Source organism: Theobroma cacao, chromosome 5 (assembly GCF_000208745.1).
Source record: "Theobroma cacao cultivar B97-61/B2 chromosome 5, Criollo_cocoa_genome_V2, whole genome shotgun sequence".
Classification (NCBI taxonomy): Eukaryota; Viridiplantae; Streptophyta; class Magnoliopsida; order Malvales; family Malvaceae; genus Theobroma; species Theobroma cacao.
The window spans coordinates 35290198-35360826 of record NC_030854.1 but is presented as its reverse complement, the minus strand read 5'-3'; the positions used below and the strand labels follow the sequence as shown (position 1 = coordinate 35360826).

Below are 70629 nucleotides of genomic sequence, written 5' to 3'. Positions count from 1 at the left end.
AGGATAAGGTGGCAAATCCTTTGGTTAACGCAGAAATGCATGAAGTCTCTATCTTGTACATGAATTGAAGATTTTACATGTTTGATATGGTACCTTGTAGCCTCAAACTGTCCTTGCCAAAAGTCTTAGACAAGCAGTCCCATGTTATCTTCATTGTCATTGTTGTTGTTGTTGTCATTGTCATCATTTACTGTTGTGATGTTGTCATTGCATATTCTTGCTGTCTTACATCTGCATGTTGTTTGGAAAGGATGCCTTCTGGAATTCAATTTACTTACAGCTCATGTTCTTACTTGTAGATGGCAAGGTGTGACTTTTGGCAACAACTTTGTTCGGTCCTAAACATGCTGCAGATTTTGCTAAAGGCTGTAGAATTTGACAAGAAAATTGAATTTAGAGTTATAGACACTTAAGCTTTCCTCCTTTAATTGAATTTCACTTGCTGAAGTAATATCTTCTTTGTTCTCTTTTCCTTTTTTCTCTTTTTGGCCTTTGTTCTCCCCAAACATATGAAAAACATTTGTATCTTTGATTAGGCTTTAATAAGCAATAAAGATTATATATATATATTGTTGTGCCCATTTTTTTATTTCAGCTAAATGAATGATGCAAGCTCAATTTTTTTTTATCTAACTACTATTTTAAGTAATAATTGCCAATTTTTAACATTCCCGTCCTCCAAATGTATGCCTCTATTGAATTTAGCTAAGCATGATGATACTCAAAATATAGTGATCAGATCAATCAATCAAAGTTTACTTTATTTCTAAAAAGATATAGATGTAATGATTTCAGTATCCCCAAATTCAACACGTTTCTCCTTCCAATAACAGCTTATGGTACAAGTGATCCTAGCATAATATCGAGCCCCACCTTACAAGCACCTAATATTTTGGCTTGCTAGTACCCATTTTGATTGATGTCATTCATGTTCTATTCAATTCCTCCCCAAGTGTCATGCTTTTTTAATAATTACGAAAATTTAAATGATTATTAGAAAATAAATAGCAATAAATATTGTACTAATTTGTCGTAGTAATATATGGATAAGTCATAATAAATGATGACCTGTTATATCAATGTGATATAGTAACATGTTTATGTGTCATTTTTCATTCTTCATACCAATGCCATGTAATATGTAAAAAAAAATTTAACCATCTTAAGTAAATATGAAACAAGTAATCAAAATCAAAATATTTTGAGTCAAAATCATAATTTTATAAATAAATAGAATTTTAATTGTGTGTCAAAATTGTTTCAAAATGAATTAAATTTAAATAAACTTCTTCTATAAGAAATTGGATAAGAGAAGAGAGAAAAAAGAAGGGAACAAAAAGGAGTTACGCAGCCACCATGCCATCTTATCATCATTAAATTTCATAATTATTTTAATCAATACCTATTAAACATTTGGCAATTATATATTAACTAAAGGTTTGAGGCATGGTTTGGATTCTCAAAGTCTTGACTTCTTTTATATTTTAATCTAATTTTTTACAATCAGTTTTCAAAAAAAAAATTGAAACAAAATTATTTCAGTTGGAAAAATTAAAATAAAACCCACAAAAGTTTGAGAAACAGAGCTTTTGACAAATGACCACCCACATAATTCTATTTACATGGCAACAAATTATTGGTCATTTAAATGCTAGCCAATAAAATTTCATTGTGAAATAAATTCCCTACCTCCCCTGGTTACAAAATCATCTCTCTTTTAGTTGACAGCATCAGCACATATAGTTGATGTAGTTGAAGCGCGTATATAACACAAAAAAACTGCCTTTTTCTCATCAAATTCTCTCTTCTTCTCACCAAGGAAAAAGAAAGTTCAAAGCAAACTATAGAGAAAGAAAGAACAATAAGAAAATTCACTCTAAATTTCATTCTTTTCTTCGCTTTTCTCTCTTGCCAAACAGAATCCCACTTTTATATTCTTTATTGAGTAGTGAAATTTTTGTTCCTTTTTGTTTCCAAGAAGCAAGAACCTGTTGTTTTTCCTTTTCAGTAGCCAAAACAGAGGATGTTGCAAAGCAAACTGCAAAGAACGAACAAGAAAATCCATTGAGTCAGCTCCATTTTCAATATTTCTTTTCCTTTCCCTTCGTCAACAATCCAACCTCCTTTTTTCTTCATTGGGATTAAAATCTTGCTCCTTTCTACTCCCAAAGAACCTGGTTTCTTTCAATGGCTAAGACAGAGTCTGCAGCAGTAGGGGAAGAAACAGAGTTAAAGAAAGAACTGCAAAGGGTGGTGAAGACGATTCTTGAAGAAGATGATATCGGATTGAAGACAATTGAAGCTACAAGAATCTTGTCTAATTTAGCAGAATTGAAGCTGAAAAAACCTGTTGGAATTCGACTAGACGATACGATTTTTCCTGAGAAATTCAAGTGTCCTCTTTCAGGTGAAATAATGGGTGATCCTGTTGTCTTGAGTTCTGGCCAGGTTAGACTTTAAAGCTTGACCTTTTTTACTTTGTTTCTGTATTGGTAAATAGGTTTGCTTTATCATGCTTCGACTGTTTGGATTTTGGCTGGTTTGTTGCACATTAAAGTTTCTTGTCTATTCCTAATTCATTCTTTTATCTTCTTTATTCTCTTTTATCATTTCATTGATTCTTTCGATGAATGGTTTGCAATAGAGTCTTTATTTGGCTACGGAAAGGTTCAGAATTTATTGCTGCCTTCTTGAAATATTTCCAGTTAGCTGGTATCAGTCACTGTGAAAATCTTTAAAATCTTTTCCTTATTGAGGAATTGTTTATTGATTATAAGTTGCATGTAAAGCCGAATTGCTAATGTGATTTACACTTGTAGTTGGTGCTCGTTTTAATTCCTGGCATCGGAAACAACTTGCACAGGTTTCATGTTGATTAAATGGACCTTTGCCACAGAGTTCTGACAAAATTTTGTTACAATGGAAGTACATTGTTTGATATTGTTCATGCAAATGTCTTTTGTGTCTGTCTATGCGCTTCTTTCTTTTTTTTTTTTTTGAGTTTGTGTGATTCGAAAGCATCCCACAAGTTTGCCGATCTGATAGGTTGTAGCTTTTAAAACTTTCAAATATTGAGTTATCCTTTGTTTTAGTTGGAAATGAAGGAGGCTGAACTTCTCAAAAGAAGTTATTTATTAGCTGGTTACATTTCAATAGGTAGATGGGGATTACCCTCTGTCATATTGGTACATTAGTGAATCGGCTAATAGCATAGTTCCAAGAAGCCTAGAGCGTCAACATTTTACCTTTTCAACATAAACTTCCGGCTCTCATTTAAGGAGATAATCATCTGAGCCTAATGCAACATTTTTATGATTTCATATCTTTACTTTCTTTATGAGAGATTGTCATATTTAGTCTTGATTTTTTTTTTCTTCTCAATCATCTGCACTAACAGTATCTTATTGATTTTCAGACTTATGATAGGCCAAACATCCAGAAGTGGTTAAATGAAGGTAACCTAACATGCCCTCTGTCCAAACAAGTCCTTTCCCACACTATCCTTATCCCTAACTGTTTGGTGCGAGAATTGATTTTACACTGGAGCAAAGAACGTGGCATTGCACTGCCGAAGTCCTATCAGGATGTTGATGGAGATATGAATGCTGAGGTAGACCGCATTTATTTGAACTCATTGCTTGAAAAGATGTCTTCTTCCCTTTCTGATCAGAAGGAAGCTGCTAAAGAGCTTCGGAGACTAACAAAGACAGCACCATCATATCGGGCTGTTTTTTGCGAGTTTACTGATGCCATCTCTAGATTGCTCAGTCCACTGTCACAAAGCAAGGTTGAGTCAGATCCTGGTCTCCAGGAGGATTTGATCACAACAGTTTTGAACCTTTCAATTCATGGCAACAATAAGAAACTAATAGCAGAAAATCCTGTTGTCATCCCTCTGCTTATTGAATCTATGAAGTTTGGAACCATTGAAACAAGAAGAAATGCTGCAGCTGCTCTATTCTCATTATCTGCGCTCGACTCAAACAAGTTCATCATTGGAAATTCTGGTGCTCTTGTGCCTCTACTTGAACTCTTACGTGAAGGGCATCCATTGGCATTGATGGATGCTGCCTCAGCAATATTCAACCTATGTTTTGTATCTGAGAATAAGGCAAAGTTTATTGAAATAGGGATAGTGAAGGTAATGTTGCAGAAGATTAAGGATGGCATATTTGTTGATGAGTTGTTGGGCATTCTTGCCCTTCTATCTACACATCATGACGCTGTTGATGAACTTGGGGATTTTGGTACATTGCGTTGGTTGTTTCAGATCATAAGAGACAGCCATTCTGAACGTACTAGAGAAAATTGTGTCTCAATCCTATACAATGTGTGTTCAAAAGATCTGAATATGCTGATGGTGATCAGGGCAGAAGAAATTAAAAAGTGTACTTTAGCTGAACTTGCAGACACAGGGACAACAAGGGCTAGAAGGAAGGCCAGTGGCATCATTGAGAAAATACATAAAGCTTTTCCAACAACACAGAGTTTGAGGAAATAAAGGAAATCATTTTTGTACATGCTCTGTTTCTCTTCGGACATAATATGCACCAATTCAAGCACAGTTACTTGTGTAAAAAGTTGACTTGTCTATACAAGTTCTCATATACTCATATCATGCAAGTTTTGGTCCAAAGGAGGCCTATAGATGAGCAAAAGTTATTGAAAAGTTTATTATTCAGTGGAAGTTGTATTTTTAGCATATCTGCTTCTTTATGAATTCTTTACTCTCTCCCCCTCCTTTACATATCCTGACATAATCTAATTTATATCAGCAATAGAGCCTGCTTTGAGTTCCAACATTGAATTGATACTTGCTTGGTTTATCTAATTAGCATTATAATATCAGTTATCATCTCCAATGGACGAAAAGGGGCTGGCAGACCCCTGTGAATAAAGTGTAATTCAGGTTGGTTGCTGGAGTTGTAGGGTCTTCCATATTGTTCCTTTCAACACCAACTTTCTAGAGTGTCGGCACCTTATTACCCAATATTTTTATGTTTGATTAACATTTAATACACTGTTGTCAGAAGTGGATTTCCTTTTAACTATTTCCTGTCTCTGATACTAACAAAAATCAATTTGGCTGGCGGCTATAATATTATATCTCCAAAATAACAACAAAGAAATTGAAAAAGTGCCGATGGATTTTGAAATCCAGTGTATACATCAGGCACTGAGTTGTAATTCCATCATCTGCATTTTTCTTTTCTCTAGTTTTACCATTCCACCATCAGCTTTGGAATTTTGAGCAGCTAATAAACTTTTACAGCCAAAGATTACCAACTTCTGGTATGATTATTTAATTCAGAGCTTTTACAAGCGCAAGAACTTCTTGCTTCCGGTGTTGGGTAGAGTAACTATCAGTCATTATCAAAACCTTCTTCCTTTCTTAACAATCGTTTGTCGGTGACAACTTTTCATTAACTTTAGTTAGTTTTTCACAGCTGTGGCTGTCTTTTGTACATTTTGACAAGTTATCCTAGTTTATTCAACATTCATTCTTGCATTGTTTCTGTCACTGTCATGCCTGGTGATAAACTCCTAGCCCTCCTTCAGCAGTCTTCCACTTTCATTGATTCAACTCAAATTGGCCATGACTTCTTAACAGGAAAATCAGACACCTGAGTGATAATGGTGTAATAGCTTCTTTCTTGGGGAAAATTTGTATGCAACTTTCTATTCCAATAGCATTTGTGAGGACTTCCAGGAAGCAACTTTGTGCTTCTCGTCTATGTTACGAAAGCTAATTGGTTTCAGAGACAGATAAAATGGTTTTGAGGATGGACTGCCTTAAACGTATACGAATCTGGTAGACTAGAAAATGCCAACAACTGCTTGTTAGAAGACATGTTCAGTTTTCAAAGAATATAGAAACAATTTATTAACTAAATATGAAGGTGTGTCCTTCACTGGTCGGGTCGTTAGGTTGGAAAGAATGGATGTTTAATAAGGAATCAAAATTTTTGTTGTGATTTAAGACAGGACCAGCTGATAACAAAATGCATTATTGAGGAAAAAAGATAACAAAATGCATGTGAATAGGATGTATTTGCAGCGTTATGAAGACAATGTCTTAAGCAATGTACTTGTGTTTGCTTCGGTTAAGTGGTCCTTGAAGTGTGGGAGCTATTTCTTTGAATTTGACAAGCACTACGAGAGGGATGGTCCAAGACCTTTAGAAATGGTTTAGACCTTTAGAAATCCACTGTCTCTCCTAAATGGACTTTTATAAAACATCATACGGCATTTGTTTGAAATCTTTCTCCGAAAACAGACAGACAAAACTAGAAAGCAGATGCCCACAAATGAGTTCCTTTTCCCTATTTTTCCATTTTGGGTACAAGGATTCAAGGAAGCCAACAAATTGGTGACACAAGATATTTGACAAATGGTTAGAAATACACTCAAACAAGGCAGAAAGATGCCTTGCTTTCACCCCCCGTAAATCAAGTTTGTTGCATTGCATCAATAGTTCTACTTTGCACTTATCAAGCCAATCCAGGAAGCTTCATAATCATGACTCTGATAGTAACTTAATCATTAGCTCAAGATGGGAACATATGGCAGATTACTCCATTCGTCCTTCAGATCACTCTTTAGAACTACCTTTATTTCCTGACAAAAACAAATTTGCACTCAATACCCAAAAAACATTTCTAGGAAGCTCTAAGAACCTTAAGGAAGAATGGCCACATAGATTTTATAGTTTGGTTTATTATTTACTTGAAGTCAGAGCATGAGCTCGCTTCAACTGGATTTGTGGAGAATCTATGTTGAGTAAACCTCCAATTGGAGGCAACTTTGTTTTCAAAGGCAGGTTGGCATCTATAACCGCCTTGTTGCTAGACAATCAACAGCTAGGACAACCTTAGGAGATATAGTTGTGCATAATCACAAACTAACCTTGTCTTTTGCTCTATTTGAATAAGATAAATCAAGAAATGTTGTCTTCACAAACATAGTAATCATTCACCAAGTATAAACAGCCTAATTAGTTTTTGATCAAATTAATGTGCAAACCTTCTTACATGATCCAATGATATGTTAGTTCAACAACATATTTAGAGAGAGAGACAAACAGATTGAGACAGAGAGAGCATTAAGTATTGGGAGTAACATTTTCATATGAGGGTACCAAGCACTGCCAGCAACCAATTCCCTCATTGAGTACTTAATTCAAGATCATGCCAGGTGTTTCCATCCACTTGCTGAGTCTCCTGATCTGGAAAATTAGCAATATCAAAAAGAAAAAAAAAAGAGCAAATGAATCGAATCTGTTGCAAAGCAATATAAGAATTGACAACCGAAACATGCTATATTTAACTACAAGTTTAACATATATTGTGTCCACATGCACTCATATATTCTCAGCCACAAGAAGGAAAGAGACATGAACATCAACACAATGAAATGATAGATGCATTTTCTTAACGCTGTTGCTCAAAGAGAATGTATAATCCAATATTGATGAACATACTTGAGTCTTCAGTATCATCAGTTCGAGCAACCATTACAGCTGGCAGTGGAAGATCTGCATTAACAAGGAACAAGACAAAAAATCAGCTAAAAAGGAACTCTTGAAAGGAATTACAATCAAATAGGATCATCTTTACACGCCCCTAAGCAAAACCAAGCAACATGCAACATGCAATTGACAGACTTTCATGCTTTTCATGGAAAGTATAAGAGAGAAGCAGAAAGTTGCTCAAGCGTAGGCCCAATTCCAATTCACTTCCTCCAATTCCAAATACTCCACTACAATGGAACCATTGCAGGGCAACAAGAAACAAGCTTTTTAAAAAAAGCATTGCATGGGTGAGTATGGTACTTCTATAACCAATGGTTAACTACCAACTTATGCAATAATCTCCCCAGCTAAAATATTTACATACTGACTACCAGCCCAACTTTAACATAAACAATACCAAAACTAAACATGATCTATATGCACATTTACCTTCTTCTATAACCAATGTTAAACTACCATCTTATGCGATAATCTTTTCAAGCAAAACATAAATACGCGAATCGAAAACCAATTTTTTTTTTAACATAATGAATACCAAAACTACATGACCTATACATATAACCCGGTTCTATAATTGATCTTAAACATTTATACAAGAATTCGCAAGCGGGTTTTTAAGTAACATAATCAATACCATCATCAGGCAGCGTATCTCTCATCCATTCTTCATCAACAATATCTATAAGTATACCAAGGCTCAGTTCTGCCATCTTTTGCTCTTCAATTCAGTAATCACCCTTAAAAAACTGCAAAAATATAAATAGCCAGAAGTTAAAAATATTAGTATTTTTTGTAGTTTTAGCAATAAATACACTTCCAAATATAAAAACCAACAACAAGAAAGTTACATATGCAGGTTTCTTTTGCTTTAAATTATCAAACCCACATCGAAAACAAAGCCTTATTCAATACACCTGAACATTTAGCTCATTAGTCGATGCATAATCTCCTTACCTAAAATGCAAGATTCACATCCCCTCCCCCAATTATATATAAAAAAAAAGAACAAAGCCTTATTCAATAAATTTTCTTCCTTTAGCAGAAAAGGAAAAAAATTTTGGGTCGATTTGGAATCGTGTATATATAGAAGTGAATTTGGTTAGAGACATTTTGCCGAACATCTCAAAGACAAAACAAAACGAGGGACACTTACAAGTTCGAAACTGAAATACAAGGTTACTGAAATTGAAAATAATCCTTTTTCTTTATGTTAAAAGTTTTGAACAATGAAAATGAAGGTGATGGAAAAGGAGGGGTACCTGCTTGACTGGTGAATGTGATGATGAGGCTCTAATACTTTAGGTTTTGGCTTTTTCACTGAATTAACTACATATGGAACCGAAAGTTGGAACTGTTTTTCTTGCGGCAAGATGCCCTTTCTTCGCTTTTTCATTTTTCTTTTCGTCTTTTTATTATTTAAAATCAGCCTCATATCCAATAAAAAAATTTATAAAGTTTTTATTTTTTACTATATTTAATCTTTTATATTTTTATTTCAAGTTCAAATAATTCTCATACTTAATAATAATATGACATAATAAAATAACATGATAATATAATTTTATATATTTTTATTGTTCATGTTAACGTCACGTCACATCAATATCATGTGATATAAAAAAAATTATAAATTACATAATTAGTTAATCATTAATTATAAAATTTATTAATTTACTAATTATAAAAATATTAAAAAAATTTAAATTTTTTAAATAATTTTAAAATTGTTTTTAAAGTATTATACCTTCAAAATTGGAATTTGAGAAAACTTTACTTAATTAGAGTTAAACTTATTTGAAGCCTTAATTTAATATTTATTAATTAAATTTATCAAATAAAAAGGTGTATTATATTATTTTTTATTCAACTTTATAGCACAAAAAAACTAAAACTTAAAAATAATTATTTTCAATGGATAGCAAAAATGTATCTTAAGTAGCTTCACCCATGAAGACATACATGCTATCCATAAGTAATTTAGACTAGTTTATAACATGGAAAATGCTAATATTTGATTCTAAGCAAGGATTGATTCAATTAATTAGTTTGTTAGTCTTAATATCTAATGATTGGTTCAGTTACTTAGTTTTTTCAATGAATTGAATGAATTGGATACGGAGGCAAGTGGAATCAAATGCATAATTCAGCTTAGTAAAAATTCATCGTTAGACAAAGAACAAAATCACCATTTGACAGCCATTTCTCACTACAAGCTTTGTTTAGTCAAACATGATGAAACAAAAAGGGATACATCCCTACACTAAGTACATCTTTTTCCATATAAACATTCCGGGGCAGAAGCAAATTTCTTCCATCAAGCTCAAAACTCAGAACCTTCATGAGAAGAATCCTGGCATTTTCTTCTGCATGGCAGAACCAAATAAACCTTGTCGGAAACAGACAGCTTAACCAAAACCATCAAACTATGGGCAGCCTCTCAGCCCTGTTACTATCATCTTGGCCCAAGAATTTAAGGGCTCAAACAAGCTCCCACTCCTGGCTGGACCAAACTAGCCAGCCCAATGTAGACCTCGACTTTGAAATACAAAATTAAAAACCTTCTTTAATATATTGATTGCGGGATTTGAGGAGTTTGTTTTCAAACTTCTGAGGGGTGGAAAAAGACCTCCCATGGGAATAGATGACTAGCGTTTGAAAAAGAAATCAATGTGCCCCACTATTACTCTTTGAGGTCCATGGCATATCCAAAAAGAAGGGCCAATGATACTGTGATTTGGTGAGCTGAGGAACTGGAATATGTTTTAATCACCACTTCCATTAACAACTCCAATAAGATTTACAACAAGAGTTTCATTATTATTTTAATCTAAGTATGTTCTAGTTGTATGTAATTTTATTTGACTTGAGATTGAACAATCACAACAAGAGCCTATTATTCTTTATCGATGTCATCATTTCCTTGCGGTCATTATAAATTCTTCTATTTTTCTCTAATTTATTGATTTTTTCATAGAAATCCTACAACAAGGACAAATCGATACGGAAAAATTATTGAAAAAAATGTTTTTTACTTTTAAGGTGTGTCTATTTATTGATTATATACATGCCTAGTTTTAAGGTGAAGATTGGATATGATTTAAATTTTTGTTCTAACTCTTATCAGCTTGTAGCAGCAGGTTAATGAAACTTAAAATATTGCATTATGGTTGATTTCGTATTTTATGCTATACTCTCAAGATGATGTAGGAAACGTATTATGCCTAGCCACTTCAGGTTGTGAGCAATGTTGCTATGCTCTGAATTTGTTTTATGCACTTGCTAAGATTAAGATCTTTATTTTCGGCTGATTTATAGTTGAAACTTGTTAACATGTCAAATAAAAAGTGTACATATGTAAAAGGTTATCAAAAGAATAAGGTGGCAAATCCTTTGGCTAATGCAGAAATACATGAAGTCTCTATCTTGTACTTGAATTGAAGATTTTATAGGTTTGATATGGTATCTAGCCTCAAACTATCATTGCCAAAAGTCTCAAGCAAGCAGTTCTATGCTATCTTCATTGTTATTGTTACTGTCATTGTCGATGTTGTCATTGTCATTTTTAATGTTGTGAAGTTGTCATGCATACTGAATAGTTTGAATACTTTTTGGATGATTTTATTAAAAAGCCACTAGGTGTTTATATACAAGATTTATTGTCAATACAAAAGGAAAAATAATCTATGCAATAAAGAGGAATTCCCTAGATCAAGCAAACGTTATATGGCCAAGCCTATAATTAAGGAAAATTATAATTAGAATCACTAAGTCAATTAGAATAGCCAAGTCAACCAAATCATATCAATTGAAATGATCTTCATCATATCAATTACGGCAAATTAGAATCATTAATTGAGATAAACTTCATTACTAGGATCACTAATTGAGATAGCATTGAGATAGCCTTTATTACTCCCCTTCAAGTTGGAGCATGTAGATTTGCAGTGCCTAACTTGATCAATAAGTCACGAAACCAATTTCGTCCAAGAGCCTTGGTGAAAATATCTGCCAATTGGAACTGTTATGAAATGGACCGTGGAACAAGAGTCTTAGACTGGATATGCTGCCTAATAAAATGGCAATCTATCTCGATATGTTTAGTATGCTCATGAAAGACCGGATTTGCTGCAATATGGATTGCCGCTTGATTATCACAAAATAGTGGAATCGGTGTTGGATGTGAGACATGTAGATCTGCCAATAGCTTGAGAAGCCACACAATCTCACTTGCTATAGTAGCCATGGCTCTAGACTCTGCTTCTACGGAAGAACAAGAGACAACTGATTGTTTCTTGGGCCGCCATGAGATAGGAGATGAACCAAGGAAGATGATGTGTCTAGTAGTTGACTTAGGTGTTGTTGGGCAACCTGCCTAATCTGCATCACAATAAGCTCGAAGGGTTAATTGAGTATGAGTGGGGAGAAATAAACCTTGGCCTGGAGGCCTTTTCAAGTATCTAAGAACGTGCAAAGCTGCATCTAAATGAGGCTGATGCAGACAGTGCATAAACTGACTTAACATGTGAACAGCAAAACTGATATCAGGTCGTGTAATTGTGAGATATAACAATCGGCCAATCATCCTTCTGTACTGCCCTGGGTTCGAACAAAGAAGGCATGCATTAGAATCTAGCTTGACTTGTTGGTCCATGGGTGTTGTTGTAGGTTTGCAATCAGTGAGTCCCTTATCTGCCAATATATCAAGCACATATTTTTGTTGGCTTAAGACAATACTAGATGGAGATCATGCTACCTCAATTCCCATAAAATATTTTAGTTTGCCCAAATCTTTAATACAAAATTCACGATCCAAGTGAGCTTTTAGTTGAACAATCTTGAGTGTGTCAGTCCTTGTTACTATAACATCATCAACGTAGATTAATACCGCAACAAATGATTCCTTGGCCGAATATGTAAACAAAGAATGATCGGCATGAGATTGGACAAAATCAATGGACAATAATGAATTAATGAATTTTTGATACCAATTTTGTGATGTTTGTCGAAACCCATAGAGAGATTTCTTGAGACGACAAACTTGCTGCTCCCTCTCTTTGGCAAAGCCTTGAGGTATTTTCATATAGACTTCTTCCTCTAAATCACCATGTAAGAAGGCATTGTTAGCATCTAATTGGTGCAATTCCCATTTACATACCATAGCGACTGCCAAAAGACAGCGCACGGTGACTAATTTCGCAACTGGAGTAAAGGTTTCATGAAAATCCACCTTTTCAATCTGAGTATATCCCTTGGCAACTAGCCGTGCTTTGTAACGTTCTACTGTTCCATCTAGATTGTATTTGGTTTTGTACACCCATTTGGAATCAATGGCTCGCTTCCCTGGAGGCAGAGATGTCAAGGTCTAGGTATTGTTTGCTTCTAGTGTTGTTATCTCCTTGGCCATAGCTTCACGCTAGTGTTGTGATTTAACTACTTGAGAAAATGACTTTGGCTCATTGGTAGCAGAGATGGCCGCTAGAAATACATTGTGAGCTCTAGAAAATTTGGAATAAGAAATATTGTGAGATAAATGATATACCGTCGAGTTAGCCGTAAGAGGTGAAAAGTGCGAAGCAGGAGCAAGTGAGGGGGGCAATGTATGATCATAACTAGAAAGTTTCTTTGAAACTTGTCGTTGTCATTTGGAAAAAAACAATATTGTGTTCATCATGTGTTGAAGGGACATTAACTTCTTGAATATCTATCCTTGGTTCAACCATAGGAGAATCAAGTGCATTAAGAATTTGGTTGACCTTATCTTCTTAAGGGCTCAAAATGGGACTCCAAACTGGGATTGAAGGCTTGTGTCGCAGAGATGAATCATGTGAAGTCTTTGTCTTTAAGTTTGGGCTATTGACTTTGCGACCCATTGGTGTTTCTATATCATCATGTTGGGCCAACTTAGGTTGATGATGAGCTTGTTATGGACTGGCTGGTGAGATTTTAGTCTGTTTTTGCTGTGTTATATTTTTTAGATTTGAGTGTCTTGGCGGTTCATCAAATGAACTAAGCGAAGTGATCTGCGAATGAGATGTCTATTCAGCAATCAAATTATTTACCTTTTCATCGGTCTTGCCAAAAGGAAATATTTCTTCCTAATATTGCACATCTCGTGAAACATAAATCCTTTGGCTTTAAAAATCATATCTGTGATATGCTTTCTATCTGGAAGGATAACTAACAAGATACCTGGTTTACTACAAGAGGCAAATTTATCAAGCGATTTAGTATTGACATACCCGTAACAGAGACACCCAAAAGATCTAAGATGATCATAAGTCAGAGGCTTACCAAGCAGTTTTCTCATATGGAGTCTTGTTCTCTATGACTGAGAGCGGCATTGGATTGATCAGATATGCTGCAGTAAGCACACATTCTCCCTAAAAAGTAATGGAAAGATTAGCTTGAAATCAAAGTGCACGAGCCACTTCCAAAAGATGACAATGTTTGCGTTCCACCATACCATTTTGTTGAGGTGTGTCTGTGCAACTGGTTTATCTTTCCATACCATTTTCAAAGTAATGGTCCACCAAATCCTCATGCTTAAATTCCATCCCGTTGTCTATTCGCAGTATCTTTACTTGTGTATTGAACTGTGTCTTGACCCACTGAAAAAATTAAAGTAAGAGATTTCCAGTTTTTGATTTTTGCTTCATGAGAAAAACCCATGTTGTCTAGCTATAGTCATTAACAATAGTAAGAAAATAGTGTGATCCTGAAAAAGATACGCTGTGATAAGGACCCCAAATGTCGCAGTGAATTAAATCAAAAGCATGCTGACTTTTATTCCTATGATTCGGAAAAGGTAATCTAGTTTGTCTTACCCTACAACATGCATAACAAAGAAAATTGTCTTTTCTAATGCAATTAATAGATAAATTCGAAACCACTAAAAGGCAAACCAAAGGAATATGCCCTAATCGATGATGCCACAGAATCGCAGTATCTTTGCTAGTATCCTTGCTTTTAGCCAAAAGTACCTTGCCCACCCTCATTAGCTCCAAGTGGTGCAATCCGTTCCGCACTCTACCCACTCCAATCGGCTTCCTCGAGTGTAAGTCTTGTATTACACAAAATTTAGATCCAAAAAATGAAAAGATAGTTTAAGTCACGAGTTATTTTGCTCATAGATAGTAAATTAAAACAAAATACGAGTACACCCAAAACTTGTTCCAAGGTTAAGTTATGCCCAAGATTCACTCGTCCCAAAGCATGAACTGATATAGTGTCACCATTCGAAATTTGAACAGGTGGAATATCAGGATTTTCAACCATGTCAGATAAACTGTTGATTTGATGGGCAATATGATCTGTGGCCTCAGTATCAATTACCCACGAATTGTCTTTCTTACTAGAAGAATTACCAGAAAAGTTCGCATTTGAGGCCATGTTGACTACTGGCCCATTGCTATTGTCTAATTGTCAGTCCAAAAGGTCTATTAGTTGCTGGATATGAGCCTGTGTTACCCAAGAACAAGTGAAGAAGACTTTTGAAACGTGCCTGTCTTTGACCTAGCCAAGAAAGCACGAGTTTTCGTGCCAGTTGGCATTGCCGAAGTTCTTGGCCCCTTATCACTGCGTACATGTGCTTCGTCTCCTCCAACTTTCAATTTTCTTTGCTAATCTGTTGGGTAACCAACAATCTCATAACAATCATCATGGGTGTGGCCGATCTTGTCACAGTGTGAGCAACGAGAATGGGAACCTTCACCACTACGTTGATCTCGCTGTTCATTGCGTCGATCAACTAGTTGATCCTCAACCTTTAGTCTATTGCCACATCATGCACTACCGGTGGCTTGATTTCTTACCATCAGGGTTGTTCCTTCGAGCATCATGGCTCGTGAAGCAACCACCGTTAACTGTTTTTCTTCTTGTTCTGCTATTTCATAGACTCGTCCAATGGTAGGCAAGGGCTCCATACTAAGAACTTGTGACCTAACGGTTATGTAATTATCATCCAACCCCATCAAGAAGTCGAATACTTTCTCTTCCTCGCGTATCTCTTGCATTTGCCTTGTCACACCACAAGTGCACTTTCCACAAGAACAAACAGGTAAAGGTCGAAAGGTTTGAACTTCATTCCATAGTGCTTTCAATTTTCCATAATAGGAAGATACTAGAACTTTCTCTTACTGTAAGAGTGCAATGGCTCGATTGAGTTCATAAACTCTAAGAGTAATGCCTTGAGTGAACCGTTCTTTAAGGTCTGCCCATAACTTACTTGCATTATTTGCATGTACTGCTCCACCCTGCAATTCTTTGTAAAGAACATTGATTAGCCAGGATAATACTATTGCATTACATTGTACCCCATCTTGAAACTCTGGTGAATTGACTTCCAATTTTGAAATCGTTCCATCCACGAATCCTGCTTTTTTGCATTGGATGGCGTTGAGAAAACTACGCCTCCAAGTGAAATAGTTGTCTCCTGTTTCGCTTAAAGGATGGGTGACAAATATTAGCCTAGGATGATCAAAGGAATATAGATAATAAGGTGATTTGGTATCGACCAAGGTGTTATTCGACATATTCACACCTATGGTAGGTACCAAGCTCATGTTGCCCTTGTCTACTCCTCTTTCACCCTTATCAGCCATAAAAAAAAAATTTAACCTAGGTTGTCTGCAAACCGCTCTGATACCATGAAGAGTTTGAATACTCTTTAGATGATTTTATTAAGAAGCCACTAGGTGTTTATATACAAGTTTCATTGTCAATACAAAAGGAAAAATAATCTATGCAATAAAGAAGAATTCCCTAGATCAAGCTAATGTTATAAGACCAAGCCTATAATTAAGAAAAATTACAAGTACAATCACTACGTCAATTAGAATAGCCAAGTTAACCAAATCATATCAATTGAAATGATCTTCACCATATCAATCACGACAAATTAGAATCATTAATTGAGATAGCCTTCATTACTAGGATCACTATTTGAGATAGCATTGAGATAGCCTTCATCACATACTCTTGCTAAATGCCATCTCGATTGCAATTTACTTACAACTCATGTTTTTACTTGTAGATGGCAAGGCATGACATCTGGCAACAACTTTGTTCGGCCTTATAATTGGAGCAGACTTTGCTAAAGGTTGTGGAATTTGACAAGAAAATTGAATATAGCGTTTTAGACAATTAAGCTTTCCCCCTTAATTGAATGTCACTTGTTGAAGTAATATCTTCTCTTTTCTTTGCTTTTTTTTTTTTCCTTTTTTACCTTTGGTCTCCCCAAACATATGACAAAAATTTATATCAGTACTTTGATTAAGCTTTAATAAACAATAAAGATTGTTTTATATATATAAATTTACTTCTTGTTCCCACTTTTTATTTCATTTTATCAAAGTATCTCCCAAAAAGTTATTTTTTTTTTACAATAAATTTTTAGTTGATGGATTTAAAATTTCGCATAAAAAGTAATTAAAGAGTAATCATATAAATTCATAAACTTATATATCATATATTTTATATATATAATAAAAAAAATTAAAAATTAAAGTCCCTAATTGCACCACCTTAGCTCAGCTCGAAAGCTTTTGGTAGACCATTATTCTCAGCACTTGGCTTTCAACTCTCAAGTACTCAAAATGTCATAAAATATAAAAGTTAGCAACTTAGTGCCATGATTGCAATAGAGAAATAATGGATCATGTTTATAATGCAATAGCCTATATTGGACTATAGTTTCTATAGTTTTTTTTCCCTCTATGATTTTTCTTGGTCAAAGTACACAGAAATATCGAAAGTCTTTATAATATAACGTTTTGTTTAATCTCTCATTTAATCCCTGTACTTTGCATCACGTGCAATTTGATCTTACGCAATTTGGTCCTTCCCACACTATCCTCGCCCTAAACAATAAGAAAATTCACTCCAATTTTCAATCTTTTCTTTTTATTCTCTCTTCCCAAATAGAATCCTACTTTTATATTTTTATTGAGCATTAAAAGTTTTATTTTTTAGCATAGTGCTAAAAAAACTCTTGACCTATTTAAAAAAAAATTAAATAAACCCTTATTCTTTTATTGTGTTTAATCAAATTCTTGTATTTCTATTTTGAATTAAATAAGCCCTTATAACTAATGGTTTATTAATTACTATTAGTAAGAATATCACTTGTCATTTTTTATTTATATGACGTTAATATGGAGAGTGAAAAATACTATATGATCATATTATCATGCTACATTAATATATCATATCATCATTAATTATAATATGTCAACATGTCACATCATTATCAATTATGATATAATAATATATCACGTCAATATTATATGATTAGACTTGTCAAAAATAGACATGATCCATTAGGGCAGCTCATTTTTATTGAAAGTAGGGTAAGTTGGGTTTGAAAATTTAGACCCATATTAGAATCGAGCCTAAATGGGTCAACTCATCTAATCAATGGGTTATCCCGGGTTGGGATGAGCTAGTCCTATGGACCTAAAGAAAAAAAAACTAATAATTTTATATATTTAGCTATATAAAATTAATAATTTAATTACAAATTGTATTGCTCATTTTATATATTTCTCTTAGATGATGTCATTTCTAAATTTTATTGATAGAGAGTTTGTTAGATAAAATTATAAAAATATTTTTTTTGAAAAAAAAGAATCAATCCATGGGATAGCAAAGGGTGGGTTAGGTGGGGTTTTGATAGCCCATATAAAATATGAGCTGATTCGATTCAACTTATATTTTTTCAATTCACAAGGGTTTGGGTTGGATTGGGTCAGGTTAGCTCATATTGACATTTCTACATACAATTCATTTTGACAAAATCAATTATTAGTTATAAAAATTTATGTGACTCAAAATAAAAGGTCAATAACTTATTTGATTTAAAATAAAAATACAAAAATTTAATTGAAGTAATAAAAATATAAAAATTCATTTAAATTTTTTAAAATAATTTAAGAGTTTTTTTAAATATTGTATATTTTTTTTACTCCGAGAACCAATAACCTATTTTTCTTTTTTCAGTAGCCAAAACAGAGGAAGTTTTTTCTTGAAAGGTGAAGTTTTATTGAGCCAGCCTTCAACCTGCCACTTCAAGTCTTTAGTCTTAATTGCCTAAAAGACTCTTGGTGGCATAATAGTTGCCTAGGCTGGATGGAACCTGTACATTTGTACCAAAAAGAATCTGCCCAAAAGAAATTGGCAGCACAGCACCATGAACTAGAAGAGGTGCCAGAAAACAAAAATCGTCCTACCCAACCCAAAGAATAAGAAAAAACTCCCACAGTAAGGATCTTCTCATGTGAAGTCAACCTTAATCGGCGCCACCACAAATTACTCGCCAAAACAGAGGAAGTTGCTAAGCAAAGTACAAAGAACGTACAAGAAAATCCATTAAACCATCTCCGTTTTCAACATTTCTTTTCCTTACTCTTCGTAAACAATCCAACCTCCTTTTCCTTCAGTGGTTATTAAAATCTTGTCCCTTTCTATTCCCAAAGAACCTAGTTTCTTTCAATGGCTAAGACAGAGTCAGCAGCTGCAGGGGAAGAAACAGAGTTAAAGAAGGAACTAGGAAGGGTGGTGAAGACGATTCTTGAAGAAGAAGATATCGGATTGAAAACAATTGAAGCTACAAGAATCTTGTGTAATTTAGCTGAATTGAAGCTGAAAAAACCTGTGGGCCTTGGAGTGGATGATGCGGTTATGCCTGAGAAATTCAAGTGTCCTCTTTCAGGTGAAAGAATGGGTGATCCTGTTATCTTGGCTTCTGGCCAGGTTAGGCTTTAAAGATCGACATTTTTTACTTTTTCTTTATCAGCTTAAGACTGTTTGAATTTTGGCTGGTTCGTTGCATATTAAAGTTTTTTTTGTCTGTGGCTAATTATTTTTTATGTTTTGTTTTTCTGATTTGATTGGGAGTACATTTAGTCCGTGAAAGAGAATAAAATAATTATTTTGTAAAAAAAAATAAAATAAAAATAAAATAAAATAGTTATTATATAGTTTGATTTGTGAAATGAAATAAGTTAAAAATTGTTACCATTACTCATTTCAATGTTAAGTTAAAAAGAATAGTTTTAAAATGATTCAAAAATAAATAATAAAATGATAAAATTATCTTTTATTATAATAAAATTTATTTTAATCAAAAATAAAAATATATTTTAATATAATTTAGTAAAATTTATACCAAAAGAAACAAATTACCTTTTGCTATAATTTAATAAATTTTTTTTCTTTTTAAATCTTTTAATTTCTATTTTCATTAAAAATTTAAAAATTTATTATTAAGATATTAATATGAATTTTTTGTTTAATTTCTTTTTATTTTTTCTTTATTTGCATTTTTTCACTTTTTAATCTTTTAATTTCTATTTTTATTAATAATTTAATAATTTAAATAATAACATTTTTAAATTATTAATAGTTTATTTATAATTTAAATATTATTAGGATTAAAACATTATTAATTATTAATTTTAAAAAATTTATAATTAAAATTTTAAAATTTTTTATTTTGAATTTCTTTTTTTTTTAACATTTTCCTTTCTTCTACTCCGTTGGCCTGCCAATGAAGCTATCGCGGCCATCGACCTCCGGTTGTCGGGTAGGAAATTTAGAGAGAGAAGATGAGAGGCAAGAATGGATAGAGAAAGAAATAAAAAGGGAAAGATGAGAAGAAAATTATAAAATGTTCATAGCTCTAAGTTCGTAATTTTTTAAAATAGATTTACTGTGGAATTTTTAATACCATGGGTGGTGGATAATAAAAATTAGGAGATTTTAAGGAATAGCCATTCCAAAGAATGGATATCCCTCCCTCCAAAAACAGACCAAATGGAAAATAAAAAATTCTTGAAGAATATGGTGGAATGGCTTAACTATTCTCGCGTAACATGCTGTAAAGATTTTCAAATATTGAGTTATCCTTCATTTTAGAAGGAAATGAATTTGTTGTCCGGCAGACATTCATGATTTTAATTAGGCTGAAATTCTCAAAAAAAAAAATTTGTTTCTTAGCTGGTTACATTTCAATAAAATAATCTGAGCCTAAATATTACCTTTTTTGTGAGAGATTGTCATATTTAATTCTTGATTTTTTTTTTTTGGTTCTCAATCATCTGCATTAACAATATCTTGTTGATTTTCAGACTTTTGATAGGCCACACATCCAGAAGTGGTTGAATGAAGGTAACCTAACATGCCCTCTGTCCAAACAAGTCCTTTCCCACACGATCCTCACCCCTAACTATTTGGTGCGAGAATTGATTTCAGACTGGCGCATACAACGTGGCATTGCACTGCCAAAATCCTATCAGGATGTTGATGGAAATATGAATACTGAGGTAGACCAAATTTATTTGAACTCATTGCTTGAAAGGATGTCTTCTTCCATTTCTGATCAGAAAGAAGCTGCTAAAGAGCTTCGGAGACTAACAAAGACCACACGATCATATCGCGCAGTTTTTTGCGAGTTTACTGATGCCATCTCTAGACTGCTCAGTCCACTACTACAAAGCAAGGTTGAGTTAGACCCTAGTGTCCAGGAGGATTTGATCACAACAGTTTTAAACCTTTCAATTCATGGAAACAATAAGAAACTCATAGCAGAAAATCCTATTGTCATCCCTGTGCTTATTGAATCTATGAAGTTTGGAACCATTGAAACTAGAAGAAATGCTGCAGCTGCTCTATTCTCATTATGTGCGCTCGACTCAAACAAGTTCATCATTGGAAATTCTGGTGCTCTTGTGCCTCTCCTCGAACTCTTACATGAAAGGCATCCATTGGCAATGATCGATGCTGCCTCAGCAATATTCAGCCTATGTATTGTATCTGAGAATAGAGCAAAGTTTATTGAAATAGGGATAGTGAAGGTAATGTTGCAGAAGATTAAGGATGGCATATTTGTTGATGAGTTGTTGAGCCTTCTTGCTCTACTATCTACAGATCAAAATGTTGTTGAAGAACTTGGAGATCTTGATACTTTGCGTTGGTTGGTTCAAATCATAAGGGATAGCAGTTCTAAATTAGCTAAAGAAAATTGTGTTGCAATCTTATACAATGTGTGTTTGAAAGATTTGACTATGCTGATGGTTATCAGGGCAGAAGAAATTAAAAAGCATACCTTAGCTGAAATTGTAGATACAGGGACTACAAGGGCTAGAAGGAAGGCTAGTGGCATCATTAAAAAAATACATAAAGTTTTTCCAGCTATACAGAGCTTGAGGAAATAAACCAAAACAGAATTCATTTTTGGACGTTATGTTTTTTCATTTGACATAATATGCACCAATTCAAGCTCAGTTACTAGTTTAAAATTTTTACATGCCTATACAAATTCTTATATACTCATGTCAGGGAAGTTTTAGTCCAAATGAGGCTTATAGATGAGCTAGCAAAGGATATAGAAAGGTTTATCATCCAGTGAAAGTTGTACTTTTTAGCATATCTGATTCGTTATGAATTCTTTACTCTCTTCCCTTCCCTTCCATTTCCTTATGTAATCTAATTTATATCAACAATATAGCCTGATTTGACTGCCAACATGGAATTGATACTTACTTGGTTTATGTTGTTTTTACAGAAAAACAATAAAACTTTGAAACCCTAATTTTCATATAAGGATAGAAAAAGAACTTAGTCTGGTGAGTTATTGATAAATGTTTTCAAACCTTTTTTAATTTATTGCTTAGAAAATTTATATTTTATAAACTATTAAGTTTATTTGGAAGTAAGTAGAAAGAGAGAGCATATTGGGTGTGTTTTGGAAAAAGAACCTTCTATTAAGAAGGAATCAATACCTAACAGTCAAAATGAATTCTACTTAATAAAAATCAATATCTATTTTGTGGGTATCGCTACTTAGTACCTAGAATGCCCTGAAAAGGAATTTTATATGAAAAGTATCGATCCTTATGTCCTAGAATTTTTTAAACAATTAAAAATTATTTTTGGATTTTTCTAATTTTTTTAGAATTTTCAAAAATAAAAAAAATATTTTTATGTTTTTGAAGTTTTATGATTTTTTTTCAAATATTTAAAATTATTTTTTAATTTTTTAATTTTTAAAGTAATAAAAATTAAGTTTTGAAATTTTATTGATTGATTTGTCTGTTTTCTTATATGAATTGTAAATGTTATGTTTGGTTATATTTATTATAAATATATTTAAATTCATCAAAAAAATTATTATATTGATTCACCATACTGGACTTCCTTTATTCGTTTGATAATACTTAAATATGTCAAATCAAAAAATGTGAGTTATGTTAAAAGGGATTTTTGATATTTTTTCCAATGAAGAAGGGTAAAAATGTCAAATTAAGTTTGATAACATTAGAGAGTAAGTTGCAATTTGAGATTGCATTGATTTTTTGGTGTAATCACATTATATCAAGAAGTTGTAATGTGATTGTATTATAATTTTATATTAAATTGGTATATTTCAAAACAAACACTGCAATGTATCCATTGTAAGAATGTAATTACACAATCTTCATACTAAATGCTACTTTATTATCTTTTGTCTTTGATACCGAAAAAATCAATTTAATTGACGTCGATAAAAGTATATGTTCAAAATAACAATAAAGAAATTGAAAAAGTGGTAATTGATGTTGAAATCCAGTGTATACATCATGCACTGAGTTGTAATTCCATCGTCTGCATTTTTTTCCCTTAATTTTAGCATTCCACCATCAGCTTTGGAATTTGCTTAAACAAATGACATTTTGAACAACTAACACACTTTTACAGGCAAAGATTACCAATATCTATATGATTTATTTTTAATCAGAACTTTTACAAGCGCAAGAACTTCTTGCATCCGGTATTGGGTAGTGTAAATATCAGTCATTATCAGAGCATTCTTCCTTTCTTAAGCATCGTTTGTCGGTGACAACTATTCATTAACATGCATTAGCTTTTCACAGCTGGTGGCTGTCTTGAGTACATTTGACAAGTTATTCTAGTTCCTGAAATATTCAGCATTCATTCTTGCATTGTTTCCATCATTGGCATGCCTGGTCATAAACTCCTACCCTCCTTCTGTAGTCCACCTTCATTTATTCAACTCAATTGACCATGACTTGTTAACAGTAAATCAGATACCCGATTGATAATGGTTTAATAGCTTCTTTCTTGGGTAAAAATTTGTACGCAACTGTCAATTCCAGAAGCATGTGTGAGGATTCCGGGAAGTAACTTTTCACTTCTGGTCAATGTTGCTTGGATTTTTCATTTTCCTTGAAATATCCGTATCATGGCCGGCCCTTGGGTGAAGCCACCTAAGCAAGGGTTTTAGGCCTCCAATTTGAAAAGGCTCCAATTTTAGAAAAGATTTATAATTTTGTAATAATTATAATATAATTAATTATATTAAAAATATATAAAAATAAAAAATAATTAATAAAATTATTTTTTACTTTTTTAATTATGTGTTTAATAAATCTCAATTTTCTATTAGTTTTTTATTTTTAAAATATTATTAATTCTCAACTATATTTTCTTATTTTCAATAAACTAACAATCATATGTATTTAATCATTTTCAACAGCTATTTTTTTCTCACTTATTTTTCTTATTTCCAATCAACGCATTTAATGATTTCCAACAGTTATCTTTTTCTTATATATAAAACTAATTTTTTTTTCAATGTATAATATCTACTTTTGAAATCTTCATTTTCTCATTTGCTCTTTCTTCTTTTAACTTCAATTTTTCTCTAAAAAATACACAAGAAGTTTGTTCTTTTATTATCTTCATAAAGCTGTGAATCTCACTTGCAGTTTGCAATAAGCATTCAAGAATTAAGTACTATTATTCTAATATTTACATATTTTTTTACTTTAATTTACAGATTTTTGCTTTTAGAATAATGTTAACAATTTCAGTAAGTGTTGATTCAGGAGAAAGAAGTTTTTCAAAACTAAAATTAATAAAATCTTATTTAAAATCAATAATGTCTCAAGAAAGATTAAATAGATTGGTTATATTATTAATTAAAAAAATATTAAAAGAACTTGATTATAAAAGTTTAATTAAAAATTTTACATATCGAAAAGTTAGAAGAATAAAATTTTAATAATTTTTTTTAATTTCAATAAAAAAAAACCTCATTTGAATATTTCGCTTTAGGTATTTGAACTTATTGGGCTGCCCCGTATCTAACCCATACTGCCGATGTCGGACATATACCCCAAAGCTAACATACTTTCTGGCATGTATCTTATATTAACTTTGAATGTTTCCGCCAAAAAGGACAGCAAGTGAACATCATCTAAAGGATCCGATTACGAAAGCTAATTGGTTTTAGAGACAGATAAAGTGGTTTTGAGGATGGACTGTCATAAACCTATACGAATCTGGTAGACTAGAAAATGCGAACAACTGCTTGCTAGAAGACATGTTCGGTTTCTAAACAATATATAAACATTTATTAACTAAACATGAAGGTGCGTCCTTCGCTGGTCTGGTGGGATCAGGTTGAAGCATGGATGTTTTAATAAGGAATCATAATTTTGTTGTGATCTAAGACAGGGCGAGCAGACAACAAATGATGTCAATTTCATGTGAATATGATGTATTTGGTGCGTTATGAAGACAATGTCTAAAGCAATATTTTTGAGTTTGCTTTGGTTAAGAGGTCCTTGAAAAGTGTGGAGCTTTTCTTCGAATTTAACCAGCAATATAAAAGGAATGGTCCCAATCACATTTGGTTTACAGGATGAAGTCGAGAGAAATAAAATTAGCTAAAAATATAATAAAATAATTATTATATAATTTGATTTATATCATGAAATAAGACAAGAATTGTTATTATAATTCATTTCAATGTTTAGTTGGTAACAATAATTTTAAATTATAAAAAATTAATGATAAAAAGAAAAAAGATATTTTTATTATAATATTTAATTTTTAATTTAAAATATTTATTTTTAATAATTTATAAAAAATTAATAAATTTTTATTTAAATTTTTAATATGATTATTTATTTATTTTTTAAATATTGCTAATGTATAGCTTATTTAAAATATTAATATGATAATTTATTTTATTCTTTAATCTTTATTTTAAAATATTAAAATATTAAAAATTTATAATTAAAATTTTAATTTAATTTTTTAATTTTTTTATAATTTATAATTAAAATTTTAAAATTTTTTATTTTAAATTTTTTTTCTTTTTTTATTTTCTTTTCTTATCCGACCATCGAAAATGTGACCAACATAATAGAATGTTGATCTAACGCTCTTTATGGTCAGATCTGGCCATTAAGGCACTAAATCAATGATTCCTGCAATTAGATCTAACAATGGTGATTCCTGCAGTTGGATCTAGCCTTCGGTTGCTAGGTCTAATTATGGGTTCTGGCCTAGGACCTCCAAATTCGATACTTTTCATTGTCAAATTCAACTGTTCTACCACCACCCTTTGATAGTTGAGCTGAGGAAATTGAAAGAGAGGCAGCTGAGGAAGAGCGAGAAAGAAAAANTATATATATATATATATAATATATAGTATATATATATATATATATATATATATATATGGTTATGTGATAACTCTTTGATATAGAGTTATTTGATTTAATTTTAATAGCAATTTAGCTTAGTTCTCGTAGTAATGTATAGAAATTAATAAGTTTTATTTAATAATTTTAAGTTAGTTAATTTAGGTGAGTCAATCTAATCTTAGTTAATTTTATACTTAATTTGATGTTAATGTAATTAAGATAGATTGTTATTGATTTATTATGCTTTTGTAAGTGTTCAATGAATGAGGAATTTGAACGAAAGAAGTAGAGCAATTTTAAGGTGTAGATTTTTTATGCATATATTTCAATATTTTGACTATAACTCTCTCTACAAAACTCCAAATAAGATGATTCTTAAACCATTGGAAAGCTAAGAGAAAAAAATACAACTTTTATGTTTACCACCTCACCCAGTTCAGCCTGCAAGATGGCCAAACATCTTGTTGAAGTTAAAGCACTGCAATAATCTTAAAGCAATTACGATTTTTGCTATTTAAATGGTAAAGGCCGCGGCTCACATAGTTTGATGAGGAAATTCTGATTAGAATGGACTTCTTTCTTCACTCAACTGGGTCTAACTTCAAAGCCCTGTAAAAAAAACTTTTCGAAAAAGGAATAAAACACCAGATTGAGAGTTAAGATTCAAGCCACAAAATCGTTGAAAGAAAAGTCTCATTAGAGCTGAAAAGAAATTGAAGGATTCAAGAAACTTTGGAGATCAAGAGTTTCACTCTTGGAGTTTCTTTATTCTTTACTTTTCTTGGTTTAGTTTTAATGTTTAAACTTTATTTGATGATGATGTGTGACTTGATGAGGAATTAATTCATTTATCTAAGATTATGGTTGAACTCAATACTTAGTATGATTTATTTATCTCTCTTTTGCTTATGTTTGATGGATTTAGTTGTTTATTTTATTCTATTCTTAATGCTTCTAATTGACTAATCACGAATTAGATTGAATTGAAAACCTAAGTTAAACCTTGACAAAGGAGATTTAGGTAGATCTAGAACAGAATAGCATATGATCGAATACACTTAGTTGATTAAGTAGTTTAATTTGCATATAGGGTAAACATACACCTATAAGCCATATGTAGCCAAAATTAAAGAACGAACTTAATAAATCTTTCTTCAATTTAATTTGCATAGACATATAGTAAATTAATTGAAAGAGGTATTTTTATAAGAAACTCGACTAAGACTTATAAATAATTTAAAACTCTAGGTTAACAACTTAATCCATTAAGTTAAGTTAAGAGAGAGATAATAATCAGATGAAATATTGAAAGACATCATAAACTTAGGTTTAATAAAATAATTTTGCTAGTTAATTTAGAGTAGTTTTAGTCATTAGTTTGTTAAAATTATTTTTCCTTTTCAATTTAATTTTTAGTTGTTTGGATTAAATTAAGGTGTTATAATTTTAGTAGTTAACAATAGGAATTAAAACAATTCTCAGTGGAAACAACACTTTATTTAATTATTATATTACTTGTTAACAATACGTGTATTTGCGTTAGAAATCAACAACAAGTTTTTTGCATCGTTGTTAGAGAGGTGATTTTTAGTTCTTTCTTGTTAATATTAATACCAAGCATTCTTAATTTTAATCTAGACTTTTCTTTTCTTTAATTTTTCAGATACTTTTGGTCGTTGTATGCGAAGAGCTCGAAATTTGAAAAGTGTTCGGTTTGATCCAAAAATTGAAAAGACTTTTCAAAGACTTTGGAGGAAAAATAAAAAAAATTTCTACTCCAAGTAAAACAATGGCTAATCAACAAGAGGAAGAAACCAAGTCTTTGAGGGATTATGTTATCCCACGAGTAGAAATCTCCACTCTAGTATCCGAAGACCTCCTATTCAAGCCAACAACTTTGAAATTAAGCCATCAATCATTTAGATGTTTCAGACTGTTGTTTCAAATGCTCATATTGTAAATTTCTTGAAAATTTGTGATACATTCAAGGCTAATGGTGTTACTGATGATGCCAAAAGATTGAGGCTTTTCCCTTTTTCATTAAGAGATAAAGTAAAGAATTGGTTAAATTCGCTTCATACTGGTTCCATTAATACTTAGGATGATTTGGCTCAAAGATTCTTAGCAAAATACTTATCACTTACTAAGTTAGTAAAGATGCAGAATGATATCACTTCTTTCATGCAATTTGATTCTGACTCACTATATGAAGCTTGGGAGAGGTATAAGAATTTGATAAGAAGGTGTCCTCACTATGGATTACCTAAGTGGTTGCAAGTTCAAACTTTTTATAATGGTTTGCTGAGACGTTTTTGTTAGCTCCATTAGTTTTTTATGATAATAAAACATTCCCACTGATTTATGTCTAACTATGCTACTTGAATGTGCAGGATGAAAAATGTATGCCAATAATAAATTGATCACTAAAAAGCAAACATCAAATCTCATAAAAATGAGGAGCTAAAATTGAGCCACAAAATAGAAGCCTCTTAGTTGGATAAAAAAGAGAGTTAGTCAACTAAAACTCAAGATTAAAGATGGCTAGTTTAGAGACAGAGACGAATTATTTGACTAAGAAGTATTGTTAGTCGACTAATAGCTTATTGCCAAAAATTGGATTCAGAGACAGAGACAACTTAATCGACTAAGAAGCATAATTAGTCGACCAAAAGCATTCTATCAGAAAATTTGAATTTAATGCTAGAAGACAGAATAACTGATAGAACTGTCTTCGAACTATTTTCAACGGTCAGAATCTGTCAAAAACCCATCAAAGTTGATTTTTCAAATATAAAAACCCTCCCCAACAGCTAAGAAGTATATCCAAGGCTTCCAAGAACAAAAAATGCTCAAAAATAGCAAAAATTCTCTACATATTTTCTGCACTTCACTCCAATCTTTGTAATTGAGATAATCACTTCACTTTGTACCATTCAGATCAGGTTAGTGATGATAGGTATATCCTTATTTCTTTTCTCCTTGAATACTTAAGAGTGAGCGAGTCACTTTAAAGGGTTTATTTAAGCTTAGGTTAGCTTGATTGGGTGTATAGGTTATAACTCAGCCTATGAAAAGTTAGTTTTGGGTTTTGGTTGATTTCGTGAAAAACCATTGTTAAAGGTTGTGGCTGAGCTTGTGAAAAGTCATTGTAAAAACTTAGTGGGAGTTTGGAAATTCCACCGTTTTTAGTGATATTGTTTGGAAAATCCTTGATTGAACAATCAAGATAGTGGATGTAGGTCTTTGACCAAACCACTATAAATTGTTGAGTATTGTCTACCTTGTTTTATGTTTCATTTTCATTCTTTCTTAAATCATTCCTTCATCCTCCATCGAATTAGTCATTATTGATCTTCAACTTGCTCCCAATTTGGAGCCAATTTTAGTAAGAGCCAAAAAGTGTTATTCACTCCCCTCTAACACATTTATTTGGGACCAACACTTTTAGAACTACCATTGATGCTACTGTTGAAAGTGCACTGATGAGTAAATCCATTGATGAGGGTTAGGATTTACTTGAAAAGATAGCTTCCAATAATTATCAATGGCCATATGAAAGATTGGGTACAAGAAAAATTACTAAAATTCATGAATTAAATGCAACAAACACTGTTTCTACACAATTGGCTTCCCTCATGAAGAAAATAGATAAGCTAAGTGTTAATGTTGTTCAGAATTCCTTTATGACTCGTAAATTTTGTGGGGAAAGACATTCCAATGACAATTGTCCCATCTATTCTGAGTCTTGTCAATTTATTGGCAATAGGCAACAGAACAATCCCTATTTTAACACTTATAATTCTGATTGGAGGAATCATTGTAATTTCTCATAGAATAACAGCTAAGGGTCTTCATCAGCATCTAAGTTAAACTTTCCTTCTGGATTTTCATTTAGAGCCCCCATGCCAGAGAAAAAGCCTTCAATGGAGGATATGTTCATGCAATTCAGGGCAAAGACTGATGTATTTATGACAAGAATTGATACCTCCATTCAAAATCAAGCAACTTCAATTAGAAATCTTGAGGCACAAATGGGCTAACTTGCCAGTGCTTTACATACTAGACCTCATGGTACCTTACCACGTGATACTGAACCCAACCCAAGAAGAGAATGTAAGGAACATTGTATGACAATCACTCTCCGTAATAAAAAAAGAGGTCAGTAATAAAGCTTTAAATTTTGAAATTTCATTCAATCTGATGAGAAAGAAATTGAAAAAAATGCTGAAAAAGAAATTGTGGTTGAAAATTTTGTTGAAAATTCAAAAGAAATATCACAATTAAAAGCTACTCCTATACCTCCACCACCTTTTCCTCAACGTTTTTAAAAGCAAAAACTTGACAAACAATTCCAAAGATTTCTTGAGGAATTAAAAAGTTGCACATTAATATTCCTTTTGTTGAAGCTTTAAAACAAATGCCAAGTTATCTTAAATTTTTGAAAGACATCTTGACCAAAAAGAGGAAATTGGAAGATTTTGAGATAATTGCACTTACTGAAGAGTGTAGTCCTATAATCCAAAATAAGCCTCCACCAAAGCTTAAGGATCTAGGGAGTTTTTCTATTCCTTACACTATTAATAGTTTTAAAATTTCTAAAACTTTGTGTGATTTGAGTGCTAGTGTTTCAATAATGCCTTTGTCAAGTGCCAAAAAACTTGGATTTAAAGAGATACAACCTACTATAGTTACCTTGCAATTAGTAGATAGAACAATCAGGTACCCAGTTGGGATTATAGAGGATGTTTTACTTAAAGTTGGGCATCTATACATTCTGGTGGACTTCGTTGTGCTCGAGATGAAGATGATGCTGAAATTCCTCTTATTTCGAGAAGATTATTCTTAGCTACAACTAGAGTAATTATTGATGTGAAGAATGACAAAATAACTCTCAAAGTTGAAGAGGAGGAAGTAATGTTTAATTTGTTCAATGCAACTCAATATCTTTATACAAATAGTTGTTGTAATATGGATTTAGTTAATGGAAGTAAAGATAAGCTTATTCCACCACCTTCAACAAAGCAGGAGTCAACTCTTGAGACAAAACCACCACCACTTTTCAGTCATCTTGATTTTGTGGTTGGACGATGAGTAGTATTTTCTTATTCACAACTCCATCTTTTGTCATGGAATCTTAAACCATATTGAGGGAAAACCTTCAAGATGGTAAAGATTCATCCTTATGATGTTATCGAGATTTATAGTGGGCTTATTAGAACAATCAAGGTCAATAAAGAAAGTCTCAAGCCGTATAAAATAATGCAGAAATGAGTGCTATAATCAAGCTAGTGACTATAAAGAAGCACTTCTTGGGAGACAACCCAAGCACTTTAACTTACTCTCTTTTATTTTTTTTATTATTTATTTATTTAATTATTAAATTATTAACACCTCATTTTTATTTTGTAAGTACATTTAAAGCCTTCTTAAAAAAATGTAAAAAAAATTTCAAAAAAAAGAAAGGGGTAGGTCATGGCCTCCCAAACTCCAATTGACGCGGGCCACGACTCATTAAGCTCTAGGCAGCAACCTTGCTTGAAAAAAAACAAAGAAGAAACCATCGAGGCCAAGCCCAACAACTTGCTAGAGCTCAAGTTGTGGCGCTCCAACAGCAACGTCGTAGCCTAGCAGGTTTTTGTAACGTGGGCCACAGCTCCCACTGAGGGTCGGTCGTAGCCCCCTCTTGATGTGGGCTGCCAACAATAGGTAGCCCATTACCCAAACAAAACCCTCTTTTCTTTGTTTGGGCTACCATAACAAGGAAGCCGTCACCTTCCAATATAAACCCCCCTCTCATTCTAACTTTGTCCCATTTTTTTATGCAAAATTTTAGACTTTTCTATCTTCTCTCCTACCCATTACTTTATGTCTTTCTCTACTCTTCCACTCACCATTATTCCCCTTTCATCTTTATTCCTCCATACCCATTAACCATATTTATTTTCAACACTTTTGCTCAAGATTTCAAGTAAGTTTTAATATTTTATTTATTTATTCTTATTTTTATTATTTTCTTTTTTTTTTATTTTTAAGAAATATTGTTAACTTGCTTCACATTATTTATTTTGTTGAGAAATTGTGTTGGGTATTAATGATTTTTGAGCCATTATGCTTAATTTTTTTTTTAGTATGGTAGATTCTTTAGATTTGTGCTATATAATTCTATGGTAAGTTGAAATTGGGACTATGGAAAAATTGAGAATGACACCCAAACAAGGAAGACAAAATTCTAGTGGTTCGTTTGATTAGACCCAATGTAATCAACATATGGATCACATGTTTCAAACTTATGGTGCTTTTATGGGAATGGGCATGTCCACTCTTCCACTGGCACCTAATCCTCCTAGGGGTGCCAATGAGGTAGAGAATAATGGTGCAAAGGAAGATGGTGATGAGGAAGAGGATTAGAGTTTCTTCATATTCATCCAACTATCTGGGGAATATTCTTAACCTTTCTTTTATTTTTTCTAACATTGAGAACAATGTTTAGTTTAAGTTTAGGAGTGGTGAATTTATTTTTTTGGTGATGAATATTCTGTGGAAGTTTTAGATTTAAAATTACTTACATGTTTATCTAGGTTTGTAAATAATTTAGGATTAGTTGGTCAATGAATTCATTTGTTCAAATTTTAGGAATCCAAAGCAAAGTTTTGTCAATTTTTGACAGTTAAAATTCTACTACGCAAGTATACGTATCGAATAGATAGTATATAAGCAAGTAGAGTACTGATCCCACAGGGAATCGATCTAAAATTTTACTAAGTACTAAAATTAGAATAAATTAATCTTACCTAAACACTCAAAATTAATTGATTAACTAAAACTAATTAACTAAAATTTAAACCAACAAGAAAAATCAAAATAATAATAACTTGAGAAAATATTAAATCAAACGAGCCTAGGATTAAAACATCTCTCACACTTTATCTAAATCTTACTTCTCTTCCTTAACTTATTTCAATGGGTTGAATTGCTAACCTAGAGTCTTAAATTATTTATAAGGGTCTCCTGACTCATCTTACAAAAATATTCATTTTAACTAAAACACTATATCCTTATGTGAATTGAAATTAAAAATAGACTCATTAAGTTCAAGCTCTAATCTGTCTACAAATGACCTATAGGTATATCCCTATCCTATACACAAATCAATTAATATGATCATATGCTATCCCAATTTTAGTCTACCATAAACTCCCTTTCCCAAGTTTGTTTAGGATAATATGATTGGTCATAATATGATCATATGATCATATGATAAATATGATCATATGCTAAAGAATCATTATGATTGGTCATAATATTACTCGCAACATATAATAGACAGGTTTTAGTGATGCCGCTAGCGGCACCAAATGAATGGTTAGGAGTGTGTGAGCATTTCTACCCCTATGTTGCGAGTTGGGCTTTCTAATTGGTTTGTTGGGCTATCTAACCTGTTGGTTTGTTTAGACTATTTGACTTACCTGTTGAGATAGTCTAAACTCTTAAGCTGTAACATATTCCTCACTCGAAAACTAACTAAACTAAAGAAAAAAAAATTACCCAAGAATAGAGGGGAATGGCTTAGAGATGGCTTTTATTGATAACAAAAGCCCAAAAATTTAATGAACCTTCCTTTAGAAATCCATTATCCCTCTTTAATGGAGTTTTATAAAGAATCATATGGGATTTGTTCGAAACTCTTTCTCTGGAAACGGAATGGACAAAACTGGATAGCAGAAGCCCACAAGTGAGTTTTTTTTCCCTATTTATCCTTCTAGGCACAACGAAGCCAATAAATTGGTAATACCTGATATTTGACGAAATGGTTAGAAGTACACTCAAACAAGATAGAACGATGCCTTGCTTTCACCCCTGTAAATCGAGATTGTTGCATTGCATCAAAAGTTCTACTTTGCACTTATCAAGCCAATCCAGGAAGCTTCATTTACTCCTTTGATCCTTCGGATCACTTTTTAAAACCATCTTTATTTCTTGAAAAAAAACAAATTTATACTCAATAACCAAGAAAAATTTCGAGGAAGCTCTAAGAACCTTAATGAAGAATGGCCACATGGATTTATCGTTTGGTTTAATATTTACTTAAAGTTAGAGCATGAACTCGCTTCAACTGGATTTGTGGAGAATCTATGTTGAGCAAACCTCCAAATGAAGGCAACTTTGTTTTCAAAGGCAGGTTGGCATCTATAATCGACGTTGGTTAAAATCCTAAAGCCAAATATCCTAAACCTTAATGGCTTAATTCCTTAGGAAAAAAAAAAACCTTGAAAGTCTAAATCTAAATTTAATTCCTAATTTCTAAAACCTAAAATTAACATAGCTAATTAAAAAGGGTGATCTACACAATGTAGAAAAAGCAAATTGGACCTCCGTTGGCATAAAAACTAAAATACTCAAATGCAGTAAACTCAGCTATGTAAATTCAAATCACCCTTCAAATTAATGCCTTGTTGCTAGACAATCAACAGCTACTGTCATAGACTATACTCCTTCGCTCAAGTGTGCGATAGTTCGTGCCGCGCTTGAATGGAAACTTCCACGCAAGTCAAGCAATAACTCATCTAGATTTGAACAAACGTCAACAATAGTCACAAATTAGGTTAAGGCAACGCATATCGAAATAATAGTGCATACCGAATGTCATACATGCAACCATTGGAACTATAAAAAGAAATTTTTTTTATTAATATGAAAATGAGTACAAAGAGAGCAAGACACGCCATCATCAGGCCATAGGAGCAGCCCTAGATGGTTCGTTGCATACATACTTTTACCAGTGAGACAACCCAACAATTCGTCAACTGCTCACCTTTTATAAAAAGTTTACGAGATTTTACAAGTATTTTACCAATAGCTATTACAATACTTGAAATAAGGAAATTCCTTTCCTAAAGGGTCTTTCCCCCTAAAGATTTGATAAGTATTTCTAGAGATATCACCACTAGCTATTATAATGTTTAAAAGGAGAATATTTTCCTTACAAGTACAAAAAACTCAATCTCCTAAATAACTCTACCTTGTCATAGTCCGATAAAAGATTGGCTCATGATAGCTAAAACAATCTTAGGTGATATAGTTGTGTATAGTCACAAACTAAACTTGTCTTTTGCTCTGTTTGAATAAGATAAACCAAGAAATGTTGTCTTCATAGAGTAATCATTCGCCAAGTATAAACAGCCTCATTGTCTACTAATCCAATGTGCAAACCTTCTTACATGATCCAATGATCCCTTAGTTCAACGACATATTAAGATAGAGATAGAGGAAGCATTAAGTATTAGGAGTAACATTGTCATATGAGGGTACCAAGCATTGTCAGCAACCAATTCCATCATTGAGTACTTAATTCAAGATCATGCCAGGTGTTTCCATCCACTTGCTGAGTCTCCTGATCTGGAAAATTAGCAATATAAAAAAAAAAGAGTAAATAAATCAAATCTATTGGAAAACAATATAAGAATTGACAACAGAAACATGTTGTATTTAACTAAAACTTTTAACATATATTGTGTCCACATATACTCATATATTTTCAGTCACAAGAAGGAAAAAGACATGAGTATCAACACAATGAAATGATAGATGCATTTTCATAATGCTGTTGCTTAAAAGAGAATGTATAATCCAATATTGATGAACATACTTGAGTCTTCAGTATCATCAGTTTAAGCAACCATTACAGGTGGCAGTGGAAGATCTGCATTAGCAAGGAACAATACAAAAAAATAAGCTAAAAGGGAACTTTTAAAGGAATTACAATAAAATAGGATCATCTTTCCTCGCCCCTAAACAAAACAAAGCAACACGCAAACATGCAATTGACAGGCTTTCATGCTTTTCATGGAAAGTACAAGAAAGAAGCAGAAAGTTGCTCAAGGAAACAAACTTTTTAAAAAAAAAAGCATTGCATGGGTGAGTATCGTACTTCTATAACCAATGATTAACTACCAACTTAAGCAATAATCTTCCTAGCTAAAACATTTGCATACTAATTCACAACCCAACTTTAACATAACCAATACCAACACAAAACATGATCTCTATGCATATTTACCTGCTTCTATAACCAATGTTAAACTACCATCTTATGCGATAATCTTTACAACCAAAACGTAAATATGCGAATTGAAACCAATTTTTTTAACATAATGAATACCAAAACTAAATGACCTATACATATAACCCGGTTCTATAACTAATCATAAACATTTATATACGAATTCGCAAGTGGGTTTTTAAGTAACATAATCAATACCATCATCAAGTAGGGTATCTCATCCATTCTTCATCAACAATATCTATAAGAATACCAAGGCTTGATGTCATGAGTCAACCTTGTATCAAATCATGATAGGGTAAAGTTATCTATAAGATTGAGTTTTTTGTACCTGTAAGAGAAATGTCCTTCCTTCAAACAGTGTAATGGCTGACACCTCCAAAAATACTTGTTAAGTCTTTAGGAGAAAGACCCTTTAAGAAAAGAATGTCCTCATTTCAAGCTTTGTAATAACTACTGGTAGAATACTTGTAAAATCTAGTAAACTCTTTATAGAGAGTGAGCAGTCGGCGAATTGTTGGGCTGCTTCACTGGTCAAGGTATGTTTGTAGCAATCATCTAGAGCTGCCTCTATGACCCGACAATGGCTTGTTTTGATCCTTTTGTAATTAATTTTATATTAATAAAATATTTTTTCGTTTCATGACTGAGTGGTTGCATACATGGCATTCGGTATGCCTTTTAATTTTAATGCGGGTTCTCTTAGTCTGATTTGTTGTTATTATTAATATTATATTAGATATAACTGAGTATTGACTGACTTGCGTGAAAACGTGCACTCAAGTGCTACACGGACTATCGCATACTTAGGCGAAAAAACGTAATTCGTGATACTCAGTTCTGCCATCTTTTGCTCTTCAGTTTAGTAATTTCCCTTCAAAAATGTAAAAATATAAATACCCATAAGTTAAAAATATTAGTATTTCTATAGTTTTAACAATAAATACACTTTCAAGAATAAAAACCAACAACAAAGTTACATAAAATTTTAAAAAAAAAAAGCAACAAAGTTACATGTGCATGTTTCTTTCGCTTTAAATTATCAAACCCACATCGTAAACAAAGCCTTATTCAATAAATTTCTTCCTTTAGCAGAAAAGGAAAAAAATTTTGGGTCGATTTAATATCGTGTATTTATAGAAGTAAACTTGGTTAGAGACATTTTGTCGAACAGGTCAAAGACAAAATAAAACGAGGGACAACACTTACAAGTGAGAAACTGAAATGCAAGGTTATTGAAATTGAAAATAATCCTTGTAATGGAAAAGGAAGGGTACCTGGTTGACTGCTGAATGTGATGATGAAACTCTATTACTTTAGTTTTGGCTTTTTCACTGACATATAGAACCGGAAGTTTGAACTGTTTTTCTTGTAGCAGGATGCCCTTACCTGGCTTTTTCTTTTTTCTTTTTTTTATTCAAAATCAGCCTAATATCTAATAAAAAATTTTCTAAACTAATTAAAAAATTAAGTTTTTATTTTTTATTTTATTTAATCAAATTTTTATATTTTTATTTTGATTCAAATAAATCTAATTAATAATTGACTAATTATTGTTACGTAGTGTTAACACGTAATAGTAAATGATAATATGACATATTGAAGTTGCATAAATATTTTCACTTTTCATGTCAATGTCACTTCAATATTCACAAAAAAAAAATTATAAATTGTATTTTAATTAATAGTACTTATTCAACTATTAATCATAAAAATTTATTTACTCAAATATAAAAATACAAAAACTTAATTGAATATAATAAAAAAATAAAGATTTATTTAAATTTTTTTAAATAATTCAAAAAATTTTAAAAATATTATACCTTCAAAATCAGAATTTGAAAAACCTTTGCCTAATTAGAGTTTGACTTATTTGAAGTCTAAATTTTATATTTATTAATTAAAGTACTAAATATCTAAATATTACAAATAATTATTTTCAATGAATAGCAGAATCTATCCTAAGTAGCTTCACCCATGAAGACACGAACAAGTATGCGTGCTTTCCTTAAGTACTTAGACTAGTTTATAAGATGGAAAATGTTAATATTCGGTTCTAACAGAGGATTGGCTCAGTTAATTAGTTTGTTAGTCTTAATCGCTAATGATGGGTTCAATTAATTAGTTTTTTTCAATGAGTTGAATCAATTGGATACGTAGGCAAGTGGAACCAAATGCATAATTCAGCTTACTATAAATTCATCATTAAACAAAGAACAAAATCATCATTTGACAGCCATTTCTCACTACAAGCTTTGTTTAGTCAAACATGATGAAACAAAAAGGAAAACATCACTACACTAACTACATCTTTTCCATATAAACATTCCAGGGCAGAAGCAGAAGCAAATTTCTTCCTTCAAGCTCAAAACTCAGAATCTTCATGTTGCACAAGCTGGTACCAAGCATGAGAAGAATCCTGGCATTTTCTTCTGCATGGAACAACCAAATAAACCTCGTCAGAAACAGACAGCTTAACCAAAACCATCAAACTATGGGCAGCCTCTCAGTCCTGCTACTATCATCTTGGCTCAAGAATTCAAGGGCTCAAACAAGTTTCCACCCTTGGCTGGACCAGACTAGCCAACCCAATGTAGACCTCAACTTAGAAATAATAAAAAAAAAACCTTCTTTATAATTAATATATGTAATGATTGTGGGCTTTGAGGTGTTTGTTTTCAAAGGGATGGAAAAAGACCTCCCATTGGAATAAATGACTAGGGTTTGACAAAGAAATCAATATGTGCCCGACCATGACTCTTTAAGGTCCATGGCAGAATCAAACAGAAGCGCCAATAATATGGTGATTTGGTGAGGTGAGGAATTGAAATGTGTTTCTTTATTATGTGATCCCAAGTAAACTGGTAGGTATTGAATATTTAATTAATTATCACTTCCATTAACAACTCCAATAAGATTTACAACAACAGTTTCATTATTATTATAATCTAAGTATGTTCTAGTTGTATGCAGTTTTATTTGACTTGAGATTGAACAATCATGACTTAATACATATATATATATATATATATATATATATATATATATATATATATATGATACATAAAAGAAAAAGAGCCCATATTGAAAGAATGAAGAAAATTAGATGGAAAGGGACATACTCGCTTGGAAGAGTGGAGGAGCTCAGGGGGGATTTTGTAGAGATCTTCATCAACAGGTTTGGGAGGTCTCCTGGGAGGCGCGGCATCGTTTTTGAGTTGCTTACCACTGTTATTATTGTTATTATTTGAAGTAGGCACGTGGTGGGGATGTTGATGCTGGTATTTCCGTGGCGGTTCAGTCACGTCACAAACTCTCCCTGCCTTCTTTTGCTCCTTAACGTGCAGTCCTCGCTTCTCTCTTACCCTACTCACCTGCTAAATGCCACCACACACACCACTATTGTCAACATTCATAATAATAACAATATCCATTCTTTGATATCATCTAATTACATCTTTGGCTTGCATTCCCATTCTCCTGTTCAGAATTGTGTCGGCGTCACCCCTAGCTATCTGATCTAAACCATTCGTACATTTACATTGTGAACACTCTTTACCTCAAAGTTAACACACAAAATTTAACTCTATCGCCTTGTTCACGTGATCACTCCAAATTTGTTATTTTACAACCAATCTGTAGGTGTACAAACAGATAAGTTAATTTACTAATAAATGTTGTACGACTGATGGAAATTAGACAGTTATATGTATAGATTTTTTAAAATAATTTGTATATTGCAAGGAAGTTCAGTGTTATCAGAATGAAAAATCTAAAACTAAAAAAGGCAAAAGTTTCTTGCAGGATTGCTTGATTAGAGCAAAACAGTTTCCAGGAAAGGCGTTTGGGAGAACATTTCAGCTTTGGCATTGCTGCCCATGTTTCTGCAAGAAAAGTTGCCACAAATGGGCTTGAAGACAGATATGTGCTTTACTTACTTCTCTATGTCCCCACTCTACAAAAAAATGACAGTTAAACAGTTCTGCAGATATACCAGAAGTTACTCATTCTTTCTTTTGTTTCAAAGTTCGGATTTTTTTACATTGCTCCAGTAACTTAAGAAGCCGAGAGCAACAAATCAACAGTACAAATATGAGAAAGTCCGGAAATAATTAAAAATAATAATAAAAAAAAAAGGAGCTAACCAACCTTTCTAGGAGGATCAAGATTACGAGAATGCTTCCTCGAATCAACAGCGTATAAGTCAGCGGGGACATAAGGATTAGATTCTCCTGATGAAGAGCTGAAACGAATCAAACCAGCTTGTCTAGCACATTCAAAGTACTGAGTTATAGGCAGCTCATTTGCATAGTCCCAGTCTCCAAATGCCGGTATCTGCCCACTTCTCTTGCAATAATCCTAAAGAATTTTTAAAAAAAAATAAAGAAGAAGAAGAAAAGAACAAAATCCCACCACAGAATTAGCTTTAAAGAAGAGATTCAAGATTCAAAGAAAATGAAAAAAGAAAATAGAACTTACATCCATTGTGGGGTTGTTTGCGACAGTTGCTACCTAGGAATGAACAAGCCAAAGTTGTAAAGGTGGGAGGGGAAAGAGATTGGACTTTGAAGGTTGTTTTTAAAGAGAATGAGAGCAAAAAGGTGAAAAAGGAAAAGCTATGGGGATTCTCAAGAAAGCTACAGAAGATATAAATTCTAGTTCAGAATTACACAGAAGAAACGAATCTACATATAAAGATAGAGTTCAGCTCTTTTCTCTTGTGGGAACACAGTTATCGGAAAAGCAGCAAAAAGAAAAACAGTACTCGGGAAAAAATTGTAGGAGTGTATAAAAAGAAAGAAATCAGAGGGACAGTCGTCTACTATTAGGTGCTTGCTTTGTCAACTTTTTCTCATTATAATATATGATGAAACTTTAGTTTTTTGTCCAACCTTGATCCCATGCTTTGCATTTTTTAATATTAATATTTTACTATGTTCTATGTTTTTTTTTAAAAAAATGGGTCTTTTTTTTAATAGTTTCACGCGGCAAAGTCAGGAAATGGGACCCTTGAGAATGCAGGGAGTCTTCACAGTTCACTTGGATTTGGGAGTTGTTAACTGTTAGAAAAAGTGGGTGAGTTTGCAGTGAACTGAAAAGCCATTTTTTTTGGGTTATCAAAGATTTGTTCTTTTATTTTTTCTGGACAAAAAGGGCTGTCCAAGATCTGAAAAAAGCTTGAATATTGCATAAATAATGTCTGTAGCCAGTGGGCAAATGAGCTACAGTTGCTCTTTGGTACCTGCAGTAAATAGCTGATCTGGAATGAGAAGGGGAAGTGCTTCCCTGAGAAGTTCTGTTAAATGGTCAAAGTTATATCCAACCTAATTTTGATTTTGTCTTCTGAATGGAGGATGTAGGATTTTTATTGGAAAGGTTTGGCCAAAAGAACGAACTGGCTAAGACTATTGAAAATTTTGTTCCTATGTTTGTTCTAAAAGCACTGACTGTAAGATATGAAATTATGACTATGGTGTCTTTCCTTTCTCATAAATAGTAATGTTCACTCCATTCAAAGCTCTTCCACAAGGTAGGACTTTCATTATAAAGAGTGAAGTCTACTCCATTTAAAGTCTCCATTTTGATGCTGGCATCCAATAACAGAATGCATTTTGCAAGAGGCAAAAAGGATAACAAAAAAGGAGATAAGGGTATTTCCACTTGTTTGTAAGTGCTCTCTGCACAAAACTTTCAAATTCTTCTGTCGTATCTCAAACTAGATGCCAAAGCCACTAACCCACTGGCCAGACCATGACAAAAGAAACTGGTTTTCCTATGGTAAAAGTTTATGAAATTTTGGTTTTATAAATAGCATTTAAAATTATAATAAAAACAGAGGATTTTAGAGACAAATTGAGTTCTCTGGTTACTATAACTTTGTAGCAGAAAAGGTTTCTTCAACTCTCAACCCTTGTGCATGGTTTTCACCCATGAAATCATAGGGAAAGAACATATGTTTGCTAAGTTAAAGCACAACATAATTAATAAATCATAATGTACGGCATTTCCAAAGGTACATTACTTAATTTCGGGTGATTAGTACATTGTTTGCAGTTAAACCATCCGAAAAGATCATGAACAAAAGTGAATTGCAGCACTGCAACACTGGCCTATCACTTAGTAATTTTCAGTGCTCACCACATTTCTTTTCAGGTCAATACACAATTTTAAAATGCTAATGCCTGAAGCTAAAGTGAAGTCCCAGGCTCCCGACAAAGCTTTTCATTTACAGCAAAAAATGTCCTCATTAGCAAAACCCTGCAACATTTTGCCTACAAAACCTTTGTCATTCAATGCTAAAACTTAGAAGATGTAAAAATTGCTATCTTGTTTCTTTTCTTGTTTTCTTATTAACTAAGAGAAAATCCTTTTACATTTATAACCCCACAGTTCTAAACCCAAAAAACATTAAAATTTTCCTGTACATGAGAATTTCTTCCCTCTTTTTCTGTTGGAGGGTCTTGACATGAGAGACGAAGACTTTCATATTTTCATGATGAAGACTTTCATATTTTCATAACGAATAGGAAAACAAGGAAACAAAAGGCAGAAAGTCTTTTTCTTGGCTCAACGTACAGAAGGCCTAACCTCGTGGAGTGATATAAGGTATACCTAATATTTGACTTGGAACAGAGTAAAAGAAAAAACCCACCTAGGTGCTTGTGCAAGGACCAAATGACACCTGCCACAAAGGGTCAAAAATGCAACCATGTCTGTCGCGGCTAGGCTTGACTTGGAGTGGAAAGTCCCCCAATGAAAAACAAAGGCAAACTTTGACAAGAAGGCTTGGGAAGTCATAATACTGAGTGGACGACGTGGTATAAAATCAGACATGTGGCTGATCAGTCTTTGTTGTTTAGCTCCAAGGTAAATGACGGTGGGGACCGACCACGGAATAAGAACTTGGATTGAGAGTGGAAAACATGTTCACGTGAACCTCAATACGAAGGAGAAGAAAGGAAGAAAGATTAAAAAAGCCATGTTACTCAAATCTATCAACGCAGAACACAATCTGCCAGAAATCATTTATATAAACTCATGGTGACAGATAAAGGAAATAATTAAAATTCCCATATTTATTCTATCTTAAGTAAGGATGGAATCCAACAAATCTATAGTTAGTTCATACAGCATGTCGTTTCAGGAATGTGAGTTTGGGGTTTTTTTTTTTTTCTGAGTGAATTTCAACTATCATTTGAGATGTTAAACACCTTTTTTTTTATTAAAGTTGGGAAACTCATTTTCAAAAGACAACAAGCACCAACCTTGGTGTACATTTTGGTGGGGTTAGGTTCTTCCCCATGCTTTACTTCTTTATTTTTCTTCATTCAATCATTTATTGAGATAGGACCACAATCTAAGGGCAATGAAAGTGACATATAAAATGATGGACAATATGCCAACTTCTTTGTTTTTTTAAATTGCCAACATCACTAATTATTTTTTCTTTCAATTTCAAAAAAATTATCTTTTATTTTTTACAAGAAAAAAGGATAATGCTTGGACTAAAAAATAAAAATTAAAAAAATTTACGATAGTGTTTGGTTGTTAGTAATTATTAGTTTATGCTTTTACTGCGTTCAATCAAGTTTTTTTTATTTTTATTTTAAGTCAAATAAGTATTTATAACTAATGATTGATTAAATGTTGTTAGTCAAATTATCACTTATCATTTCACTTGCTATTGACGTATCATGTTCATATATCATAATAGATGATAACGTGACATGTTAATATATCATTTTTCATCTTCCACATCGATGTTATGTGAATATAAAATGATAAGTAGTATTTTAACAAATTGTCATTAATCAATCATTAATCATAAAAGTTTATTTAGTTCAAAATAAAAATATAAGGACTTGAATGAATACAAAAAAATAAAGACTTATTTAAATTTCTTGAATAATTTACAATTTTTTTCAAGTATTACGTTTATATGTTTTTTCTTGATTAACAGATTCTATGAAAAAAATTATATTATTTAAATAAAAAACATATAATTAACAGTTGCACATGATTAGACCCACATCTTCGGACTTGGGTCATGGATTGGGCTCTTTGCTTGAGTTACCTCAGCTTAGACCATATCCAAAGCCCCTAATTAATTGTCCAAAATAAAGGGCCCAGATTTCAACGTGCCAGCTAGACACATGATATGAATTAGGCCTAGTTCTGAAGCACACTTCGATCAACCGAATTAGGCTTATAAACCCCTTTTTGTTTATTTGGTAGAAAAATAATATGCTATTAGACTACTTATTTTATTTTAATCTTCACAGTTCATGAGAAAATGATTTTTCTTTTAGTATTTTTTTTCCATTCACTTGAACAAATAGACTATCCCACATAAAATTAATAATTTAATTAAATATATTTTGAATGTTTTAAACAAAATTTATAATATAATACTTGAATGTTTGTATTCCAATTTAATATAATATCAGAGTATAGGTTCACTTGTACATTGATTTCAATAGATTTTTTGTTTGTAGGTGCAAAGTAGATTTCCAAATTTACAAATTGGATCGAATCGTGATGGAATCGTAATCCAATTAATTTTAAAATAAATATCTTTCTTTCAACAAAGACAAAATAATTAAGAATTTATCTCTCTTACAAATTCCTCTAACATAACATAACTCGACATTGCAACAAATAACTATACCCAAATAGTTGTAGGGTATATACTTTCTTTACCCATAGAGAAAATAGCTAGAAGCCTATATCTTATTCACTTCCATTCCACATTTATATGTGGAGTTAGCATCAATCTTTGAGCTGACTGCAAATGTTATTAGGTGTATTAGCACCATGGTCATCAAATTAGTCAGGGGCTAGCCACCGATATTAGAATTAAAGAGCTTACACCTAATTTCATAGTTATTGCTTACTCAATTAGTTTGAACTGGTATATGCATGTGAATGGTAGCTGTACAGAAGTAAATAGCACACCAAAGCTGTTTCTTATAGGATTCCAAGCACCATAATAGAGCCAAAGTGTAACCATTTGTCAGCTTCAAAGCATCCTAACTTGTATGTATGCAGACAGTAGACAAAATATTAGACAAAGGCGTTTTAGGAAAAGAAAGTTAAAGGGCAACAAGATTTAATATCTGTTTGCCTTAGAATGAGCCTAATGAAAACAATGTAACAGTGAGTTATAAATTTGAGAGAATGTACTAGCGCTCTTCATAGAACAGAGATTGGTAGGGGTCATTAAAAACAGCATAGAGCAGCAACCAAATTGAATTGAATTCTCTGTTTTCTGTCATGGAATCAACGTAAGCCAACTGAGGGACATGGTGATCAAAACTTTCAATTAAAACACTATGGACCAAACTAGATTCAATTCAAGGTCCTTGCTTCGGCTGCAAGTTGTCTATTCATCAGGACCGCAGGATCCAGTCTGCCCAAGCAATCGATCAAACAGTACCAGCTTGTTATTTAAGATTTCTCATATTATAAAGTCTTGATAAGTCTGAATCTTAAAGTGGTAAATACGTATTGCGGTCCACGCAAATGAACATGTTCTTGAGACAAAAACTTGGGTCCACTTTTTAATTGATTGAAAAGTAGCCCCAGTTTAGCTTGTCCAAGAATTGGCAGCTTATTATGGTGAAATGAACCAACATTAAATAAGACAAACAGGCCAACAAGAGATCTTAATGTTACTATAGTAAACATTAAGCTTTGAGAAAGTGAAATCTAAAGTGAGGGAAAAAAAGCAAAAAGACTCTGAAATCAAAACTAGCAATGAAATCATAGATTGGTTTGAGTTTGATTTTTCTTAAATAGCTCGGACTCGAGCAATACTAGTTTCTACTTCAAGAGTGGTACGGTGTAGGTACCCTAGATTTACTTACAAAGGGCATTTCTTGTCATAAAAGAAAAATGAAGAACCAAGAAACAGGCTTTTGGCTGGATTAAGACTTGGGTTTTAATGAATGGCTATAGTAAGATGAAACCAGTATGTAAAATGTGAATGGAGGGTTAAAGAAAAAAATAGGAAACCAAATAATTTTAAATGACATTTGCAAAAAGTTTTGTGACTTAGAGCCCACAGCTGTAATCATGATGCCTCTTCATAAACATATAGAAACACTAGGACAGTCCTAGAAAGGGGCAGGGACCGTTTTCCCAATTGTTTCAGGCCTGTAATTATTGGACATGTGTTAGAAAACATAAATGAAAGTACAATCACAAATGGATAAATAGGAAGCTGCAGTTCAAGTGTGTCTATCAGTGGGCCGGGTGAGTAGAACAGTGATTGTATGATCAAACTGAGATAATATGGGAGGCGTTGCCTGGACCGAAGAAGAGGATCACTTGCTCAAGAAATGTATAGAGCAGTATGGAGAAGGGAAGTGGCATCGTGTACCTCTTTTGGCTGGTAATATTGGTTTGTAGTCTGAATTTACACTTCGTTAAGCTTACTGGAAAAGGGCTAGCTTTGAATAAAACGAAGATGTGCATATCATTGGGGAGGGTTTGATTCCCTTCTTAAGCAGATTAATGCACTTATTACTTAGATATATGTATTTTGTTAGGCATAGAGGGTTCTTTCCAAGGTTTTTCAAGATTATTTCATTTCTTGAAACTATTCATTCTTTCTCTTCTTTTTCCCTCTTCTTTCTCCTCCATTGTATGTCTGCAATAGTTGCAGAGAGCCATGTCATGAATGAGTATGTCAACCAGATTTACCACATGCAGGTTTCAGGGGTAGTTGGCCCCCTTCTTTATTAGGCTCAGTTAATTTTGAGTGTTGTCCCTTTCGAGTCATAAATTGAAATTCGTTTTTACTTGTAGGTACAATTCCCTTGTCTATAATCCATCGTAAAGTAAGCCGAGTGATTGTTCACGTGCATATATATATATGTATTGAGTTTCAGAGAAAAAATCAGCAAGAAAAATAAGAATCTATTTGTCGATGAAGGCTATGAGGTTGAAGTTGTGATATTATCAATTTTCATGTTCATTTATTAATGCTTGGTGTACTTTGGTGTTATAGGTCTCAACCGGTGCCGTAAAAGCTGCCGGCTGAGATGGTTAAACTATCTACGCCCAAACATCAAAAGAGGGAGTTTTGCAAAAGAGGAAGTGCAGCTCATCATCAAGCTCCACAGGCTTCTAGGAAACAGGCAAGTTATTTTCTCCATCGCTCTCTCTCTCTTTGTAACATGATAAAGTTACGAATGTAAAAATATGTATTGTCATAAATGAATGGATTCATAAATAAATTCATCTAAAGAAGGCATAGTATCACAGTAGCCCCTACTAGTGGAAATGATGAGAATTCTCATGGCGAATTACGTTTTTATTAACCTTTAATTTCATTTCTCACGAATGAAGATAGCCAGGCTTAAGATTAAGGAAACATAAAGCTTATAAGTAAACTAAATGTGGTTTTATGGTGCCTGATCAGGTGGTCACTGATTGCTGGAAGACTCCCAGGAAGAACAGCAAATGATGTAAAGAATTACTGGAATTGCCACCTGAGTAAAAAGCTCAATATTGGTCAAGAAACTGAAGAGAAAGAAAATGCAATAAATGCGGAAATCAGACCCCAGCCAGGAGGTAATGCGACAACAGGCTCAGTGAAACCAAGGAGCCAGGATATTGTTCCAAATAGCCAGCCAACAATAGAAGAAAGCAGCATGTCGACGCCTTTTCACTTTGTTGAAGTTGCTCAACAAGGCCAGGAGCTTGTGAAAGAAGAAGACAGCAGCCTAGGCGTGGAGGAGCCTGGAATTCTTGGTGATATGCGAACGGATATTGGCCAGTTTCATGAACTTAATATATTGAGTACTGATGAAGGCTGCGGCAAATGGGATTGGGATGATTTGGTCTTAGACATGGATTTATGGACTGACTCAATGTGAATGTGATTTTCTTAATTAGTGGTAATCAATAAGCAGTTAAGTTAAGATAACATCAGAATTGTTAAATTCTTATTGCCTCAATATAAGTACGGGGTGTTATATTTGGCTTGGAAGGACTTAGCTGCATGTATATTAGAAAAATAAATAAATAAAAAAGAGTGCATCTATCGAATTGCCTTGCCTTTCAAAATTATGAAGGAATTCCTTCTGTGTATTTTCTTGTAAAAGAGAAGCACATTGGCACTCGATTTCAGAAAATTTCTCCAACCATTTCATTATGCACTGTAATCTTGGATCCCTCTTTGAACAAAAAATTTGACATGGCATTGTGACCCTTTGATGTGAGAGAAGTGGACGGTGCCAAGCAAATAAGATGTGCCGTGCATTTATCTGGTATGGGTCATTTCACCATTAAGCTTCTAAGTCTCCTCAAAAAGCTAAGGCTCTGCTCCAAAGTCGTCCCTTACTGTTTATGAAAAACTTCTTCAACTCAGGCAACTGGTAAGGCCTTATCCTAAGTTCATTAGTAATGGCGCTGGCATCTTTCTTTGGTATGACAACTAGCATCCACATGGGCCTTTACTATTCAAATTCAACAAAAGAATACAACTGGGGGAGTGTGCTAAGTTGACTCCATTGTAAAAGATGGTGATTTTTTGCTTCTGGTCTCCTACTAGATCCGAAAAACCAGGGGACATACAGGAGATCTTTCCGGAACTCTTTGGCCTCTCTAAAGGTACATTCAAATATACTTACATAGAAATTGCACTTTTCTGTGTTAACAGCTACGATTTGGGAGGAGGTTAGAAATAAAGCCCAAAGCCTTGCTTGGCATAAACTGGAAATGTTTTCCTAACCATGACTCTCTATACTTCTTCATAGGTAGGCTAATAAAGATAAACAAATCAAGTTGGATTTACAAAATGTGTCCCCTTTACTGCGAAGCTCTAATTGAAACTGGCTAGAGGTCATAGGAGTATCTGTTTTCCCTGTTCTTTATGCTAGGAAGCTTTGAGAGGAATTTCTTTACATCTTTCAAATCAGTGAACCCATTGGACTTGATCTATAAAAGTTCGAGAATCTCTATTAACAGCTAGCATGGCTTGTAACTGGTATATTTGGGAGGGAAAAACAATTTCTTATGTTTCATAAAGTCTATTCTCATACTGCTATTGCCATGTCTCATAGCATTGTTTATAGCACCTCAATTGTTGCTTCTCTTCTGCTAGTTGAGCCTGAGTTAGCTATAAGTTAGGTGTTTTATTATCCAAAGAAGCGGCGACGCTGCTACAAACAATCAACTAGGCAATCATAGGGTCACTCAGCACCAAAGCATTACACAATCCCGATTTGTTGAGTCCCCAGCTATATTTCTAAGACCATAAAGTCTAAATCTAACAGTTGTAACAATGGAACAAAAAGAACGAAAGCAGAGCTGATTTTCCCTTCATAAATCTGCTGTTTCTCTCCATCCGTGGATGGTACATGTATGCACTTCAGGCAAGTCGCAGAATGACAGAAATAAGTGCTTTCCCTTTGAGCTTCCACGCCGGCGCTTTGTAATGCAGCTGTTTTAATTTAGCATGTCAATCACCAATGCTCCTCTAAATACCACAAACACGTAGAACCTTGCCCCAAGCCACTTTGCGTACTCCCAAAGTGAAGAAAAACATTGTCTTTGTGGTTTCCACAGCCGGATTACATAAAGGGCACTTATCAGAATTGCTAATGCCTAACCCAAGATCTAAGTCTGCTCTTGGTTGGCAATCTGTCCAAAATAGCCATCAAAGTGATCAAGGCATATCGAGGAGTGTGGTATTGAAACCCGAACGAGTGTACGCCAGTCCACTCTTTTTTGCTTGTGTCTGTTTTCATTCCCATAAATAAACAGCCTTATAGGTAGTGGTCTCAACTTTAACAAGATCTTCCAGCTCCAAACTATGTTCTGAGTTATAGCAATCTTGACTCTTTGTTTGTTAGTACACCGTTGTTACTTCTCAATCCAATGTATTTATATTGCTTTAATAATCTTTTAGTAGTCTAGTAAATATTCCTGCTTCAGTTTTGGTTAATGAAAGCTATCCATTCACTCGTCAAAAAACTAGAAGTTTTCTCAGCTGACTGCATCCTTCTCATTCCGAACAAGACCGCTCGATGCTACATCGTATAAAAGAAAGTAAGAAACGAATACATTTTCTTCATCTAGCAATTTTCTTTACTTAATTGAAATGTAACAGCAAAGAAAGAATTTGAGGTGAAGATTTACTTTTATATATATGAACTAAAGATATACCATTTAAAAACTAATTAGTTATAAGTAGAAATGTTCTGATTTTGTTTAGGTATGATAAATTTTATGACATATATTGTACCTAAAATCAATTGATAATAAATAAAATGATTCTTATCATATTTATGTGTTGAGGATGCTCTTACTATAATTAATGTGAGATTTACTTTAATTATCATTTTAATACTTTTTATCACAGTGTAGAGATAATGAACTTATTACATTGTTTGAATATCATATATAAGGATATGGAGTTTCATGGAAGAAAATAAAGGGTAATGTCTATTGTGGTATATGTTAAATTTGAAAAAACTCACAACCATTAAATTGATTAAAAGTAATCTTGGTACTTGAATATAGTAAAGATCTTTTCATTTATTATCAAGTGGTTTTAAGTTATATAATCATCTAAAATTTAATATCGTATCAAAAAAGGTGGTATTATAACTGAAAATATTAAAATAATTTTGTTATTTTTACACGTGAGATTTATATTACGTAATAAGTTTATTATTTTTACATGCATGTAATATCGTGGAGTGTTAAAGTCGTGTGTTATTATTAAGAGTATTAATTAAAATAAGTTTGTCATCATCAGTTTTGGAAACCAGGAATAATTAAAAATATAATAAAAATCTTTTTATTTTTTATTTTTTATTTTTTAAAATTAAATCTTTTCAGGTCACCATACGTCGACTATTCGTTTTTCTATTTTATGATTTAATATTAAAGAATAAAGTGAGTGGGGGGATTCTTTTACATGACAGAAAAGAATAAGAAAAGAAATACTGATAGAGAAAGCTGGCTAAGATTATAATCTAAGTTTAAATCAACTTGTAACCCAAGCACTTTTGAACCCCAGAAGACAAAAGCAGCAACTTCTGAAGCAAGCACTTCTGTTTTTACTTATCTTTTGTCAAAGGAAGTAATAAACTTTCCCCTTAAGTACTTCAAACAAGTAAAGAATAAAAGGACCACGTCGGAACCCCAACTCTTAAACACACAAACATTCTTTCTCTCTCTTGGATCGTCAAAGCCTTTGCTTTTGTTCGCTAATTGACGTTAACCAAAGCTACACACCACAACCCAGCCATTGAAGGTCTCTGGTAATTTCTCACGTTTTCTTTCGAACCCCACTGTTTTTTTTTCTTATTTATTTGTAGAACTAACTAAAATTCTGCTTCTTTTTATAGGATTCTTTCTAAAACTCACTTGTTTTGTGTTCTTCTTTGATGGGTTGTTACATTTTGTTTTTAATTGATGAGCTAAAGAAACAATGAAGATAGGTTTTTTTTTTTTTTTTCTCTTTTAGAGTTTGTTGACTTGGTTGTTTGTAGACTGTAGTATCGAGACTAAATTAATAGAATGCAAAATTTTTAGGGCTTTTCTTTGATTTTCTCTGCTAACTAACAGAGGCTTAGAGGATCTTATGTGTAGGCTGCTGAGAATACTGAAGAGAAGAGGAGAACAAATATAAGACAAGAAAGAAGATGATTTTTGAAGCTAATGCTTTGTGTTGTTTTGGTTTTTGTATGTAGCCCATATTATCTCAGTAAAGTATCAATCATGTCCAATTAAGTTTAACCTTGACATTTTAAGATAATCTTTATATGTAACTTTGTTAAGATTTGTGTTATTGCAGTAGTTGCATTATGCATATTATCTCAGTAAAGTATCAATCATGTCCAATTAAGTTTAACCCTGATGGTTGTTTGTAGTAGATATTCAAGTTGAACATCATTCATCATTGTGATATTCTATATGGCTTACATCCCTCCACACAAGCGGCATTCAAAGGATTCTGAGAGGCCAACACCTACTCCAGAGTCCTTTGTTCCCATATTTAAGAGAAATGTACACTTGAGAGCACCAAAGCCTAATGTTGATAGGAGTGGAAAGATCGTATATTCGAACCATGCCATATCTAGATGGTTTGCTGTTGGTTTGGATGATGGTAACAGCGATTCTTCTGCTGCTTGTCTTGAGCCAGTTTCGGTTGAATCTATGGAGAGGAAAACAGGAGAGAAACCTGTAATTTTGGTGAAGAGTAATGTAGATAAAGGTTAGTGATGCATCGTTTCCAGAATAATCCCCCTTTTTACCCCTCAGTGTTTTGTTGCTTACATTGTGGAAAGTTGTTATTAACAGCATTTTTTTCCAACTGTCTTAGAGAATAATGAAGTGAAAGGAAGCCCATGGTCATCTATTGCAGAAAATGTTCTGCCAGACCTGTTATCTTCCTTTCAAATTGCGAGGGCTGAAGTAGAGAGCCAAGATTTGAAAGAAGTAAAACCAACATTGGTTGCTAGGTTTGGGAAAATACTTTTTCATGGGTAAGCATTGATTACTTGACTATTGCTTCATCTAGTACAGATAATTCTTTTCTTCACTATACGAGTTGAATTTAAAAGAAAGTTACAGAAATTATACAGAGAGATCTTGTTGAATTTCAATGGCTGCATGGTATAATTGCAGTTCAAATAGAGTTATGGTGTGACTGTGAGGATATTTTATTATGTATTCACCTTTTGAAACTGAAAATTGGTGGCTATTTCAATATCAATTGAGGGACCAAGATACATTTATAGATAAATATGATGTCCAAGTCCTAGCAAGTAGCCAGTTAAAGGACCAATGCATTAAAGAAAAACACTCTGCAACTGTAGTAATTGTATCAGATTGACTAGCAGTTATTATATTGATATACTTGGTGCAGGAGCCCTTCAATGAACCTGGAAAGTGTCAGAAAAGATTGCGTCACAGAGACAACATTGAGGAATTTGAAAAGATCATTTTACACAAGTCTTCCTACTTCATATGTGGGAAACATTATGGCTGAAGTTGTCCCAGAGATTGGAGTTGATTTTGCAGATGTGAAGGATATATACCATGTGAAGGTATATTTGCCCACTAAACTCTAATTTCTAGATCACAATTCTCATATATCTGATTGTGTTAGCTATTGAATGTTTTAATTCTCTTTACGTTTTCTATAGTTGTCTGATAGCACACGACTGGATTCAACCATCTCCTGCAAATGTACAGTAAAAGATGATAAAAACCTGCAGCTGTATAAGGCAAGTCTTCTGCTGCCCATGGACCAATAAATATGCCCGACATGTTGAATCTCCTTCTCATTCTGTCATCATGTTGATGTGCTATTATCAAATGCGTAATGTATTGCAATTTGTAAATCATATTTGGGTCTTGATTAAAATTCTTTACAGCTTTCTGTCTTACTTTCACTCTCTTGCGATGTCTCTGACAGTCTGACCCTCCTCTCGGATATTAGTTTGTAGTTGAAAATTTTGAAGTACTTATTTCCATTTCTCCCCCTCACTTTTATCCTCTTTCTTGTTTTTTGTATTTGCGGAGGCATACGATCATAAGGTAACTTTTCTCTTGTAGGTTGAACTAAACCAAGTGCGTGACATGGTTGTAGACATATCATGCCCTGATATGGATCTCGACTTGAGGCTGATGCTGTGCCACAAGAGAATCTTAACTTCTCTGACTGTAAGTTAGTTTGCAACCTTGTGGTCTCTAAGGACATTGAGTTTTATCAATTTAGCATCATTACTTGCTCAAGCATGAAATTTCCAGTTGTGAGGCGACTCCTCATAACTATCTTTTGTCGATAATATGGACAAAAAATCATGAATTTATTCTCTAAATCTCAAATATGATAAACTTTGAGAAAGTAGTATCAACTTGGTATTCTAATCAGGTAACCTTTCATGCCTTATTATTTAGTAAAAAATTATTCTTCATGTGATGTTGGTCCCTGGTTGGGTTCCTTTTTTCTTTGTTTTTGCTCTTTTATTTGTTGAACTATCAACATAATTGAGAGTTTTTTTTTCCCATAATTATGCAAGTTAGTAGCAGTCAAGGAAGAATGAAGGAGGGTCTCATCTGTGCTTACATTATGATAAAGTTTGTAATGAAAGGTTTTTCATCTGACTTATTTTATTTCACTCTTCCCAGGATGATGAGATACAAAACATTAGAAATCTGATTGCCTCAGCAGTTCTAGATCCAGATGTGAAAGGTGGGTTGAGATGGCCCCTTGGAAAAGCATCTACTGGGGATAGATACAGTGTTGTTGGTGTTTGGCACACAATGGCTACTACTTATCAAGGCTCATCCATGAGACTCAAGGTAAGATACGCTGATCGATTTGATTTCAGAACTGCATATGGGGAATCTTCGAAGGAGGTTGTCCTCAAGTTGAAAGGAATGGTTTCAGGACTGCTGGTAAGTGCCTCTTGTCATTTTGAATTATTTTTCAACTTCATTAAACCTGATATTGTCCTGTGCAACTTAGTCTTAAGAAATAGGAATAACGGCATTGTCCTTGTCTTCAAACTGAAAGGTTTGTAGTAACTGACTATGGTTGAAAAGAGTTAATGGTTTTATCTGTACTTAGAGTTTTGGAATTGAAATAATATTCCACATTTCATGGATATTGTTTCATGGCATACCAAAGACTCTGGTCTGTGGAGCCATGAACCATGTGAAAACGAAAAATACACCTTCGGCATTTTCTTGTTATTTTGTCTCCATTTCTAAAAGGAAATTTTATATGATCTACTTTTCATTCAATTTTCAGGAGCAGGAGGCTGAAACAAATGTGATCTCCGATATGCTTAAAGACACCTTAAGGTTGATATGGCAACACTTCTTATGCTGCGAGCCTTTTCTTTCCTAACATGAAGGAATGCCTTCCCCATGCTCCTCTTCTCTTTATTGCTCACTATCTGTGAGTTGTGTGTTTTTGATTTTGTTGAAAAGCTGGTGGTTATAGTGTATTATGGCTACCACCAAGTAGTGCCAAAATGTGAAACATATGTATGCAGTTTTGAAGAGAAGGGAAATATATCTGGTTTGCTTTCTTCCTTAATTGCAACCCTTACAATTCCACCATGTTGTGCCCTTTCTTTCCCCTCGTTGTGAAAGGTAAAACCAATTACAAGTTTGGAGATGGTCACATTTCAAAAAAAGAAAAAAAAACCCAATTTTAATGGAGGATGACTAATTGAGGTGGTGAAACAGAGGGAACAAATGTAAATGAATGTACCAAAGATCAAAAGATTGGTGACATCCATCTACAGGATTAACCTCTAATATTTATCCATCGTTCATTATTTGGGCCTTTTATGTATGGATTAACTCTTCATCAAGCTATAGAATTAAGTAAGACATCCAAGAAAGGCATTGAAGATAAGACAAATCATGGTTGGAAAATGTTTGCAATCGACAATTATTTTTTTGTGGGTTAAACAAGCCTACTTTACAATGAGCTTCTCATGTAGCTTTCCTAGCAACCAAGCAATGGAGTTAAAAATTAAAGAAAAAAGGAGTTCAGACCTATCGTCAAGACTTACAATTTTGTTCAACTTCAGCCCAACCCATCAGAACCACTGGACAAGAGAGAGCAGAGCACCGTCTCAACCGTTGTTTGACAGACAACATTTAACCTCAAGTTTTCTCTTCCTTAAAAACGCACTTCTCTTTCATTTCTCTCGCACACGAACTCCTTTCTCCGGAAATTCCTTCAAATGAAACTCAATCTCTTCTTAAACCCAAACCCCACATCAAACTCTTTTCTCCCTTTCTTTTCTTTTCCTTCAAAGACAAAAAACCAAATTCCCTTGTTAAAATCACCCACTTCTCTTTCCTTCTTTTCAAAACCCACTCCTTGTTTCATCCCACTTTGCTCTTCCAATCCTTCTACCAATTCAACTTCAAAGGAATCAAGCTTGGAGTCCAATGGATGGCCCCAAACTTCAAAATTCAATATTGGAGATGAATCTAAAGAGAATTACAATGTGGGAGTTGGGAACCCAATTGTCCCAAGCTTTTTTTCAACTCAAAAGATGAGCTTGAGTGATCAGGCCTTTTTTCTGTGGGCCTTTATTGCTTGTACGGTATGGTGTTTGAGGCTTTTGAGGTTATTTGGTGCTCTGGGTACTTGGTTTTGGCTTGTTTTTATGTAGGTGCTTTCTGTTTTATGGATTTTTAGTTCTTGTTTTTATGTATTGTTAGATTTTTCTATATGGAATTGATAATGTTTAGATGTTTGAGAATGTTGGAATGATAGACTATGCTCTGTTTTGGGTTTTCATTGATTGGAAAGTGAGGTTAGTAGGAGCTTATAATGGATTTGATTCTGCATATGGGTAGTTATTTCGGGTTTCGTGGTTATTGGTGCTTATTTGAGATTATTTAATGGTGGTTCTTGGTTTTGGCATGTTTTATGTGGGTGCTTGTTGCTTAATATGGATTTTTTTTTCAAATTTGATATGTATTTCTTGTTTGTATGCAGTTTTTACAGTGTTATATATATATTGATGATGTTTGGATGTTTGAGAATGTTGGAATGGTAAGACTATGCTTTGCTTTTGGTTTTCATTGCTTGGAGGGTATCTTTTTGTTGCCATTAGGTGCTTGTTATATGCGGTGGTATGGATTGGAAGTGGATTTTGAAAAAAAAGGGAAAAATTGCTGCTTTTACTAGGATTTTGATTATTAAAAATGTTTAATATGATAACATATTCTTTGCAGTTGTGTTTATAGTTTGTATAGTTTGTTTTTGGTGGGTTTGGTAGTTATTGGGTGCTTATGGGATGTGAATTATTTTTGGATAGTTCTGATTTTGCAGTTTACTATGGCTAGTGATTAAAAATTAAATAGATTCTGTTGATAGGTGTTGGTAAGAAATCAAGTGTTCAGTGTTAAAAATACAAAGTTGAAATGTTCATATTATTATCTTCAAGCTTTGGTACTAATGAATATGTTTGGTATTGAGTTTTCCTAATTTCTGATTAATTAATACTGATTACTTGGATACATGCAGACTTCTGTGGCATTTACAAGTCTGGTCATTGTAGCTGTTCCAACACTCTATGTAAGTTTTCAGATATTGTATCTGAAACTTGACTGGAAGATTGATGTGATATCCTAGGCTCTCTATTCACCATTTCATTTATAAATTAAATAATTTTTCTTTATGTTATGTTATGAATATGATGTAATTTGAGAATGGCCATAATGCATAGTGAACAATAATGTGTAATATCACACAATTTCGTTCGCGCCTTATTTGTGATTTGACCTGTCAAGAGTGACAGGATAGAAGCTTGTTCATCCAGATTGTGGTGTTTTTCTAATGTACTTAGTTTTAAACTTTAGCTCTGTAGCCTTACATGCTCATTAGGAAGTCTAAGTCAGCCTCAATTGTAAAAAAAGGAATGCTTTTGTGGTTGATAAATTGAACATAAGTTTTTCTCATATGATTTAGTGATTAGGTCTAGTTTGCATTTTAATATTGTTATGTTTATTTCCTTTTTGCCTGTTCCGCAGGCAATGGGAAGAGCTGCAATTTCTCTTTCGAAGCTAGCAGATACAGCTCGAGAGGAACTTCCCAGTACTATGGCTGCAATTAGGCTTTCAGGCATGGAGATCAGTGATCTTACACTGGAACTAAGTGATTTAAGGTGACAATTAAATCCTTAATTTCATTTTTTTGTTGCATAATTGTTTCTCATAAATAAGAAGCAGTAGGTGTTTCCCTCTTGTAAATAGAAGAGAAGAAAGTGGTTTTGGATAGAGACTAATACACTCTTGCAGGAAAAAGCAGAGTTTGTCGTAGAAGGTTCTGTTTCTATAGGATTGTTATAGCATGGGATATTTAGATGAAGACTGTTGGTGATCACTATTTCAACTACTAAAACCAAGAAATTTTCTTTCTCTGGTGGATTCTCATGTAGTGCTGGAAGAAAATACAGCATATTTTCTTGTACCAAATTTCATAGCATGTTATAGTCAATGGACGTAATGCCCTTTTCAGACCCTAAATAGTGAAAATGAGACATAGACTTTTAAAACTTTTCATTCTTTTTCATTATCACAATGGCTTTCATGATTTTGAGTATGATGCTTTAGTTTGCTTACTTGACACTCAGCCAAGAGATTGCTGATGGTGTCAACAAATCAGCTCAAGCTGTGCATGCCGCTGAAGCCGGAATTCGGCAGATTGGTTCACTAGCTCACCAGCAGACCATGTGTAAGTTCAAAAGTTGCTCTTGAATCAACTTTCCTCCCCACCACAACCCAAGGCGTGGTACCCTTTTTTTTTTGTCCCATGTACTTTACTAGAACTTCACTTTTTGTAACATCTCTATCCAGCAATGATTCAAGAACGGGCTAGTTTGCCTATCATCTCCTTACAGCCTGTTGTTGCTGGGGCTGCTAGAAAAACTTCTCGTGCTGTTGGCCAAGCCACAAAGACTATCATGAATATAATCTATCGAGGAGAATTCAGCTCAGAGCATGACGAAGATAGTGGTATTGATCAAGTGGAAAACTAAGGTGTTCACTGCTTCTGGATACTAATAGATGGCTGATGTCTGTGTACATAACATAAAGAACCAAGGCATCAGATAGTTGCTTTCTCCTCCAACAGTTTATATGCCCAAAAATTGTCAATCTAATTGCCTTCAATATGTTACATATAAATTATGAAATACGGTGTTTTTGTCTGGGCTTTACTCCTTTTCCCCTCACTTTTATTATTTAGTGTAATCCATGATTTTGCTGGTTTCTTTTGAAAGCAGGAATGGTTTTAGTGATGCAAATCTGCATTATGATTTTTTATGATTGGACACCCCGATTCAGTAAAGAGAGGCTGTTAGCTACTCCATACCTGTTATTTTCTTCATATTTTCAGCTCTCGGTAGGAAATTCGTCCTATGTTTTTTTCCAAGCTGTGTTCAGTGTCTCTCTGCATATCACGTTCCCCCCCCACCTCCCTCTGCCCTTCTCAGCCATGGAAATCTTCCAGAGTGGAGTGAGGGAAAGGGAGAGAGATGCTATTTTGCCTGTAATTATCCCTTACAAGCTTTCTTAGTATTTGACTATGGGTTTTATGACAGTTATAATGCATACATATGGTATACTAGTAGCTCCAGCCTCTAATAGTTTTGCCCACCATTTTCTTTAAAACAAGAAAATTAAAAGGACTTTCTATCAAATACATAATAAAGGAGCTCATAATAATCATGTAATCCAAAAAGGATCTCATTCTGCTTCAATATTTCTTTTTAATTTCAAAAAAGAGAATTTAAATCTAAATTTTTTATTATAATAAAAAACATATATTTATTATTAAGTTAAATGTTCGAAATACACGTATTTATCAGTTTTGAATGCTAATAAAAAAAAGTGGGGTGACCAAAAGAAAATATGAGATATTTATTTCAATTTATGGTTTCATTTGATCATGTTTTGTGAAGTCTGAAATGCAATTAAAATATTTAAAATATATAGTTAAGTTTGATGTGTATTAAAATATTTTAAATATGTTGTAATTTTGTAAGATTTAATATGTAATTAAAATATTTAAAATGTGTCTTCAAATACTCGTTGAAAAGAGATTTCAATTTAAAAATGATACAATTTTAATTATTACTATATAAAAAGAAAAAAATACTTTTGACATTTAACTATATATTTTACTCAAAAAGTTAGGTCAAATCTTTCTTTTCCCATATTAAAAAAAAATGCTAGTAAGCTCTGTTAGAAGCATAGGCTTTTTAACTTAATCATTAAATTATTAGCATATTGACTGAGATGTGGCAACTAAGGGTGGAGTCAAGATTTCTAGTCAAAGAAACCACTCTATTTAGGTTGATAAATATTGAAATATTATTATTTATAGTACCTCCCAATTTTTTTTAGAAAATAAATTATTGTAAACTTTTTGCTTACATTGAAATCATTTTATTTATTGAATTGTACATTATTATAATATTTAATTAATATGTAAATATATATATATATATATACGTATTTTATGTTATATTTAATTTTAAAAGTAGAGGAATTACTTGCTAAAGTGGTTGATTGAATAGCCTAATTGAACTTCAGGTTTATCCCCATGGTTGACCCACACATGCCCACAAAGTTAAAACTTTAGAGTATCTCTTTAAAAAATTACCTAACAAAAAAAAAAAAGTGAATGGCCTAACAAAATACCGACCTTACAAAATATTAATGCTAAAAACTTGTTCAAATAAATAATACAATTTAGTACAAAAAATAATAAATTTGGTGACATATTCATTCTAAACCTTATATTATAAGTAAAATCTGATTTTGTGAAAGCACCACGTTGCCTATGGTATTATAGAAATAACATGTATATAATACCTATGAACTTTAGGTAGCTATTTTGAATATATATATATTACCTATGACCTATATTTTTCTCATATGCAGAAAATGATATTGCAAATGCCAAATTCTCTCATTTTATAATTTCCGATTCAATTGGAATTTTTATACAATTTGGTTATGAGCTAGTAAGTTCTCATCTTTAATTACTTTTCATAAAAAATTTTGATTAATTAGATTAATACACAATTAATAATGACAATTTTTGGTGGTATATAAAATGGAAAATCTAATTTGAAGGATTATTCCACACACGCTTTATGTGAAGTTTTTAAACTTCATAAGCAGGAAGAGAGTATTGTTACATATCTTTTTATTTATTATCTTAACTTATTAATTTTTAAATATACCTTAATGGAGCATATGGCAACCTTCTAAATCTACTGATGGTTTATTAAAATTTTAAAATTAAGCTAAAAATATATATTATTTGTTAATATAATAATTTTCTTGGACCGGATCGAATCCAAAAGTTCATGACCAAACCCAAACATAATCGGGCAGATAACCTGACCTGTGAACACCACTGATCAACAAGTAATTAGATTTCGATTTAGAACCATTTCTTCATTTATTTGTTAGTTAATCTACTCCATTAATAAACATTGAGCATTCTCTTGAATGAGTTTCCACAAAGCATCCACGTGGCGTTCTTCAGTCATGGTTGTCCCAATCGCACAACGAATGACATAAATCCCACCCACCACTGCATGAGTCATGAAAGCTCTCCCGCTTGAATTTATGGCCTCCAGCAGTTTACAGTTCAATTCTGCGCCTTCAAGCTCTTGCTTGGGCTTAAGCCTGAAGCAACCAAGGCAAACTTTCTCGGCACCACTATCTCAAACCTGTCATCTTCAGCCACGAATGCCGCAAACCGCTTGGCCATGCTGATATCGCTGCGAATGTGGAACATCAGGTTAGCCAGGCCATGCCAGCGGATCACACAATCCAAAGCTTCAAAGCCCTGAATCGTCAACCCAATGCGACTTGCCAATCTTTATAGTCCAATCCTTAATCCACGAACAACAGCAATCCATGTTAGTGAGAAACCATTTATGTGGATTCATGCTGATAGAGTTGGCAAGTTCAACTCCATCAAGGCAATGCCTCAGCTCGGGGCAAATGCAGGCACTTCCTGCATAAGCTGCATCAATGTGGAGCCAGAGCTTGTATTTCCTGGCAACTTTGCCTAATTCTGCAATAGGATCAATAGCTCCACAGGCTGTTGTCCCAATGGTTGCACATAAGAACAATGGCACCAAACCTGATTTGATATCATGTTCAATAGCCAAACGAACTTGTTCAGTTGACATTGAAAACCCTGTTGAAAAAGATGTTTCGATGAACCGAAAATTTGATGGTGGAATGCCCACTAATTTAGTGGCCTTTTGGAAAGTAAAATGTGTTTGATCAGAAGCATAAACCACCAATTTGGTTATATTCTCCCAACCACCAAGTTTTTCAAGGCTTTGTCTCTTGTAGCAGCCAAAGAGCAAACTGTAGCCTCACATGTGCTACCATGCAAGACTCCGCCACCAGTTCCAGAGAACAAAAATGAAGATGGTAGCTTAAGCAGTTTGCCCATCCAATCCAAGACAATGGATTCAAGTTCAGTGGCAGCAGGGGATGAAATCCAGTTGAAGCCAACCACATTAAAACCGTGGCAAAGCATCTCTCCAAGAAAACCAACAGTGCTAGCGTTTACTTGGAAATAGGCAAAGAAGTTAGGACTTTGCCAGTGAGTAAGGTCATTGACATCTTTGAGTATATCTTCTAGTGATTTAGGGCAATAAGGGGCAGAGAAGGCAAACTTTGCTGACAAGTAACCAGGCTTAACGCTGCTTTGAATTGGGTATTCCTCAATGTTTTTGTACTAGTCAGCAATGAAATCAATCATTGCTTTGGACTCAATTGTGAAGCTAGTTGGCTCAAGGGGGAGGAAAGTTTTTCTCAACGCATTGCCCATTTGTCAAAATGCAGAAATTGAAATTGTTTCTTTGTTTCATTGGTATCCGGGCTAGCAGTCGAAGGGTGTATATATAGCAAAAGAAGAGAGAGCACGAACATGGTGTATAAATAGCGAATGGCCCAGATTCCTTGTTGTTGGTAGCCCACAAGCGAACATAGGGCATTACCGTGACCACCCACCCTCTCTTTGAATTACGTAAAAGACAAGGGAATATGAGATAAGCTTCCCTTAGTTGGAGTATCACATGCAACAATAACCTTATATTTTCACTTGTAAAGTCGTCGCATATGTAAAGGACATATAACAAAGACATACAGCAAAACGTAAGATAAGGAGTAATAGCACAGCATTAATACCTTCAATATTGTCAGGCATGAAATCTGCCAAAGATCATTGCCTTGATCTGATTAGTCAATGAAATCTGCCAAAGATCAGTCCCTTGATCTGATTGGTACTTAAATCGTCTCTCAAATCATTCCCTTGATCTGATTAGTCCTTAAATCATCTTTCAAATCTTCCCTATAACTTCTACAACCATTATACAAAAACTGGTCATCACAAACCTATATATATATATATATATATATCAGTGTAAATAGCAATGCTTGATAAAACAAAAAATACCTTTCTTTATAGCATACACAATCGCACAATAAAAAAGTCTAAAAAACACATGTACAAGAGAGAAAAACATGCGCTATTCAAATAAAGGGTTATCTCTTTGTACAAAAAGTTATCTTAACTCAAAAGTTATGTTATATAATATGACATAGTATAACTATTGGATTATAAGTGTGCTTTTCATGTGAATAGTTATGTTTCTTAGTAAAGTGACATGTTGGGAAAACATCTCTAAATCCAAAGATTAGGAGACAACAAGAAAAACATTACAACTCAAAAGCTTAAAAAGATAACTTTTCATATTGTAACCCAAATATTATGTCTTATGGAATGAATGATTGTTCTTTCTAAAAATGATTATTGAAGCAATACTTGTATCTGGCAAAATACAAAAGTATCTTAAAGACAAAGAAGTGTCTTGATGAAAAGGTTGTGCCTTTGAGAAAATACACTTGCAAGTCTATATGAAGGACTTATTGCCAATCATTTTGACACAACAAAAACTAATAAAACAAGAATAGAAAAATCAAGAGAAATATAAGTATTATGTTTTGAAAATTAACATAAACATTTAAGTTTCCATCAATTGGCAAAAAAAATCCAAATTCCTTACAATTTACTTATTGCAAAAAGTAAACTTTAAGTCGAACAACTTTACAAACCCTCGGATGTATCTAGCGGTCTACTCTCGTAAAGTGTAAAGACGAAGTTAGACATTAACTTCATTGTATTTTTAAGGCTATTCGTAAAATTCTCATTTACATGCCAAGTGTCGGGAGAAAAATAAGTCTTAAAAATAACGTCTATTGAAAGACATATCTTGAAGTTAATTTTATCAGTTCTTTAAATTTTATCTAATCCTCATTTACACCAACATTAATTGCTAAAGTGGTTAATTGAATAACCTAATTGAGCTAGAGGTTTATCCCCATGGTTGACCCACACATTCCTGCAAAGTTAAAACTTGAGAATATCTCTTTAAAAAATTACCTAATAAAAAAAAAGTGAATGGCCTAACAAGATACCTATATTACAAAACATTAATGCTAAAAACTTGTACAAATAAATAATACCATTTAGCAAAAAAAAAAATATTAAATTTGGTGACATATTCAATCTAAACCTTACATTATAAATAAAATTTGATTTTGTGAAGGTACCACGTTACCTGTGGTATTATATGTTGGTTTCAAAAAGAGTGTTAGAGGGGGGCTGAATAGCACTAAAATATATTAAAGGAAACTCTTAAGTCTGAAAAACTATTAAACAATTTTGGAATGGAAAGTTTAAAACTTGTTAAATTTGAAAGACATCAAATAAAGAAAAAGTTAAGAGAAGTGGACAAAACACAATATTTATGGTAGTTCAGTCCACTAGACCTACATCCAATACCTTGATCTTTCTAATCAAGGATTTTCAACTCAACTTTACTAAAACTAGTGGAATTAACAACTTCCACAAAGCATTTTACGATGTGAGCTTCTAACTCAAGCTCTAAACCATTATAAGAATCTCTAAGCTTTCTTAAGCTTAGTAAATCCCTTAGAGTGCCTTGCACACTTTAATCAATCAATAAATGAAGAAAAGATGGAGTACAATTGATTACCTAGCTGATCTAAGGTGTACAAAGTTAAGCTCAACACTTTTACAAAGGATGGGAGTGAACAAGTGTAAAGAGAAGGTTTTTCATCTTTTAAATACAAAATTACTTTGGATAGCTTCTCTCTATGATTTTTGACTGTTAAAAAGGCTCTAAATACTTGAAAATTCACTTCTATCGTTAGAGACATAAACTAGCTGTTTCTAACTGTTATTTATCCTTTTGTGCTTAAATTCAAATGTGCAGACATCTTTCATTAACTGGTTAACAGCAAGCTTTAACCGATTAGGCCTTCTCTGACTTGCACACTTATTCTCTATGTTAACCAATTAATGACAGTTTTAACTAATTAAGAATTTTCTGTTTTCAAGCACCTTCCAACATTGTTTTTGGCTAGCCTTCTTTCAAACGATTAATTCTCCTTTTAACTGATTGAAGCTTCTCTCCATTCATCCTTAACTGAATAAATTGGGCTCCAACCAATTAAGAATTCTTCAACTTTAAATCTTTTGTTTTGTCTTCTTGGATAGTCATCAATATTTTGAATTTGAATTTTGACGCTTTTTAACACTTTAACTTTGACCTTTAACCAATTAACTCATTTCCTTTAATTAATTAAAAGGCTTCTGTTTTGCATCTAGCTCCTACTTAACTGATTAAACTTTGTGTTAACCAGTTAAGACCTTTCTGTCTGTTCTTAGTTTAGCGCCTAGAATTGTTTTAATTGATGAAAGATTTATGTTTTTTTTGAAAAGTAATTAAAGATTTATATTAATCGATTAACACTAATCTGTTTTAATTAAAGCTCTTTCTTCTTTGCTTGTTTAACCAATTAACCCATCTTGCAACTAAACAAGCATCTTGACTTGCTTTCAAATACCAAATACCCCCTTAATTAATGCATTTAGTTTTCTTTAAAGATTTGCAATAGAATATTTATAACATCCACAGTAGCTAAACAAGATATACAATATCTACAGTAGCTAAATAAGATAAATTGAATATCCACAATAATTAGCACATAATATTCAACAAAACCATAACTAAGCATCACACATATAAATTAAACATGAAGACCTATCAAACTTTATTTAACTTAGTATTCCTTCTCTCTTTTTTTGTCATCATTAAAAATGATATTCAAAACCCTTCTTTAATGAGTGCATCAAGATTTTCTTTTAATCTTTAAATTAGACTTTAATGAATGAGAATCATAAACACTTATACATTTAAGCCATTAAAGCTTATAGATATAGTTCAATAACTTTAAGAGTCAAGCTTGTAACTATGTAAGAACAAATGTATAAGAGTTAAATCATTTCAAGAACTCGTTAAGGATCACTCAAATAATATTCAAGCAAATTTGATCATTTTGTCATAATTAAAACTATAATAATTTTAAAACTAACATTCTAGAAATTAGGTGTATTTGTTACGTATGACCTATATTTTTCTCATATGTTAAAAATAATATTGTAAATACCAAATTCTCTCTTTTTTTTTTTAAATTTTCGATTCAATTGGAATTTGTATACAAGTTGGTTATGGTTTAGTAAGTTCTCATCCTTAATTATTTTTCATAAAAATTTTTTGACTAATTAGACTGATCTACAATTAATAATGATAATTTTTGGTGGTACAGAAAATGGAAAATCTAATTTGAATGATTANAAAGATTTTTCTTTAATCTTTAAATCAGATTTTAATGAATGGGAATCATAAGTACTCATACAACTAAGTCATACGAACTTATAGATATAGTTCAATAACTTTAAAAGTCAAGCTTGTAACTATGTAAGAACAAATGTATGTGAGTTAAATCATTTCAAGAACTCGTTAAGGATCACTCAAATAATATTCAAGCAAATTTGATCATTTTGTCATAATTAAAGCTATAATAATTTTAAAACTAACATTCTAGAAATTAGGTGTATTTGTTACGTATGACCTATATTTTTCTCATATGTTAAAAATAATATTGTAAATACCAAATTCTCTCTTTTTTTTTTTAAATTTTCGATTCAATTGGAATTTGTATACAAGTTGGTTATGGTTTAGTAAGTTCTCATCCTTAATTATTTTTCATAAAAATTTTTTGACTAATTAGACTGATCTACAATTAATAATGATAATTTTTGGTGGTACAGAAAATGGAAAATCTAATTTGAATGATTATTCTATACACCGTTTGTGTGGAGGTTTTAAACTTTCGTAAGCATGATTAGAGTAGCGTTACATATCTTTTACTTGTCATATTAACTTATTAATTTTTTAATATATCTTAATGGAATATGTGGCAATCTTCTAATCATATTGGTTGAGTTTAAATAATTTCTCATCTAATTTAAGTGCTTGTTTAAATGCTTTTTCCCCTTGCATTTTAATATGTATTAAAATTGTAAAATTAAGCTAAAAATATATATTATTTATTAATATAATAATTTTTTCAAGCCAGACCGAATCCAAAAATTCATGACCAAACCCAAACATAATCGGGCAGATAACCTGACCTGTGAACACCACTGATCAACAAGTAATTACATTTAGATTTAGAACCATTTCTTCATTTATTTGTTAGTTAATCTACTCCATTAATAAACCTTGAGCTTTTTCTTGAATGAGTTTCCACAAAGCATCCACGTGGCGTTCTTCAGTCATAGTTGTCCCAATCGCACAACGAATGACATAAATCCCACCCACAACTGCATGAGTCATGAAAGCTCTCCCGCTTGAATTTATGGCCTCCAGCAGTCTAGAGTTCAATTCTAAGCCTTCAAGCTCTTGCTTGGGCTTAAGCCTGAAGCAAACCAAAGCAAACTTTCTCGGCACCACTATGTCAAACCTGTCATCTTTAGCCACGAATGCCTCAAACCGCTCGGCCATGCTGATATCGCTGCGAATGTGGTACACCAGGTTAGCCAGGCCATGCCTGCGGATCACAATCCAAAGCTTCAAAGCCCTGAATCGTCTACTCAATGCGACTTGCCAATCTTTATAGTCCAACACAGCTTTGAATTCACTAGCCTTGTTTCTTAAAATTTCAGGATCAGTTGACAATGAATCCACTAAGAGCCTGGGTTCCGTAATCCACAAACAACAACAATCCATGTTAGTGAGAAACCATTTATGTGGATTCATGCTGACGGAGTTGGCAAGTTCAACTCCATCAAGGAAATGCCTGAGCTCGGGGCAAATGCAGGCACTTCCTGCATAAGCTGCATCAATGTGGAGCCAAAGCTTGTATTCCCTGGCAACTTGGCCTAATTCTGCAATGGGATCAATAGCTCCACAGGCTGTTGTCCCAATGGTTGCACATAAGAACAATGGCACCAAACCTGATTTGATATCATGTTCAATAGCCAAACGAACTTGGTCAGATGACATTGAGAACCCTGTTGATAAGGATGTTTCGATGAACCGAAAATTTGATGGTGGAATGCCTACTAATTTAGCAGCTTTTTGGAAAGTGAAATGCGTTTGATCAGATGCATAAACCATTAATTTGGTTATATTTTCCCAACCACCAAGTTCTTTCAAGGCCTTGTCTCTAGCTGCAGCCAAAGTGCAAACTGCAGCCTCACATGTGCTACCGTGCAAGACTCCACCACCAGTTCCAGAGAACAAAAACGAAGATGGTAGCTTAAGCAGTTTGCCCATCCAATCCAAGACAATGGATTCAAGTTCTGTGGCAGCAGGAGATGAAATCCAGTTGAAGCCAACCACATTAAAACCGGAGCAAAGCATCTCTCCAAGAAAACCAGCAGTGCTAGCGTTTGCTTGGAAATAGGCAAAGAAGTTAGGACTTTGCCAATGAGTAAGGCCTGGTATGATGCAATCATTGACATCTTTGAGTATATCTTCCAGTGATTCAGGGCAATAAGGGGCAGAGTCGGGCAACTTTGCTGACAAGTAACCAGGCTCAACGCCGCTTTGAACTGGGTATTCCTCAATGTTTTTGTAGTAGTCAGCAATGAAATCAATCACTGCTTTGGACTCATTTGTGAAGCTAGTTGGCTCAAGGGGGAGGAAAGTTTTTCTAGAGGCACTGCCCATTTGTCAAAATGCAGAAATTGAAATTGTTTGTTTATTTCAATGGTATTCTGGCCAGCAGGCCAAGGGTGTATATATAGCAAAAGAAGAGAGAGCACGTACATGGTGTATAAATAGCGCATGGTCTAGATTCCTTGTTGTTGGTAGCTCACAAGCGAACATAGGGCATTAGCGTGAGAGCCCAACCTGTCTTTGGATTACGTAAAAGACAAGGGAATATGAGATAACCTTCCCCTAGTTGGAGTATCACATGCAACGATAACCTTATATTTTCACTTGTAAAGCCGTCGCATATGTAAAGGACATATAACATAGACATACAGCAAAACTTAAGATAAGGAGTAATAGCAGAGCATTAATACCTTCAATATTGTCAAGCATGAAATCTCCCAAAGATCATTGCCTTGATCTGATTGGTTAATGAAATTTCGCAAAGATCATTGCCTTGATCTGATTAGTCAATGAAATCTGCCAAAGATCATTGCCTTGATCTGATTAGTCCTTAAATCATCTCTCAAATCTTCCCTATAACTTCTACAACCATTATACAAAAACTGGTCATCACAAACCTTTATATATATCAGTGTAAATAGCAATGCTTGATAATACAAAAAATACATTTCTTTATAGCATACACAACCGCACAACGGAAGAGTCTAAAAAACACATGCACAAAAGAGAAAAACATGCACTATTCAAATAAAGGGTTGTCTCTTTATACAAAAAGTTATCTTAACTAAAAGGTTATATTACATAGTATGACATAGTATAACTATTGGATTGTAGGTGTATTTTTTATGTGAATAGTTATGTCTCTTAATAAAGTGACACGTTGGGAAAACATCTCTAAATCCAAAGTTATGAGATAGCAAGAAAAACACTACAACTCAAAAGCTTGAATATGAAAAGTTATCTTTTCATATTGTAGCTCAAAGATTATATCTTATAAAATGAATAATTGTTCTTTTCAAAAATGATTATTGAAATAATACTTGTATCTTGCAAAATGCAAAGGTATCTTTAAGACAAAGAGGTGTCTTGATGAAAAGGTTATGCCTTTGAGAAATGACACTTGCAAGTCTATATGAAGGACTTGTTGTCAATCATTTTAACACACCAAAAACTAATAAGACAAGAATAGAAAAATCAAGAGAAATATAAGTATTATAGTTTGAAAATTAACATAAACACTTAAGTTTCCATCAATTGGCAAAAAAATCCAAATTCCTTACAATCTACTTATTGCAAAAAGTAAACTTTAAGGTTGAATAACTTTACAAATCCTCGGATGTATCTAGCGGTCTACTCTCGTAAAATGTAAAGACGAATTTAGACATTAACTTCATTGTATTTTTAACGCTATTCGTAAAATTTCCATTTGTATACCATGTGTCGAGAGGAAAATAAGTCTTAAAAATAATGTTTATTGAAAGGCACATCTTGAAGTCAATTTTATCAGTTCTTTAAATTTTAGCTAATCCTCATTTACACCAACATTAATTTCTAAAGTGGTTAATCGAATAACCTAATTGAACTTGAGGTTTATCTCATGGTTGACCTACACATTCCTACAAAGTTAAAACTTGAGAATATCTCTTTAAAAAATTACCTAATAAAAAAAAAGTGAATGGCTTAACAAGATACCTACCTTACAAAACATCAATGCTAAAAACTTGTACAAATAAATAATACAATGTAGCACAAAAAATATTACATTTGGTGACATATTCAATCTAAACCTTACATTACAAATAAAATTTGATTTTGTGAAGGTACCACGTTACCTGTGGTATTATATGTTGGCTCCAAAAAAAATGCTAGAAGGGGGGTGAATAGCATTAAAATATTTTAAAGGAAACTCTTAAGTCTATAAAACTATTAAACAATTTTGGAACGAAAAGT

The 70629-nt window shown here is 33.1% G+C and overlaps 9 protein-coding genes and 1 pseudogene across 16 annotated transcripts in view; 6 read left to right on the top strand and 4 right to left on the bottom strand.

Annotated features, from left to right (window-relative positions):
* The window catches only part of LOC18599976 (U11/U12 small nuclear ribonucleoprotein 48 kDa protein), a 4877-nt gene extending 4307 nt beyond the window's left edge, over positions 1–570 (top strand). The window contains exons 5-6 of one of the 3 annotated variants that reach the window (XM_007030192.2): positions 1–79; positions 300–570. The exon at positions 1–79 is cut by the window's left edge and continues 731 nt beyond it. The gene's annotated coding sequence lies outside the window, so the exon portion shown is untranslated. The other 2 variants (XM_018122057.1, XM_007030194.2) reach the window with 2 other exon arrangements.
* On the top strand, positions 1872–4681 carry LOC18599978 (U-box domain-containing protein 9). Its single transcript, XM_018120804.1, has 2 exons — positions 1872–2448; positions 3416–4681. The coding sequence occupies exons 1-2, from the start codon at positions 2188–2190 to the stop codon at positions 4499–4501; spliced, it is 1347 nt and encodes a 448-aa protein (XP_017976293.1). The 5' UTR covers positions 1872–2187; the 3' UTR covers positions 4502–4681.
* LOC18599977 (anaphase-promoting complex subunit 13) lies at positions 6892–8925 on the bottom strand. Of its 2 annotated transcripts, none has more exons than XM_018120765.1 (4): positions 8791–8925; positions 8166–8277; positions 7481–7534; positions 6892–7225 (listed from the first exon to the last, which is right to left on the bottom strand). In XM_018120765.1, exons 2-4 carry the CDS (start codon positions 8239–8241, stop codon positions 7164–7166), a joined length of 192 nt encoding a protein of 63 aa, XP_017976254.1. In that variant the 5' UTR covers positions 8242–8277; positions 8791–8925; the 3' UTR covers positions 6892–7163. The 2 variants fall into 2 exon arrangements, with proteins under 2 accessions (XP_017976254.1, XP_007030259.2); XM_007030197.2 differs by lacking the exon at positions 8791–8925 and adding an exon at positions 8685–8779.
* On the top strand, positions 18609–21787 carry LOC18599974 (U-box domain-containing protein 9). The gene is made up of 2 exons (XM_018121234.1): positions 18609–19279; positions 20656–21787. Exons 1-2 carry the CDS (start codon positions 19019–19021, stop codon positions 21739–21741), a joined length of 1347 nt encoding a protein of 448 aa, XP_017976723.1. The 5' UTR covers positions 18609–19018; the 3' UTR covers positions 21742–21787.
* On the bottom strand, positions 38248–40974 carry LOC18599973. Of its 2 annotated transcripts, none has more exons than XM_018120492.1 (4): positions 40562–40974; positions 40232–40441; positions 39205–39459; positions 38248–38514 (listed from the first exon to the last, which is right to left on the bottom strand). In XM_018120492.1, exons 1-4 carry the CDS (start codon positions 40565–40567, stop codon positions 38464–38466), a joined length of 522 nt encoding a protein of 173 aa, XP_017975981.1. In that variant the 5' UTR covers positions 40568–40974; the 3' UTR covers positions 38248–38463. The 2 variants fall into 2 exon arrangements, with proteins under 2 accessions (XP_017975981.1, XP_017975982.1); XM_018120493.1 differs by having other exon boundaries at positions 39205–39456; positions 40562–40973.
* LOC18599972 (transcription factor MYB75) lies at positions 46308–48154 on the top strand. The gene is made up of 3 exons (XM_007030188.2): positions 46308–46475; positions 47094–47223; positions 47508–48154. The coding sequence occupies exons 1-3, from the start codon at positions 46376–46378 to the stop codon at positions 47962–47964; spliced, it is 687 nt and encodes a 228-aa protein (XP_007030250.2). The 5' UTR covers positions 46308–46375; the 3' UTR covers positions 47965–48154.
* Positions 51060–55177, top strand: LOC18599971. 3 transcript variants are annotated; one of them, XM_007030186.2, is made up of 8 exons: positions 51060–51353; positions 51976–52316; positions 52425–52587; positions 52971–53151; positions 53251–53331; positions 53663–53770; positions 54239–54508; positions 54864–55177. In XM_007030186.2, exons 2-8 carry the CDS (start codon positions 52016–52018, stop codon positions 54960–54962), a joined length of 1203 nt encoding a protein of 400 aa, XP_007030248.2. In that variant the 5' UTR covers positions 51060–51353; positions 51976–52015; the 3' UTR covers positions 54963–55177. The 3 variants fall into 3 exon arrangements, with proteins under 3 accessions (XP_007030248.2, XP_017977337.1, XP_007030247.2); XM_018121848.1 differs by having other exon boundaries at positions 51133–51360; positions 51973–52316; XM_007030185.2 differs by having other exon boundaries at positions 51135–51360.
* On the top strand, positions 55620–58950 carry LOC18599970. Of its 2 annotated transcripts, none has more exons than XM_007030184.2 (5): positions 55620–56181; positions 57111–57161; positions 57617–57750; positions 58219–58319; positions 58442–58950. In XM_007030184.2, exons 1-5 carry the CDS (start codon positions 55813–55815, stop codon positions 58621–58623), a joined length of 837 nt encoding a protein of 278 aa, XP_007030246.2. In that variant the 5' UTR covers positions 55620–55812; the 3' UTR covers positions 58624–58950. The 2 variants fall into 2 exon arrangements, with proteins under 2 accessions (XP_007030246.2, XP_017975986.1); XM_018120497.1 differs by having other exon boundaries at positions 55662–56246.
* Positions 60961–62509, bottom strand: LOC18599969 (annotated as a pseudogene).
* LOC18599968 (tyrosine decarboxylase 1) lies at positions 67147–68762 on the bottom strand. Its single transcript, XM_007030182.2, has one exon. It carries the CDS (start codon positions 68728–68730, stop codon positions 67261–67263), a length of 1470 nt encoding a protein of 489 aa, XP_007030244.2. The 5' UTR covers positions 68731–68762; the 3' UTR covers positions 67147–67260.

Coding starts and splice junctions, on each gene's coding strand:
- LOC18599978 (XM_018120804.1), top strand. CDS start 2,188: ATGGCTAAGACAGAGTCTGCAGCAGTAGGGGAAGAAACAGAGTTAAAG. Junction 2,449..3,415: donor TTGTCTTGAGTTCTGGCCAG/GTTAGACTTTAA, acceptor ATTGATTTTCAG/ACTTATGATAGGCCAAACAT.
- LOC18599977 (XM_018120765.1), bottom strand. CDS start 8,241: ATGGCAGAACTGAGCCTTGGTATACTTATAGATATTGTTGATGAAGAA. Junction 7,535..8,165: donor AGATACGCTGCCTGATGATG/GTATTGATTATG, acceptor TTGTTAATGCAG/ATCTTCCACTGCCAGCTGTA. Junction 7,226..7,480: donor TGATGATACTGAAGACTCAA/GTATGTTCATCA, acceptor CTAATTTTCCAG/ATCAGGAGACTCAGCAAGTG.
- LOC18599974 (XM_018121234.1), top strand. CDS start 19,019: ATGGCTAAGACAGAGTCAGCAGCTGCAGGGGAAGAAACAGAGTTAAAG. Junction 19,280..20,655: donor TTATCTTGGCTTCTGGCCAG/GTTAGGCTTTAA, acceptor GTTGATTTTCAG/ACTTTTGATAGGCCACACAT.
- LOC18599973 (XM_018120492.1), bottom strand. Junction 39,460..40,231: donor ATCTTGATCCTCCTAGAAAG/GTTGGTTAGCTC, acceptor GGTGGCATTTAG/CAGGTGAGTAGGGTAAGAGA. Junction 38,515..39,204: donor TCCTCCACTCTTCCAAGCGA/GTATGTCCCTTT, acceptor TGTTCCATGCAG/AAGAAAATGCCAGGATTCTT.
- LOC18599972 (XM_007030188.2), top strand. CDS start 46,376: ATGGGAGGCGTTGCCTGGACCGAAGAAGAGGATCACTTGCTCAAGAAA. Junction 46,476..47,093: donor TCGTGTACCTCTTTTGGCTG/GTAATATTGGTT, acceptor TTGGTGTTATAG/GTCTCAACCGGTGCCGTAAA. Junction 47,224..47,507: donor CACAGGCTTCTAGGAAACAG/GCAAGTTATTTT, acceptor GTGCCTGATCAG/GTGGTCACTGATTGCTGGAA.
- LOC18599971 (XM_007030186.2), top strand. CDS start 52,016: ATGGCTTACATCCCTCCACACAAGCGGCATTCAAAGGATTCTGAGAGG. Junction 53,152..53,250: donor AGGATATATACCATGTGAAG/GTATATTTGCCC, acceptor CGTTTTCTATAG/TTGTCTGATAGCACACGACT. Junction 54,509..54,863: donor GAATGGTTTCAGGACTGCTG/GTAAGTGCCTCT, acceptor TTCAATTTTCAG/GAGCAGGAGGCTGAAACAAA.
- LOC18599970 (XM_007030184.2), top strand. CDS start 55,813: ATGAAACTCAATCTCTTCTTAAACCCAAACCCCACATCAAACTCTTTT. Junction 56,182..57,110: donor GGGCCTTTATTGCTTGTACG/GTATGGTGTTTG, acceptor GGATACATGCAG/ACTTCTGTGGCATTTACAAG. Junction 57,162..57,616: donor TAGCTGTTCCAACACTCTAT/GTAAGTTTTCAG, acceptor CCTGTTCCGCAG/GCAATGGGAAGAGCTGCAAT.
- LOC18599968 (XM_007030182.2), bottom strand. CDS start 68,730: ATGGGCAGTGCCTCTAGAAAAACTTTCCTCCCCCTTGAGCCAACTAGC.